Source organism: Pinus tabuliformis, chromosome 1_1 (genome assembly GCF_031772625.1).
Source record: "Pinus tabuliformis cultivar Carrire ecotype Pingquan chromosome 1_1, CPIR1, whole genome shotgun sequence".
NCBI classification, from domain to species: domain Eukaryota; kingdom Viridiplantae; phylum Streptophyta; class Pinopsida; order Pinales; family Pinaceae; genus Pinus; species Pinus tabuliformis.
The window spans coordinates 82813158-82885246 of record NC_142297.1 but is presented as its reverse complement, the minus strand read 5'-3'; the positions used below and the strand labels follow the sequence as shown (position 1 = coordinate 82885246).

The 72089-nt window shown below is 37.6% G+C and overlaps 2 protein-coding genes and 3 pseudogenes across 3 annotated transcripts; 1 reads left to right on the top strand and 4 right to left on the bottom strand.

Moving 5' to 3' along the window:
- Positions 1-6380: 6380 nt before the first annotated feature.
- Positions 6381-7711, bottom strand: LOC149211711 (putative protein phosphatase 2C 2 pseudogene; annotated as a pseudogene).
- Positions 7712-34705: 26994 nt separating this feature from the next.
- On the top strand, positions 34706-36858 carry LOC149211710 (uncharacterized). The gene is made up of 2 exons (XM_089388464.1): positions 34706-36499; positions 36739-36858. Exons 1-2 carry the CDS (start codon positions 34706-34708, stop codon positions 36856-36858), a joined length of 1914 nt encoding a protein of 637 aa, XP_089244590.1.
- A 1408-nt stretch (positions 36859-38266) lies between these two features.
- Positions 38267-40204, bottom strand: LOC149211709 (E3 ubiquitin-protein ligase AIRP2-like; annotated as a pseudogene). The gene is made up of 4 exons (XR_016250005.1): positions 40199-40204; positions 38834-38959; positions 38565-38631; positions 38267-38481 (listed from the first exon to the last, which is right to left on the bottom strand). The product of XR_016250005.1 is annotated as an E3 ubiquitin-protein ligase AIRP2-like (transcript).
- Positions 40205-42391: 2187 nt separating this feature from the next.
- LOC149211708 (putative protein phosphatase 2C 2) lies at positions 42392-50247 on the bottom strand. Its single transcript, XM_089390471.1, has 3 exons — positions 49500-50247; positions 44354-44357; positions 42392-43094 (listed from the first exon to the last, which is right to left on the bottom strand). The coding sequence occupies exons 1-3, from the start codon at positions 50131-50133 to the stop codon at positions 42716-42718; spliced, it is 1017 nt and encodes a 338-aa protein (XP_089246597.1). The 5' UTR covers positions 50134-50247; the 3' UTR covers positions 42392-42715.
- Positions 50248-69899: 19652 nt separating this feature from the next.
- On the bottom strand, positions 69900-71324 carry LOC149211707 (putative protein phosphatase 2C 53 pseudogene; annotated as a pseudogene).
- Between the last annotated feature and the right edge of the window lie 765 nt (positions 71325-72089).

The following is a 72089-nucleotide window of genomic DNA, read 5'->3' as shown; positions in this document are numbered from 1 at the left end:
ATCCACCATAATGAGCACGTCAGCACCTCCAACCTTCATTCGAACATACTCCAACTTGTTCCTTTTAGGATCCGTCCTAGAGGCCACTTCCGTAGTAGCAGAAGCACCAAGTATCCACATCATCCCCACAGAAGCATATTCATTCTTTCCATTAGACTCAACCTTCTTCTTCAAGGCCTTGAGATGCCCTACCTCAAGAGCTAGGCAATCCCACTTCTCCTGATTCAATTTCTGTCTCATCTCTAGTTCCTTGAGTTTTGCTTCAAGCAAGTCCATTTCCTTTGCAAGTTGATAGGCTTCCTCCTTATTCCTGTCACAAACCCCTTCCTTGACCAAGGCACGAAGAGCATCCTTTGTTTCAAACAACCTTTTGCCATATTCTGCAAATCCTTGTCTTACTTCCTTTGACTCTTCAAGTAGACTTCCTTCAAATTCTTCGAAGGTTGCAAAACCCAATTTCTGCAAGATAGATATCTTTACCAAGTCACTTGCAACCTGAACCAACCCTTGTTCCACTTCGTGTGAAACGGTTTCCTTCAACTGCAAGTACCTGTCACGAGCAACCTTGCTTACCGGCTCTAGACCGAGCTCTGATACCACCAGTCAAGTTTCCAAGTGCATGCACACTTGCTTCACCCAGCTTCCTGCAAGACTTCTCCAAGTCTTCAGACCTGCTCTGATACCAACTGTCACGCCCCTACACTTGCGGTAGTCTTCCAACTGCTTGTAGCAAGGTGCGGCACCACCGAACGCTTTCTTTTCACCAATACTAACATTCGTGGACTACGCCTACTTTCACATTAACATTACTTAGCTTGTGTTTCATAACCAAATAAACTTGCAATTATCCTTTATACTTAATGAAGCCCATACTCATTCATTATCATCATGCAATTATACCAAGAACAACAACAATTGCAACAAGTATAAAGGGGAGGGGAAACTCCCCGTAATGTGAGTCTGCCCGACAATATATTAAGAATATCAGTTTTACAATATACAAGTGTGCCTTGCCAAACCAAGTCTCACAATTAGCCAAATATTACAAAGAGAGGCAACCCTGCCTTTTACAATACATGTGCACCTCTTGCACGAAGGGTGGTGCTCACCCGAGCCCCCTAGATACCCCTGCCAAGTCCTACACAATTCTGCACATCCACCGCACCCCGGGCACACCTTGCCCACACCTCGACCGGCTCAAGACAACCTCCAAGTGCACCTTCAAGTAGAGCGCATGAGATATGCGCAGCTCCACTTAAATCTGCGCACTCTTTGTTACCTACTTCAAGCTATGCGTAGAAGTGTTGGAGAGAATGCGATGATGAAATGAGCTCTAAGGCTCTCACATATATAGCCATGTTAGCGTGGGTTTACATGGGGTGTGCAGCCCCTTGGCCGACACCCAAAGCCACCAACAAGTTCCCACAAGACTCTTCTTCAAGTCGGCTTGTACGCTCTCATAACCATTGTATAAGTTTCGCTCCACACTTAGCCACATTTCTAAGTGTCGTACCTTTCGTCACATTTTGTTCACGGTATCGTCACATTTCTTCCGCAGCACCGTCGTTGTCACGCCCCTACACCTGCGGTAGTCTTCCAACCACTTGTAGCAAGGTGCGGCACAACCGAACGCTTTCTTTTCACCAATACTAACATTCGTGGACTACGCCTACTTTCACATTAACATTACTTAGCTTGTGTTTCGCAACCAAGTAAACTTGCAATTATCCTTTATACTTAATGAAGCCCATACTCATTCATTATCATCATGCAATTATAACAAGAACATCAACAATTGCAACAAGTATAAATGGGAGGGGCAACTCCCCGTAATGTGAGTCTGCCCGACAATATATTAAGAATTTAAGTTTACAACATACAAGTGTGCCTTGCCAAACCAAGTCTCACACTTAGCCAAATATTACAAAGAGAGGCAACCCTGCCTTTTACAATACATGTACACCTCTTGCACGAAGGGTGGTGCTCACCCGAGCGACCTAGATACCCCTGCCAAGTCCTGCACAATTCTGCACATCCACCGCACCCCGGGCACACCTTTCCCACACTTCACCCGTCGCCCGTCGCACAATCGCCCGGAGGCCTTACATCCTCCTCCACCTGAAATCATTATCGTCCTCGACAACATACCATCCCGGTAGCCCTCCACCAAGATCATCATCATCCACGATGTTGACTCCTCCACACAAAGCAAACATCCTTGCAACATATGTAGAGTCTCATCTCCATCATGCCTCGACTTAGTGACCAACTGCCACCAAGCTCACCATACCAAGGTATGCACCTCAACGGTATGCTCTCCATCAGATATCATCTCGATCCATGATCATCAACCCTTCTGCCACAATCTCCACTGCAACATCTCGTGTCGACCTCATCAAGTGCCCCTATGTGAACCTCTGCCATGATACTCCAGCACGATGCTAACATATCTCTGCACACTTCCAGACCTCATGTCTGAACTAGTTGGGTAGCTAATCCAACCATCACGCTCAATCCATGAGAGTGAACATCCTCATGCCATCATCAGTTGTTCCTCAAACATCTGCCACATCCTTGACTCATCAAGAATCTATCTCCAACCCATGCTCAGGTCCATGGAAACTCCATCCATCTCATCTGCAACATGTCATGATGCTTGATGCCAAGCCATCCCTGCACCATCAATCATACCTGCTCAAACATGTTTAAGGACTCACTGCCATGAGTAGCTAACAATGAGCCCCATCTTCTTCATCCATCTAAGAAGATGTAGAGGGAGTAGAGCCTGAAGGCTCTCCCTCACTAATCAACTCGATCCACCTATCAGGATCCTCAATCTCCATCCTTTGTAGATAAGCAACCCGGTCTTCCCTCTGGACATACGGCCTCACATATACCTCATCATCATCATCATCATCATCCTCCACCAACTCTAGCCTTCTTGTCAAATCCAAGATGCTATATGAAAGTGTCTTGATGACCAGTGACTGCTCCACAAGCTTTGTCTCAACACTAGACAACCACTTGTTCACCTTCTCCTTATCCTCCATTTGCATCACTCCCAATTTAAAATCAGGCCTTGTCACACCAATGGTTGGAACACCAATGGGTACATCTTCCCTTCCATCATAAATGTAGAGCTTCTTCAAATGTGGAACGATCATAGCATCAAATTGTTTCATGAACTCCATCCCCAATACAGCCTCATAGTCATCAATCCGCACTATAGTGAAGTCCACCTTCCCGGTCCATTCACCAAGTGTAGTGTCCACCCTCTCAGCTATACCAAGAATCTCAATAGGAGGAGAATTCACCGTCTTCATTTGTGCCTTTGCCGGTACAAATTTCAGCCCAATTCTTCTCGCAGTATCTTTGCCCACGAAGTTGTGAGAAGCCGCACTATCCACCATAGTGAGCACATCAGCACTTCCAACCTTCATTCGAACATACTCCAACTTGTTCCTTTCAGGATCCCTTCTAGAGGCCACTTTTGTAGTAGCAGAAGCACCAAGTATCTGCATCATCCCCACAGAAGCATCTTCATTCTTTCCATCAGATTCAACCTTCTTCTTCAAGGCTTTGAGATGCCTTACCTCAAGAGCTAGGCAATCCCACTTCTTCTGATTCAATTTCTGTCTTATCTCTAGTTCCTTGAGTTCTGCTTCAAGCAAGTCCATTTCCTTTGCAAGTTGATAGGCTTCCTCCTTATTCCTGTCAGAAACCCCTTCCTTGACCAAGGCATGAAGAGCATCCTTTGTTTCAAACAACCTTTTGCCATATTCTGCAAATCCTTGTTTTACTTTCTCTGACTCTTCAAGTAGACTTCCTTCAAATTCTTCGAAGGTTGTAGAACCCAATTTTCACAAGATAGACATCTTTACCAAGTCACCTGCAACCTGAACCGACCCTTGTTCCACTTCATGTGAAACGACTTCCTTCACCTGCAAGTACCTGTCATGAGCAACCCTGCTCAACAGCTTCACCCTTCAATATCCGGATCAGCTGCTCTGATACCACCTGTCACGCCCCTACACCTGCGGTAGTCTTCCAACCGCTTGTAGCAAGGTGCGGCACCACCGAACGCTTTCTTTTCACCAATACTAACATTCGTGGACTACGCCTACTTCCACATTAACATTACTTAGCTTGTGTTTCACAACCAAATAAACTTGCAATTATCCTTTATACTTAATTAATCCCATACTCATTCATTATCATCATGCAATTATAAAGAGAACATCAACAATTGCAACAAGTATAAAGGGGAGGGGCAACTCCCCGTAAGGTGAGTCTACCCGACAATATATTAAGAATATTAGTTTTACAACATACAAGTGTGCCTTGCCAAACCAAGTCTCACACTTAGCCAAATATTACAAAGAGAGGCAACCCTGCCTTTTACAATCATGTACACCTCTTGCACGAAGGGTGGTGCTCACCCGAGCCACCTAGATACCCCTGCCAAGTCCTGCACAATTCTGCACATCCACCACACCCTGGGCACACCTTGCCCACACCTCGACCGGCTCAAGACAACCTTTAAGTGCACCCTCAAGTAGAGTGCATGAGATATGCGCAGCTCTACTAGGATCTGCGCACTTCTTGTTATCCTCTTCAAGCTATGCGTAGAAGTGTTGGAGAGAATGTGATGTTGGAATGAGCTCTAAGGCTCTCACATATATATCCATCCTAGCGTGGGTTTACATGGGGTGTGCAGCCCCTTGGCCAACCCCTAAAGCCACCAACAAGCGCCCACAATACTCTTCTTCAAGTCGACTTGTACACTCTCATAACCATTGTATAAGTTTCGCTCCACACTTAGCCATATTTCTAAGTGTCGTGCCTTTCGTCGCATTTCGTTCGCAGTATCGTCGCATTTCTTCCGCAGCACCGTCACACTTGTGTTTGTCGCGCACCCATCGTGTGCCCGTTGTGCGCCCGCGCGCCTGCCCGCGCCTTCATGCACGACAACTTTCCCCGATGCCCGTTGCACAATCGCCCGGAGGCCTTACAGTCGCACTTACGTTTGTCGCGCGCCCATCGTGCGCCCGTCATGTGCTCGCACGCCTGTGCGCCCGCTCGCACCCTCGTGCACGACGACTTCGCCCGACACCCATCGCACAATCGCCCGGAGGCCTTACAACAAGGCTGGTGCTCCTAGCGACACTTAGCCACCAGGGGACTGCTCTCATGGCGCCTATGTCTCGATGGTCAGTGAAGGCAATTCCAGTGATACACATCCCTTGTCGGTTCTTCCAGGCGACAGTGATGCAGGTAACATGGCAAGAAATGATGAAATGTGGTATGGCAACGTGTGCCCGGTTGTGAAGGAGCCTCCGAATGAGAACGAGGTAATATGAGGCCACCTCGGCCCTTTCAAACCTTCCTGGTTTTTTTTCTGATGGTTCGTATGGTTACAGTCATGCAGTTTTGGGTTTGCAGCCTTGGTTCTGCCTCTGTAGCTGGGCAATTTCGTTCTTCTTCCTGGTAGGGTAGCAGTCTGTAGCTCTTTTGTGGTTTTGGCCAGCGTCTCTGTCTCTTATTTCTTGTCTCGACATCTTCATAGGTTGTTATTCCATCTCTTCCTCATGATCTTTTTGTTAAACTCTGGTTCTTATGTCTGGTTCCTTGCTTACTGTCATTGGTTTTCCCTTACTTGGGACAGTTTTGTTGCGTTGAATGCTCTCAGATGCTCTTGCCTGAGGCTTCAACCTCCTTGTAACATCATTTTGATTTTTAGTTAATAGAATTAGGTTTTACAAAGAAAAAAATAATATAGGGCATTAGTCAAGTAAATAGTTAATAGTTAATTTTAAGCGTATATATACATGCAATTATAGGCATAGGTATAAGAGTAGTCATAGAGTGCATGCTACGTCTTTATTACTTGATTATAATTAACATAAAGAACATATTATCTTCATATGATATTATGAGACATCGAGGTTATGATGAGCTCCGTTGACTTTACTTGAGACATGAAATTGTCATCCGCTAAGTGGTTATTAATATAAGTAATTTCGCTTTTCATTGACGTGTAATATCAATTTTATTTTTAAATTTATACATGAAATTTCCTTCCTAAATGACGGTCATTTTGACGATGTTATTATTACAAAGGTTTTATAATTTATTATTTTTATTTTTATTTAATCAAATAATAAATTAATTAAAAAATCACCTTCATTAAGATGAATATATAATTTTAAAAATATTAAATTCATAAAAATATTTAAAAAATATAGTAAATATCAACATATATCAATAAACGGTTAGGTTATCAATTTCATTTATTTCATTATATCAATTAACTTTATATAATCCATTCAATTCATCAATTGACTTTGTTCATCAAACATTTTTTCCCATTATAACAGTCAACTTATTAATATAATTATTGGATTACGCAAAAGATATTCAAAAAATTAAAATGGGATGATCTGCAGTCCTGTACAGAAGCGAATGTCGGCGTATCATTTTTTACAGAAAAGGGCGAAGGACTCAAGGCCCCGTTCCCACTGCTTGATCATCAACAATATAATGTGTGGTCCTTTTAAAGGGTAACAACCAGGTTGGGTTAAATGGTTGTTACTCAAGAATCCTTTGACAATACTCCCACCTCACCTCACTTCACTCTGAAATTCTTTTTTATGCAAAAATGTGGGAGTTGTACTATCATCATACTCACAGCATCCCTGGATTTTCTAGTTACTGCTAACTCTACAAGCTTTTTACAGGCAGCGATGGTGCCGCCTCCTAATGGTGTCAAATTAGGTTGCTTCTGAACACAGAAAGGCCTGGTGATATCCACTGCTTCTTGATTACTAACTTTATCCCACAACCCATCTGATGCCAAAATTAAAAACTCGCAATCACATGTTATTTCAATCTTTCTGGTCTCTGGTTCAGCTGTTATCCACTCTTTCATGTGCGAATCGCCTATTGCCCTAGATACTGCCAGGGATCCCTGAACTCGCCAAACTCCGTGGCGGAGGTCCACAATTCCATTCAAATTCTCTATCCGTTGCCGCTCGTCCTCCCTTCCAGCTCGATGATCGCATGTAAGGGCTTCTGAAGCACCGTCTCTGCTAATAACTGCTCGGCAATCCCCAGCATTGGAAACCACTAAGTTACCATTTATAATGAGAGCAGTTACACAAGCTGTACCGCTACCAACCTCCTGCTTCAAAAATTCTGCATCTGTTGTTAAGTACCCATCTCTAACAGCCTGTTCAAGAATGTCCTCTGTTTCGTTTTCCATTCTGAGCATTGCGTCCAGAATATTCTGCCCAATATTCTCGGCAGCGAAAGCTGCAGCGTTCCGACCGCTATGACCATCAAAGGCGCCAAAGAAGGCCTGTTTGGAATCGCCAAGAACATTCACAATGGCCTTGTGGGTATCTCCCATGAATTCTCGCTTACCCTTTTTGCACGAAACCGCATAATGAAAATCCTCCACATTAACCTCCATCGGCTGCTCCACGGCCACGCTCGGTGCATTGAGGCCCGACAACTGGAGCGGAACATCTAGCATTGGCGGGCGTTGCCTCTTGTCCAGAGGCTTAGGGCACTTGTCCGCCAAAAAGGGGGATCTGCAGGAGCCGAAGACCGAGGGAGAATTCCCTGCTACAACGCAAGCCATTTTTACAATCTGCGGAGGCTGCTGTATAAATTCAATTGAGTGTATCGTTCGGAGCGTGTTAGTCCTTGTGGTTCCAATTGGGGTGTCTGCTAAGCATTTATATGGCTTCAATTGTTCAACTCAAATCAGATATAGGAAACTTACACCGTCAAACTCCTGTGTACGCGATTACAACTGTGCATTATTATATATGTAATACAACCGACTATGAGCTGGAACACTGTGAAACGGTCTAAAATTATAGAGGAAATCCTTATCGGTTATCACGTTTCTCTGGTCAAAGTCCCCGCTCGTCATGAAGGAAACTTCCAGAGGGTTAAATTTCTTATAATGAAAATTGATTAAATCAATATTGTCGGTACGTGGGCGCTCATGCCTGCGCTGATGGCGACAAATAACCATCGGCGCTAAAGTATGAAGGGTGACGTTAAGTTGTTTGTGTTTTGGAGTGAACAAATAGATTTAGAGTTTTTAATAATAAAAAAATTGGGCGTTTAGGTTTTATAGGATGTAGATTTATCATTAAAAAAATTATAATATTTTAAACAAAATTGATAAAAAAAAAAAATGATTAAAAATATTGTTTAAAAAAATTGGCTTTAAACCTATAATTATTAATAAGTTTATTTTTTTTTAATTCAAAATAGATTTTTTAGACAAAAAAAAATAAAATCTTTTTATTGAAAAATATTTTTTTTTTTTATTCAAACACATTTTGGAAACTTATTTTATTTAATCAAGTACATTCAAAATATGTTTTTTTTTTTTAAATCTTTAATGGTTTAATGAAGGCTTTCAAAATATTCTCTTTCCAAAATCCCAATAATTTACGAAATGTTTTAAACTTTCACTTACAACTATTTTTTGTTTTCGAAAGCTCCGGTTAGGTTGTTGAAAAATGTTAAAGCATTCAAAGGAAGCTTCTATTAGAAAATTTTAATGTTGAGAGGGAAAGCAACCACAATTTTAGTTGAGGGCAGAGCTGGATGATGAGATTAATAGGATGTGCATGCCGATAAGAAAGATGTTAAAGAGAAGGACAACCAATAGAAGAATACAATTATGTGTGCAAGTTTACCGCAACAAGGCATATGGGGTAAAGCATAATCAAGTTTGGGATCCCCGAAGATTGAGATCAATAATGGAACAACAATACAACTATATATGTGGATAAAAACATCATTATATATGGGACCCAGGAGGATTGAATGAACTGAAAACACATGACGAAGAGGTCATGAAAATTTTCAACCTGGGGACTCTGTTGTAGAAGCATCATCACTAGCCAATCCATTTTTGTCTAGAACCAAGAGGGTCATGAAGTCCTTCAAAGAGGAAGGAATTCCATCAATTGTAAATTATATAAAATAAAATTAGGAAATTTTATGTAAATACAAGTGTCCCGGTTCTGGAAAAAAATTCTGTGGTTAGTTTTTTTTGGTGAGCTAGTATTTTTGCCAAACAAGACATTAACAAAGTAACAAGTGTAGAGTTATGCGTCTATAGTTTTTGGATATATGTCTAAACAATGTTGAGTTCGTTAAGATATTTCCTAGCTATAGGAACTATGTCTTTATGTACAATTAGAAGTTGGGGAACAATGTCTTAGAAGTAGAGTGAGACAAAGCTTGAGAGAGGAAGCATGAGTAAATTTTACGCAATTTATTTGTAAATATATATTATTATAAAATATAGCATGTTTTATGTCTGTACATGTCATATGTGTATTCTGATTCCGATGAAGCAGGTATAAATGGTAGTGTAGAGTGAGCCATTATGAGAGGAGCACTCATAAGAGCTCAGCCGAAATTCCATCTCCTTATAAATAAAACATTGATGAAAAGAAGATTGTTTCATTCATAAGAGTACTATCATTGACTGAGTTTTGTTATAAAAAGTTGTGTTGTGTGTGTGGTCATATAGTGAGAGAGATTATGTAACCAGATTAATCCCATCCATCTCTTTATATTTCATGAATACATATTATGTCGATACCTATGTGATACCTATTAATTTGATTTTTTTAGCGTATCATTCTTAGTGGGAAGTTACAATTCAGACTTATATTTTGCAAGATCAAGATCTGCTACAAGAACTCTATTGAATCTAGTTGTGGTCATTTCTTTTATCTTTAAACCATAGATACTCTTGCATAAAGGAGTTTTTACCATTTACTACAAAATCCGAGATAATGCCTGTCACAAAATTAGCGTAAGTCTGTCGAATGTACAGAATGCATAATGTCGGAAATATAGAGGTCTTAACATTTTGAAACTTGCTGTGAGTGGGCCTGACCCCTTATCCTATAGTATTAACTATCCACATCTGGACCACATCTCTATCCAGCTATATCGAGGCTGAAAGAAATATATCTAGATGCAAGCTTAAATATCGGCATGTGTCTCGTTAAATAAAATAATATTCGTAAAGTCACTGAGACTACTGGATTAAGCTAGATATTTGGGCTAGTTTGACTTGTTATTGGATTCCCGGACTATCAAACCAACTTGGACTCAAATATCTTATGCAGCTTGCAACCTTCCTGCACTGTATATTTAAAATTAGTAGCACCTGACTTAGGGCTACCTAACTAACGAATACTTAAATGGTAGAAGAAACGAGAAAACAAAGAGTACCTTGAGTGGGCTTATGGTTGATATATTCATAAATCAGGGATGGTAATTTAGAAGACCACAAAGGGGAAGAGAGTGCCTAGTAACTTGCAAGACCAAGGCATTAAGGTGAAAACACCATTAGGGACCTTTCTTTTGGGGCACAATCATGAAAATGAGCATTTATCCTGGAGAGTGAAATCAAATATCAAAGAAAAGTAGGGACAAATGATTTAGAGCAGCGAGAACAACTATGTCACAATATAAAAAATATTATCGAGCATCAAAATGTCACATAATCATTAATAAATGATATAATGTGACATAATAGTTGATGATTCTCACATTGAAAAATCACCATTGAGGATGTCATGGTGCGCCATAATCATTGAAGAATGTTGTAGTACAACATAACCATTCATAAATGTTACAATGCAACATAATCATTAGGAATATCTGAAATAGACATAATCCATCTAAGTTTAATGTCTCAACATGATATAAGTATTAAGGAATGATAAAATCTAACATAACCCTTTAGGCATGTAAGAACACAACGTAACCCTTGATGAAATCATGATGCAATAGAACCATATTATCCACCTCTCAATATCACAATATGACATAATTATATTATCAACCATGGTCAATCAAATTCAATCATAAGAAATCATGGTCAACAATCATCAAACATGGTTAAACAAATCAACCATCTTCAACCTTGATTAGCCATAATCAAATATGTTCAACTATTTCTAGTCATAGTCAGCCATGGTCACTAAAATCAAACTTTGGTCAAACATGAGAAACCTTAGTGAAACAGTCTTAATAATAGTCAAACATGACAAAATTTGGCTAAACATAGTGAACCATAATCAACCATGGCCAAGCATACTATACCTTGGTCACCCATGGTCAAACCATACTCAATTATAGTTAATCGTGGTCCAAGATCGTTAAAAATAATGAGAAATGGTTATACACATTTAAACATGAAATATCATGGTTAACTAGAGTCATCCATGGTCAACCAAAGTCAACCATAGTCAAACATGGTCAACTATAACCAATCATATTTTTCGATAGTCAAACATGGTAAATTATAACCAACCATATTTTTCTATAGTCCAACATGTTCATCCTTGATAAAACAAAGTAAACCATAGTCAAGCATGGTCAATCATGATCAAAATTCTCAACTATGGTCAAACAATAAACAATGGTCAACCATGGTAAATTATAATCAAACATTGTAAAACATGATCAATAATGAGTAATCATGGTAAACAATAATCATAGTCAAATATTATAGATATTTTAATATTATTAACATTGATACTTTAATTTGGAAATCTTCTAGCCTTACCCACAAATGTCACAAATGTCGATGGTCAAGTAGCACAACCAAGGTGGTTGATATCCCTTAGATGCCATTTTCCACCTTTTTAACTTATTCATGAACATATATCAACAACTTCTAATTGAGTGATAATGCTAATTATAAAATAACATACAATAAAATATACTCTAAACACTATTGTGGATTGCCTAAAAATCACAAGACATTTTATAACTTTGTATTTATTAAATTTATATTAATAATTTGGAATTTTCCAAAATGATAATGCTCACATACTTTAGTATATTGGTATGTGGTAGGATAATCTAAATTATTTCCCTTTTTTGTTTCAAAATAAGTGCATTCTTTTAATTTTCAATGTATATTATCTAATAAACGATAAACATTATGATTGGTAGGTGGTAGGATTATCTAGATTATATTTAGAAAAGTTTTTTCACAAATAAAATATATTTTTTCTTAATATAATAGGTTAACTTATCATAATTTAATTGTTAAACCAACCATAAAAATAACTACTTCTATCTCTAAAAAATATAACTATTATTCAAAAAAAAAAAGTTATTGATAACCTTAAATTATCTATTACACATTACTCTTATAACATAAAAAAAAATTAAACAATATTTCAAATTCAATGATCTGCGGTGAATAGAGATGCGAATGCTTGTAATTTGGAATTTCAAAACAAAACTATCTATCAAATTTCACGATTTTTACATCTCTAAAACTTATTTTCACAATTACAACAATTTTTTTTACAATTTTACAAAAATTTTAGACGAGCAAATCACCCTGTAACCAACAATTTAACTAATCACCCTGTACCCAACAATTTAACCGTCAAATTCCATCACTGTTTCCCACTACTTGATTATAAGAATATGAGATGTGGTGCATGACATGACGGCTGGGGCGGATGGCTTTCGCTCCCCCAGCCGGGATCGATTCCTGCGGCTGTGTTTTGCTGAGGATCCCATGAAGGATATTTGGTCATCTGCTGGCTTCGGCCTTATGAAGGATATTTGTAATCGGCCATATGTTGTAAAAATTTGCTGGCTTCGGCCATATGCTGTAATATTTGACCATATATTGATTTTCTCTCTGAAAAAAGAATATGAGATATGAGATGTGGTCCGTGTCAAATTCCATCACTCGTTCCCACTGCCTGATTATAAGAATATGAGATGTGGTCCTTTTAAAGGGCAACGCTCAGGTTGGGATAGGTGGTTGTTAGTCAAGAATCCTTTGACGGTACTTCACTTCACTAACACCTAGATTGGGTTAGATGGTTGTTAGTCAAGAATCCTTTAACGGTACTTCACTTCACTGTCTAATTCCTTTAACAGAGGAAATCCTTATCACGTTTCTCTGGTCAAAGTTGCCCCTCGTCATGAAGGAAACTCCCAAAAGGTTAAATTTCTTATTATGAAAATTTGATTAAATCAATATTGTCGGTACGTGGGCGCTCATGGCTGCGCTGATGGCCAGAAATAACCACCGTGGGTGACGTTAAGGTGTGGGTGACGTTAAGTTGTTTGTGTTTCGGAGCGATTAAATGGATTTAGTGTTTTTAATAAAAAAAAATTGGTATTTAGAAGTTCTGGATTATAGAATTTAGATTTACTATTTTAAATTTTTTTAGGATTTTAAAATAATGTTTTATAATTGGAGTGTGTAATTTTATTTTTTTTCATTTTGAAGATAATAAAGTATAATTATTAATCAAATTATTTTTCCTTATTATTTAAAATATATTTTTATATGCGTAAACAATTCTTGTTTATGAAAAGTCTCCAAAAAATTATGTTGCTTAAATTTAAGGTGTAATTTAATTGTTTTATATATTTTATTTTTTTGGAATATGATAATATAAAAATTTAAAATATTGTGATTTTGAATGATTTGAAATGTGATTTTGAATGTTTAATTAGATTTAATATTTTTGAAAAGAAAATAAAGCACTCAAATTATGTAGATTACACAATTTAAATTTGTAAATCCAACAAATCTATACAAGATGATTACCAAATATGTTCATAAAAGAGTCAAAATGTAGAAGAATTAGATTACACATAAATTTAACTCTACTATTACAATAATCTTTTATAGAATTTCTAGAAAAAAGCACTCGTAACATATAAAAAAACAAAAACAACATAAAAAAAGGCTAGATTACATGTAAATTTAAGCCTCTACTAGTACAATAATCTTTTATCAAATTTTAAAAAAAACTCACTATAACACATAATAATAATAAAATAACTAATTTTAAAAACACATACACCACCCATGCCACAATTAAAATTATGTAATAAAATAAACTATGTACAAAAATGCATACACTATTTCATATAGTGATCAGCATTTTAGGTTAAAGAATTTTTATTACGGATTAATTATACACTATTTTTATAGAGTGATTAGCATTTTAGGTTAGAGAATTGTTATTACCCACTAATTATAATATATTTTTGAGAATAACTAGGACTGCATCCACATATTTAATGACCCTAAATGTTTATTGATGCATCTGATTTACACTTCAAGAGAAAATGGATAGTGTAACTCTCCTGAGGATCCAAAGAGGTCAAAAGAGAAATGCGAACTAGACTTTTTGCTTTGGCCTATTAAAAGGAGATGGGAAACATGCATGTGAATTTGATCATATAAAGAGTAGGTATCGAAGACTATTAAACTCCCCTATAAAGAGTAGGTTTTGATGACTACTGAATTACGTGAAATTTAAGTATTTTGATTATGTTTAGGGAAAAATTACTATGTTGCTATTATATTTTAATTTAAAAAAAAATAGTATATTAAATAATATCATTTATTTATATGGATAATTTAAAATTACTATGTTGCTATTATATTTTAATTTAAAAAAAAAAATAGTATATTAAATAATATCATTTATTTATATGGATAATTTTATATTTAATATAAGTATTAGATGTAATATTTAATTTTAAAAAGTTTATGGGTGATAAGATAACTAGAAAAAAAATTGTTAAGAGGTTTTTGTGTATTTAAATAATAGTAATTTTAATCTCTTTAGACATGTCTTACTAGTTTAACCTTTTTTTTGTAAGACAGATGTCTCCTCGCAGGGTACATGCTTAGTAGTGGAGTGAGGTTTGAACACAAGTTGTTTTACTAATGAAACCATTTCTCCATTGATTGTGCTACTGGAACAACATATTGTGCTACTGACATCCCACCAACTTAATTAATAAAAATAAAAATAAAAATTAATAATTTAAAAAGGAAAAAATTGGAATGTATAATTATTATTATCTTAAAAATATAGATTATTCTTGATTTCTAGACTTTAACAATAATTTTATTTCTCATAATAAAGGACCTTGCATATTTTGGATGCTCTTATTATTAGTTTAAAATCAATCAAATTTGTCATATCTTGTTAACATGGTTGGGTTTAAAGGGTGTCATTTTGTATGACAATTTAGATTCAAAACTCAAAAGTAAATAAGAGAAAACTAAAATCCAAACATATTAAGAAGTTGATGTGTCCTAGACCAAATTTCATGCCCAATAATATTGAGAATTATAATACTTTTAAATCACATTTTTTTGAACCTCAAAATAATTCCCCAAATCATAAATATATTAACAAAAAGACTAACCAATATCATTATTTTAAGAATTATCTAAAAAACAAAAAACAAAAAACAAAAAACAACTTTAATTTATGATGTTTAAGCCCTCCTTACTATGTCATCAAAGCCATAACACATATCTGGATCCAAATATCACCCCCTTTATTTAGTTCTTAAGTTGAATAAATCATTCTGTTATAAATTAGTTCTTCAGTTGAATAAATCATTTTGTTATAAATTCAACATATCATCTTTTCTTTCTAAAGCATAAATTATATTCCTAAGGTAAATTATAAACCCCTGCTTTGAAAAAACTTTCTCACTTTTACCATAGAAATCTTGTCATGATTCTTGTAATTAGTTTTGAGCCGATGAATCTATGTGCTCACTAATTCTATATAGTTTGAGTGGGCATAATGGTTAAGAGCATGTGTTTCCTCCTAGGAAATCACAAGTTTAAAACCAGAAGGGGTAGAGAATGTATGCCTTCGTAAAACTTAGCAGTGAAATTGCTACCTTAAAATTAAATAATAATAATAATAATAATATATTCCTTACATATATGCATTTTTTTAGTAAAATTTTCTAATTTCAATATCACTTTTATGTAAAAAAATAAATATAATCAATGAACTTTAATTTAATAAATAAAAAACAGAATAATAATAATAATAAATTATTATTATTATTATACATTGTCATCATGCTTTTGAAGGAATATTTCTCCATTTTCTTAAAGACATATTGCACCATATAAATTAAATAAAAATTGGAATAATAATAATAATAAATTATTATTATTATTATAATACATTGTCATCGTGCTTTTGAAAGAATGTTCCTCCATTTCTTTAAAGACATATTGCATCATATATTTAACTCTAGTAACATAGGGATATAATTATATGGATTACATAGAAAAAATAAGAAAAGGAGGTAGGTTGTTACTTTAACTTTGCAAAATGTTAATGTCAGATGAAGTGCTTTGGAATGAAATTGCAACAATGTTGTGATAAACAAATAAATAGCAAGTTAATTTTAAAATTATTATTTTTGCTTCAAATTAACTCAATTATTTTATCAAGTCACTCTATAGCTTTGATTTATAATGAAACACGATTAATTAATAAACATGTTGAACTTATGACATGATTAATTAATAATCATGTTGAACTTATAAGCCATTATAATATATCTTATTCATAAAAAGGAACTTATAAGTTATTAGGTGATGAAAATTTAAAATTTAATGTAAAAAGAGAGATGATGAGTGTTGAAAACCATACCTTCTAAACCTAACATTGACAATTATATACAAATTATACTTTCCTTTTTGAATTGTATAGTTTAGAAGCTTCTCAAAATCATTGCATGGATTGATCATATATTAGATAGTGAATGGAATTTAATGTAATGCTAAGAACACAAATCATATCTTTTTTCATTATTTCTATATCGCCCTATCACACTCGCTCATTTTGTTATCATAATATGCTTATAGAACATCATTTTTATTGCTTACTCTAAATGTCAATTGCTCTTTTACCAATTTGTAAGTAAGAGTTACCAATAAAATAAGCTATAATTATGGCAAGAGCTTTGAACTAATTACAAATAAAAAATATTTTTATATCAGTGTTAAAGTGATAAAAAAAGACAACAACAAAGTGATAATTGAAGTAGAAATTTAAATAGATTGATAGTTAAACTCTTTTCCTTCATATATATATATATATATATATATATATTATTTGATTTTTTCATATATATCAATATATATTTTTATTTGGTTGGAGTCTCAAAAAACTGAGGTTGCGAAGGCGATGAGCTCTGGCTCTAGGGTTTAACGAAACTAGTGGCAAAGAGTACCAAGCATCCATGGAGACACGGCGAGGAGGGAGCTCCACTCCCTCCTATAGTTATATGGTAGCAGATAGAGGAAGAGGAGGGAGAAAGAACAAACCTCCAAAGCCCTGGGAGGTCAAGACAAAAGACACAGAAACTCAGAAGGTAGAAGGTAGCAAAACCAATGCAAATCAAGGGGCCCATGAAGAAGACTGTCGGGAGGAAAAAGCAGAAGATAGAGGTCAAGGGTCAGAGGACAGAGCTAAGACGGGGCCCTGTAAACCCAAGACCACAACTAAACCTCGAGTTAATCTGAATGATCAAGCTTTGCAAGGGCACAAAGACCACATGGCTAACTATGCCATCATATGTAAATTTATGGGAATCTGGCCATCAGAGAAAGCATTGTACACCTGGATAAAATACAATTGGAAACCAAAGGGGGAGTTAAATATTCATCTTGGATCCAAAGGTTTTTTCACTGTGGTGTTTACGAACATGGAAGACAGAGACAAAATCTTTGAAGGAGGGCCATACTTCTTTGTAGTTGTTGGGCTCTATATGAGGCCATGGATAATGAACTTTGTGCCTGAATGAGAAACCTTCACTTCGGTACTGGTATGGATTCGACTATACTCCTTACCTTTAGATTACTGGATGCTAGAGTCTTTAAAAGCTATAGGCAATAAATTAGGTCATTTCTTAAATATTTCAGAGGCAACTCTAAGGGGAAAATATACATCCTATGCCCGCATTTGTGTGGAGATGGACCTATCAGGAGCCCTTCCAGATGAGGTCATTCTAGAAGTCTATGATGAGGAATGGGTTCAAGTAGTTGACTATGAACATATCCCGTTCAGATGTCACAAATGTCATGAGCATGGGCATCTATCCAGAGATTTCCCACTCAATCGAAGGGAGGAAAACCTAAATCCCAGCAAAGGAAAAGACCATACAAGTTTCACCAAGGTGGGAGGGAAAGGAAAAGGGGGAGGAAGGAAGACACAAAAGAGCCCTAGTGTGAATAATAAAACAAAAAGTTACAACAGCTTTGAGATCTTAGGAGAAAAAGAAGTTGAGGAAGGGGATAAAGAGAGTACAAAGAATCAGACAACAAGGGGGAAAGAAAAAGAGACCAGCGTGGAGTACATTCAAAAACAAAATGAACACACGATGGACTCTTTGAATACCATGGTTGTAGAAAAAGACCAGGAAATGACTCAAAGTGAAAGTGTTACGGAGGATCAAGATTTGCAGGAGATCTTGGAAAGGGAGAACCTAGCGCTGGAAAAGTTTCTAGAATAAAGTGGAAACCTGGGAATAAAATCCATCCCTCAGGAGGACGTGGATAAAGTCCAATAGATATTCCTTAACAAGACAAATCAAACAGCTGCAGAGTCAAAAGAGGACATGACAACCAGGAAAACAAAGGAACCTCCTCAATAGGATTAATAACCAGAAAATTAACAAAGAATCCAGGCAAAAGGAGGGGTAGAAAAAGACAACAGGAATTACTACTGGAGTGTGGCAAGCTCATGATTGATTTAGGAAGGATGAAAGACCTTTCTAGTTACTCCTTTATAACCGCACCTCAATGAAAATCACAACCTGGAACATTAGAGGACTAGGGAGCAGAAGAAAACAGAGGAATCTTGGTAAAAGGATTAGAGAGGAAAAACCTGACATAGTATTCATTTAGGAAACAAAATTATCAGTGGAGAAGATCCATGAAAAACATAGCAAATGAGTAAATAGATATGAATACCATGAATTTAAGGCAAACAAATCTGCTGGTGATATTCTCACTCTCTGGGATCCACAAAAATTTGGTGTGATTGATGCGGAGGCATCCAGACATCACCTTTCTCTGATTTTCCAATCGGTGGGAGACAGGCAATGTTACATGATCACCAATGTCTATGGTCCACAACCAATGGAGGAAAAACTTCAACTCCTCACAACACTGGAGGATATGAAGAAGAGATACCCAGCTCTACCATGGATTCTTGGAGGTGATTTTAACGTAATAAAATCACTCATGGAGAAGAAAGGAGGAACTAGAATACTTGGGAGAGATTCAATTGCCTTCCAGAACTTTATCACCAATATGAAGTTGGGTGATATGGAAAAAAGCAATGGAATCTTCACTTGGAACAACAAAAGAGGGGGCCCTACCCAAGTGGCCTCTAAATTGGACAGGTTTATGGTTTCATAGGAACTTCTTCTCAGGGGTAGCAGCATTACTGCACTCATTTTAACTTTTGGGGTTCAGATCACTGGCCTATCCAATTAGAAGCCTCCCTTTTTGGCAAACCAAGGAACACCCCCTTCAGGTTTGAGAATGCTTGGCTCACACATTTAGATTTCCTCACAAACATTGAATAATGGTGGAAGGAAGATCTTCACCTTCAAGGAACAAAGATGTTCCTGCTTCACTGCAGGCTCAAACATATTAAAGGCAGACTCAAAGAGTGGAACAAAAAGGAATTTGGTAACATATTCAAAGCTAAAGCATAGGTGGAAAAGAAACTAAAGGAAATAAACCATATTCTTATCACAGAAGGATACACTGATGAAAGGAAAGAGATGACAGAGTCACTTCAGTAGGAGTGGGACAATAGATGCCTTCAAGAGGAAATGCTCTAGAGATAGAAATCTAGAGTTCAATGGATCAAATAAGGGGAGATAAACACCAAATTCTTTCACATATCCACCATAGCTCACCGAAACAACAATAGAATTGTGAAACTTACAAATCAACATGGTATAGAGCGAAACACTCATGAAGAGATGGAGAAAGTTCTACAACAGCATTTTCAGAAGAGGAAACCTCGGAAGATAGATACCAATTTATAGAAAAATTCACTTAGTACATCCCTAAATTGGTCACTAGAGAAGATAATTTCAATCTTAATAGACCAGTAACAGTGGAAGAAATTGAGGAAGTAGTGAAAGAGATGCAAAATGGGAAAGCACCAGACCTGGATGGCTTCAATGTGGACTTTTTCAAGGCTTGTTGGAAGATAGTGAAACAGGACAACTTGGAGGTGGTGGAAGACTCGCACAGATTTAAGGAAGTTTTAAAGGTGCTCAATGAATCTTTCATAGCCTTAATCCCCAAATAGGAGAAGGCCACCTCTCCAGACATATTTCGACCTATAGCATTATGCAATGTGATCTACAAAATTATATCTAAAGTCATTGCCAAGCGTCTCAAACCTCTCCTCCCAACCCTAGTGTCAAAGGAACAAAAAGGTTATGTGGAAGCAAGACAAATTCTAGATAATATAATACAACCTCATGAAACGGTTCATTCACTCATTACCAACAAATAGGCTAGAATGATAATGCAGCTGGAAATAGCAAAGGCCTATGAAAAACTTAGCTAGTCATATATAAGAGCAATTTTAAAAGCCTATGGTTTTGATCACGATTGGATAAAATGGGTTACGACGCTAGTTACCACAGCTAGCTATTCAATTCTTCTCAATGGCGCTCCTTCCAAAACCTTCAAGCCTTCTAGAGGTTTAAGGCAAGGAGAACCTATTTCTCCTTTCCTCTTCATTATAATGATGGAAGGGTTAGGAAGAGATATCAGAGCTGCTAATGAGGAAGGGAGAATTAAGGGTCTGAGACTCACTCATGGTGGGGACACGGTGACACATCAGCAATTTGTAGATGACACTATGCTTCAAGGCACCCCCACTGTTAAGGAAGCCAAAGCATTCAAATAGATTCTGAGTGAGTTTGCTAGGGCAGCAGGCACTGAGGTAAGTCTCACTAAATCAAAAATCTTCTTTTCAATACAGATATTTCAATTCAAAGAAATCTTTCCAGAATTTTGGGCTTTCAAAGGGAGACACTGCCTGTGAAGTACCTGGGAGTTCCTCTGACTGACAAACTGCTTTACAAGGACATCTAGGAGCCTGTTCTTAATAAGCTAAAAGATAAGATCAGCAAATGGACAAACATAGCACTAAATCTAGCAGGGAGACTAGTTCTCACTAAGGCTGTCCTACAAAGCATCCCTATCTATATGCTATCTACCATTCCAGCACCAACCAGTGTAATGACCAATATAAGAAACATTCAGAGAGACTTTTTATGGCGGAAAGGTGAAGAAAAGAAGAAATGGGCCCTTTTGGCATGGGACAGAGTATGCAAACCTAAGTCCCATGGTGGCTTGGGTCTTCATGACCCAGGAATTCTAAATAGAGTTCTTGGTGCCAAAATCTAGTGGAGATGGCTGAAAGAAATTCAAGCCCCTTGGGAAAAAATCTGGAAGCACAAATATGCTAGCGAATGGCAGGAGGAAAATCGAATCAAAATGACAAGATAGGTGAAAGGTTCTGCAATTTGGAATAGGGCATGGGAGAACAAATCCCTAGTCCAAAACCATAGTTTTTGGGAGATCAGAAATGGGAACCTGGCTTGGTTCTGGGAGGACAATTAGCAGCAGGAGGACAATCTCTGAAGTGAAGAATTAGCAAACATTCACATTGATACCATCAACAAAGGACTAAAGTGGGTAAGTGACTATTGGGGCCAAGCAAGGAATGATAAGAAATGGAGAACTTGGAAACTTCCAGATCATAGTGGAATGGGCATGTTGCATACTCAAGCCACAACCCTTCAAGGTCTTTTAGACAAAAGAAAAATCTTGAACTCAAACTTGAATGGTCAACTAAGATGGGAAACAACAAGACATGTCTCTTCAACCTTAGGGAAGCCAAAAGAATAGAGGCAGGGCTAAACCATCACAACACTGATAAGACATGGAAAGAAATCTGCGAAAATTCTCATTGGATGAAAGTAAAACTGTTCAAGTGGCTGGTTCAACAGGGCAAGATTCTAACATGGGATAACCTAAGAAAAAGAGGTTTTGTTGGCCCCTCAAGATGTCACTTATGCAAACAACAGGAAGAAACTACAAATCATCTCCTGAATAGATGCACTTTCACCACAACTCTTTGGAATTGGGTTGGAGAAGTCTTTGAGCAAACAGACAGAGATGCTAATGACATCATCACCACTTTGAAGAATTGGAGGAAAAATTTCTCGGATAATGAGATCATAAACTCTGCCTGGATGCTGACCCCAGGATTCTTAATCTGGAATGTCTGGAAGGAGCGTAACAATAGGATTTTCAAGGAGAAAGTGAGTCTAATGAGTAACATCCTCAAACTGGTCCTTAAACAACTCAAAGAAACTGTACATATCCTGGGAGGAGAAGCTACAGGTAAACCTATTGAACAAAGAGAGGCAAGAATATTGAAGAAATTAGAGCTCAAGGTTAATCCCCCTCAGGGTTCTATGCAGATTATCAAGAAAACCTCAACAGAAAAGTCTTCTTAGCAACCCCCTTCTCATGGTTTTTTAAAATTCAACATAGACGAAGCTTCAAAAGGGAATCCCGAAGAAGCAGGTTATGGAGGGGTCCTGAGGGATGAGGAAGGAAACATACATGTCATCTTCCACAGTTATCTTGGCAAAGCTACTAACAATATGGCTAAGCTCATGGCGATGGAATCATGCCTAGAAATACTGCTCAAGTACAACATTCAAAATGTCATCATTGAGGCTGATTCAGAACTTGTCATTAACTCAATAAAAAGGATAAATGCTAGAGCTGCTCCTGAGAAAACCTCAGAACATTGGCAGCTTCTGCAAGTCTACCAAAGAATCCAAGCGCACCTAAGAATGCTGAGAACCCTCGGGTTGGTGCATGTTCGTAGGGAATCCAACAAAGTGGCGGACTGGCTTGCCAATGATGGGGTACGAAACAAGCATATTGATCTCTACTGGTGGTGGGAGGAGACAACAGATGACAGGTTGAAGGAGGGATGTTCATCCAGAGCCCTGAGCGACTGATAACAACATCAGGAAAATCAAGAGACCGTTTTTGCTGACACAAAGCCACAATAAAGGGGTACAGTTATTCTGGTTTCATCATGAAGTGTTTTGACATAAGTTTGATCCCTTTTAGGTGGCAGGTCTATGACAGCCGCATTAATGTGGGTAATGGCAATCCAGACATCTCAGGGATCTTCATCTCCCTGTGGCCCATGAGCCGTAACCCGGATTTTCTCAGTAACCACAGAACCCCAACTTTTATTCCGGTAAACGGCTTTACTGCCCTTGCAAGCAAGAAGTATTTTTTCTCATTTGGGAACGATTCCACTCACCACGCGACACGTGGCTAGGGGTGGGGTGGAATTACCGCCTTCATCACGCACTAACTATCGGTACTCTTAGCCCGTGCGATATGATCTGTAACTGTTGGATCAAGCGAGGATAATCTACGGCCAGGATTTTGTGTGCAAGTTGGTGGGTCCACTTCAGGGGTTATGTTTCGAGCGGTTCATAAGACCTCTCTGGGATCACGCACATATGGTGGATTTCGGAGGGTTGAAGTGCTCGAAGGTTAAGCCAAAAACGGACCCGATAAGATTATAGATTATGGTCTATTGGCTTTATCAGGTCTGATTCTTTTGTTAAAAGGTGTGCTTGTTGGCCACCCGATATCTTTCTTATCCGCTGGATCATTAGTTCAAGATCCAACAGATAGTTTTGGACTATAGGTTTGTTTTGGTGGGCCCGCGTCCTTGGATATGCTTTGTCGTTTTGTGACCTTGTTCTGCGGTTGGCCTGTCATATTGGCGGGCCTCATAGCCGCGGTCGCCTTTGTACAATATTTCTCTTTTTAATTGAATAGAAGGATCCACTTTAGCCTTAGCAAAAAAAAATATATTTTTTTATTTGAATAGAGGAAAACTTCTTAAATTACACATTTGGAAATTTAAAAAAACAACTAATCCTTCTTACTTTTGCAATTTTCAATAATGGTGTATTTAGAGAAGAGAAAATAATAATAATAATATTTTAGATTTCTTATTCTTTCAAAATAATTCATGGTTCCCCGGATGCGGGTGGTAGATGAGCATTCAAGGCGGATACGACGCCGGCCTAGCAGGTGGCCGCGTCACCATGGTAATAAGTTCCTTCCCCTATGGGAATTTAAGGCAGTACTCTGCCCCTCGGCTGCCACAATTATTGCACTGCACGGATTGAGACTTCCCCTGCAAGCATAAAATCATGGAGCCAAGCCCTCTTCACTCATCCATTCTGCCTCTGAACTGCTCTTGCCACCCTGCCATTACAAAGCCAAGCTCTCGAATTGCAATAGGAAGGCGTTGCAGACTGCTCTGCTGCGTCGACCTGGGCAAAGGTTATCACTTCTCCTAGTCTACACATTGCTCCCTGCAAATTGAGGCCTCGGCCCCTACCTCTGTCCCGGACTTGACATCACCTGTTCTTTTCAGTATCACCTCAGTTGCTCTCGCCCCGCTTCCTGCCACTTTGGCTCCCTTCTCACTGCAGCAACCCACTCAGAGCAATATGCGTCATCGTCATCGTATGAGATGCAGGCGTGATGGTAGCCGTGGTAGTGCCATCTGCCCCTCTTCGTTGTCCCCCACCGCTTTGTCTTCCCTGTCAGCCTCCCCGCCCTCCAGTCCTTCCTCTTCCCGCTTCCATGGCAGATATCCGGATATGCATTGTGGAAGAGGACAAGCTCGCCCCTCTGAGGTTCGTCAGACTGACGGAGCCTCCCAGTCAACCAATCTTACTGCTACAACCTAGTACGCTCAATTCCGTTTTTCTTGCTCCATGGACTGACCGGTTGTCATTGCCACCATCTGAGTGGATTTTAGGGAGGAAGCTGGCTCATGCATTGCTCCAACCTACAGCCCTGCTAAGAACCAGGTTCCTCAGCTGCACGAAAAAGTTCAGAGGGAGCCGAGCTCAAGCCATCCGCAGAAAGCTAAGGATTATCCGTCCATAAGTGGCTTAAAGACATTCGGTGGCAATGCCACCAGCAAAGACAAAGGCGTTCAGGTTGATGACAGAGAGCCACAGGACACCACGAGTGGCAAGCAGGCAAAGGATACAGATTCCGAAGACTATGGGCGTCCGATCATGGAAGAGAAGCCACCGTCCTAAGACACCTAGCATTTGCATGCCACAGGTCACATGTCAAGCTCAGTGTTCTGAGTTTTTTTGCTTTTTTCTGATCTTTTACAGTGGTTAATTTTGGCAGTCCAATTTGAATTTTACCATGACAGTGAATTTTGATTTCTGGAATTGTAGCCCCTGCGTGGGTAGAAGGTACCTATCTTTCTCTCGTTTTCGGACTGGTTTCCCCTTTGGGGGTAGTCTCGATTTTAAGTTTTGTTGTTTAAAATGGTCATATGGCTGACCTAGACCAGTAGAGGCCAGGGCCTCACTGTACATTATGTTTCCATTAATAGATTTAGTTTTACATAAAATAAAAAAAAAAATAAAAAAAAAAATAAAAAAAAAAAAATCATGATTTTAATCTCTTGGATTTGAATTATTTGTCTGGGCCTAAAAGTTCATGGAGTCGTTCAAATTAAACTTAACTATAATTAATATACATTAACCAAGTCATTCTCCACTTTTTTAAAATTAATGATATTCATGCATGTGTATCAACAACTTTTTAATTTAATAATCATACTCATATAAAATAATATACCATAAAATATACTTTGAACACTATTCGAAAACTAATTTAATAATCATACTAATATAAAATAATATACCATAAAATATACTCTAAACACTATTCGACGAGAATATTATTACACTAAATATATTGTTTAAAAGTCCAAAGGCATTTTATTAATTTATATTTTATATTTAGGCCGATAGGCCTTCCTTTGGAACAGACTTTCGTCGTTCCTTTGGCTCTCGTGCTGACACGTGGCATCAGATTCTGAATGGCCCCTTCGCTCCTCATACTGACACGTGGCATCGGATTCTGAATCGCATAACCAGGAGTTTTTCAGTCTCGTGCAGGTAGAAAACCAGGAGTTTTTCAGCGGGACGGTTCTGCGAGGGAGTGGCGGAACAGTTCTGAGGGAGCGGCGTCGTGGATATTTATGTTCTGCGAGGGAATGGCGGTGTCGTCTAACTGTTCTGGGGTTCCTTTGGATGTTAGAGCACAACCTGATTCACGGTTTATTTTCCAGTTTGTTGGACAGCCTGATGCCCTGAAGACAGTCCTCACATTTTGCAAGCGCAAGGAAAAGTTCATCAGCCCATTTTTACCTGTGACAGAGGTGATCGCTATTTCTGTGTTCATTTTCTTTTCATTCATTCTATCCATCGGTCTGTTGAATGCAAGTATTGCTGCTGCGTCTTTTTTGGTTATGAAGAGAGGCGGCTTTCTCCACTACAGCTAGGGTTTTGACCCCTGCTGCCAACTCGCTGCAGGTAGCTTTCATCACGTGGTCAATTTTTACCCTACATCCCTGACGCCCTGAAGACAGTCCTCACATTTTGCAAGCGCAAGGAAAAGTTCATTAGCCTATTTTTACCTGCAAGTTTAGCCGTGACAGAGGTGATCGCTCCAGGCAAGTTTGTTCATGGCTTCTTTCTTAGTCTTTGGATGTTTATTTATATATGAAAATTTTTTGTTCCACAATAATGCCTTAACCACCTATCTTCTCTGTGGTTATGGACTGTTATCTTATTCAAACTCTCCGCAATACTAGATTAGTACAAGCCTTTTTTATAGCCTCCATGAAACATACACAATTGCATATGTTCCCTCTTCTACGAAAGGGTGTAGTTGGAAAGCCATGTCCTGAGGCATGAATGCGTAGCTTTATCCCCAAACGTTGAATGCTTATAAATTCAAGGTCATGATTAGGGAAAAACTAATAGGAATTTTCATTTTCTTTTGGGAGAAAGGCAGAAATTGAGAAGAGCAAGATGAAAGAGAATAACTATAGCTATTTCCGTTTCTGGTAAATATAGTTATGTCCAAAGTGGGAATTTTGTGGATGAATTCGATTTTGAGTATGATTAAAACAAACCTGCAAACCGGGGATCTATTTGGTTGTGGAGTTCTTATACCATATGAGGGTTTTCTCCACCTGAAATCTATTTCTGTGTTCATTTTCTTTTCATTCATTCTATCCATCGGTCTGTTGAATGCAAGTATTGCTGCTGCGTCTTTTTTGGTTATGAAGAGAGGCGGCTTTCTCCACTACAGCTAGGGTTTTGACCCCTGCTGCCAACTCGCTGCAGGTAGCTTTCATCACGTGGTCAATTTACCCTAAATCCAGCCTTGGGCAAAAAACCGTGGTGTTCCAAGCCCCTATAGCTAAGACCTCAAAGCATGGATCTCATCAACCAGAAAGAGTATGTTTCCTCATGAAGTTATTAGAAGTGTCAAAGAAAATAACTATTCCATTTCCCAGGTGTAAGGCTCTTTTATTTGTTCAAAAGTTTTTGGTTGATAAGTTGATGGGCCAGTGGCTGAATCACAAGGTTTTAGGGCTTTGACTAGAAGAAAAACTACTGCTGATGAAAGGATCCTTAAGTTTCATCCTTTATGGAGACATATATATTGCTTTCCTATTTGAATGAAGGAGGAAAGAAGTTTAATATTTCACAGTGGCCCTTATTTTACGCGCTATTGATGGTTTTATTTGAATTGCAGAATGCTGGAATTCAACACTTTTACCTTTCATTTTCACGTTAGTGTACTTTCTTCGCTAAATTTGTTTTAACATCTGAGCCTATCTCATGCATATTTCTAGATAATGTTAGAGCCCATGGTTCCATGATCAGTTGTGTCATCGTGATGATTTGTATTATGTATCATGGTTAGTCAAAAGTGTGACCATTGTACTAGACCATGCTTAGTAATCTATGTAAACTGTTCTTTTCATCCAGATGGTTTCTCTAGACCTTTGAGGTTTGTATCATCTAACTGGGCTGATCTGTTTATTAAATATGAATTGGGCCGACCTGTGCATGTGAGACTTGGGGTTGGCCCCTTTGGAAATTTCAAATTTGTTCATGAGTTATACGGATGTGACAACAAAAAACTTATACATCCACTGCTAAGGGAAGATTTGGCGTTCTTACATGATGAGTGAAGGAGATCGACTATTTGGGGCTTTTGATGCTGAGCATTCACTTTGAAAGTCCACTTACCCATTTTGGAGGATACATAGAGATTGTACTTACTAGTTTTTGTGGAGGAAAGGAGCACTTGGGAGGCCTTTAGAGGCTGGATGTGGCATCTTGAAGGGCCTTCTTTGCATCATTTGTGGAGGGAGAAACTGACATACTAACAATTGCACACCTAAGGATAGTTAGGAGGTGAGGTCATACTAACAATTCGACACCTAAGGATAGGTATGAGGTGAGGTCATTCAAAGCCTTTCGTTTCTAGTCATGAAATTACATTGGTTGGTAAGGCTAAAATTATATTCAAACTGCCCACATTCTTTCTCCTTTCACATCATACTCCATTTCGATCTTCTTAACTTTGTACAAAAAGAAAATGGGAATTGAATTACTCCTCTTTTGCAGATCGTTGCATTTAGGTGGATTGGTCAGGCTGCAAATAAATAGAAACTGCCCATGATAGTCCGCAATTTGGCCACTGTCATGTGACTGATGGAATCTGATTGTTGGTATGGTCTCGCCGCTGTTTTCAGGGTCCTGTTTCTGATAGTTCTTCTATATGCCTGGACTGAAGGACTGTGTGAACTTTCAGATTCAATAGCTATACATGGTGTTTGAAGAGCGTGATCACTATATGCAATGCCTGCTTTTCAACATCCCTAAAATGTGCAGAAATGCACAAGCACAGTGAGTACACCCGCATATAGCATATTAAAGAAAAAAAAATTGTGCATTGTTCACATGATACTTAATATATCATAAATTATTACAAAGCCATATGGAGTCCAGTCAGCCTTTTAGAAGGGTCTGGAAAGGGTAAATTAAGTGAGTGAAATACATGGCAAATGCCTTGATTGAACAAGATCTCTTAATGTGTAGGATCAGTATTAGGATTGGCTGAGAAATTTTCCTATTTCATTGATGTTTTGCCGGTACTGCAAGAATATAAGCATTTTTGAGCCGCTTAAGGTGCTTCTAAATTCCAACAATATGTAGCTTTTCCTTGAAGAAAATGGGAATTGAATTACTCCTCTTTTGCAGATCGCTGCATTTAGGTGGATTGGTCAGGGTGCAAATAAATAGAAACTGCCCATGATAGTCCGCAATCTGGCCACTGTTATGTGACTGATGGAATCTGATTGTTGGTATGGTCTGGCCGCTCTTTTCAGGGTACTATTTCTGATAGTTCTTCTATATGCCTGGACTAAAGGACTGTGTGAACTTTTAGATTCAATAGCTATACATGGTGTTTGAAGAGCGTGTTCACTATATGCAATGCCTCCTTTTCAACAGCCCTAAAATGTGCAGAAATGCACAAGCACAGTGAGTACACCCGAATATATCATATTAAAGAAAAAAAAATTGTGCATTGTTCACATGATACTTAATATATCATAAATTATTACAAAGCCATATGGAGTCCAATCAGCCTTTTAGAAGGGTCTGGAAAGGGTAAATTAAGTGAGTGAAATACATGGCAAATGCCTTGATTGAACAACATCTCTTAATGTGTAGGATCAGTATTAGGATTGGCTGAGAAATGTTCCTATTTCATTGATGTTTTTCCGGTGCTGTAAGACTATAAGCATTTTTTATCCGCTTAAGGTGCTTCTAAATTCCAACAATATGTAGCTTTTCCCTGAATCAAATAACAAGCATTTTGTTAACGTGGATTACCTTCGGTCGTTAATATGAGAGGTTATTCTCCTCCCCGTGTAGGTTGTGCCCTTATTATTGTTTCACCATCAACAGTTAACCTTCTTAGATTAGATTCCCCATTCATGTCACATCTTCTTTGACTAGAATTCTGTATTGTGCTGAAATTGATGAATTGCAGGTACTCCCCTCATGGGAAAAAGAAACCTCTTGTTCTATTATGGAGACAACCTTGACACCGAATGCCATTCCTCTATTGCTAAATGGTTGCACCGAGATTCAACCACTACTTCAAATAATCGATGTAGGTTCTGTTACCTCATTGAAAAGAACATCCTCGCACTTCCACATTACTCTATCTGATGGAGCACATCAACATAAGACTTTGCTACCATCCGCATATGGCCCACAAGTTGTCTCTGGAGACATCCAAATTGGATCAATAATTCTGCTCAAAAAAGCAGCTTGCACAGTGCTCCAAAACTCCTCGTAAGGCCCACCATTTGAAATCACCCTCTTTTACTTTTTCCTGCCTAGCCGTTTTTTGCATCAAACGAAGGAAAATGGAATCTTTATTAATTCATTTCTTACTTGTTTACATAAGGTCCATCCGAGTCGTTGAGCTTGAAGTTGTGAAGCGCACAACAGCGTTGATGAAGGACACATCGACGCTGCAACATGCACAGCCGGGTTTAGCCCAATTTAGCTCTTCGTCAGCTAAAGATACCTTGCCCTCTTCAGTTACCCCACCAACTACGGCAACAACTACAACAATTCCATTCACGGCACTCAACCCTTACCGAAAGTATTGGTCTATCCAAGGTAGAGCATCTGCGAAGACATCATTGAAGTCATACAACAATGTGCGAGGCTCATGAAAAGTTTTCGGATTTGACCTTATCAACCGTGATAAGGAAGAGATCCACCTTTCTGCATTTGCTGAACTGGCCGAATCTCTTTACAATCTAATTCAGGTTGGGCAACTATACATTGTATCAAATGGCACAGTGAGAGAAGCAAATCCAAACTACAACCACCTCAAGAACAAATGGGAGATTTACTTGTTTGCTGCTTCCACTATCAATCCATGTCCTACAGATGATCCAACGTTTCCCTACCAGAGCTTTCACTTCAAGAATATTGCTGACGTAAAAAATGCACCTCCAAATACAAATGTAGATGTCATTGGTGTTGTTACTTCCACATCACCTGCATCAACAATTCGATGAAAAGATGGAAGTGAGACATTAAGGAAAACACTCATACTAAAGGACAGGTCGGGTTTTAGCATTGATGTAACATTATGGGGAGAACACTGTGACTATATCGGACAACATCTTTCTGAATTCTACTCTTTCGACAACCCACCAATTCTTGCAATCAAAGGAGGCCGCATGTCTGAATTTAATGGCACCACAATAGGGACGATACCAACGAGCACTCTCACAATAAATCCACAGGTTGAAGAAACTCAGCAACTACATGCATGGTTCCGTGAAACCGGCTATATCTCTTCTTCTGCATCTTTGAGTAGAAACTATGGTGTTGCTTCGAAACGTGCCCTACCATGAAAGACGTTTCATGAGATTGCTGGCATGCAACCCTCTGATAAAGCAATCTGGGTTTCAGTTCGAGCAACAATTACTGCTCTTCATATGGATGACTTCTACTTTCTAGCATGCCCACTAGATTTCAATGGAAAACAATGCATGAAGAAGGTTGTGGAGCATTCTAACAATCTTTGGCATTGTACAAAATGTAACGGTGACTTCCTAGAATGTGACTACCGTTACAAACTTAAAATTGAGCTACATGACCACACCGGGAATCTACAGAACGTCACAGTTTTCAATGATGCAGGGAACGAGCTCATGGGCATCACAGCTAAAGACCTGTTCCTACTTTCTATCGAACCAACTGATCTACAGGAAATTTGTGGCCGGATTTCAGGGCACCGCTTCCAGCTAACACTTTCCATTAAAACAGATTACTTCAACAGTGTTCAACGCTTGCAACCAATACTGATCAATTCAGAGGAAATTCAATATGCCTCTGCATGCAAGGAAGCACTCACTGACATTCAAGCACTGCCCGCTTCAAAATGACCTATTGTTCGCCGCCTGTGAACTTTTTCTTAGGGCTTCATCTACCACGCCTTTTTGTACATAAACAAACATTTCCACACAACTAATTGTCCCATCTTTGTAAATTACACACCCATGTTATTATGATGAACCCTGTAGTTTTCAGTGCAAATACTCTCTTCCATTCATTCCAACATATGTATGTTTGCCATTTACATTTTACGTAATATAAATATCAACAGATGTAAAGTGTCACTACATATCTTTGTCGTTCGTTGTCTACATGCTACACATTGATCCCTTGCTTCCTAAGCTATTCATTTTATCGCTCAAACATGTCAAACAAAAATTTTTCTAAGAAAAGGGAACAAATTATTTTTAATCTTGTTTCTCTCCTCTCAATGATAGATACTGAAATAACATATAGTTTCATATCATTCCTAATTGCATGTTTTCCCTTCTACCTAATCTACCTATCTTCACCGATGTTGAACTAAAAAAATTTAAATCTAAGTTCAAAATATAATGTTCCAATTTCACAATGGATGTGCACACAATAAAATGAAATACCAAACATGCACTACTTGTTTACGAAAACTAACAACTACTACTTGTACTTGTTTAGATATGCCACCAAACAATCAACTTGCGGACAAAAACAAGCAGCGGCGTATTCTTTATGCACAACAAAAGGATCAAATAAATGCACGACGTCGACTACTTTATGAACAGCACAACAACCTTACTACTTCCTCTACATCCCTTCCCACCTCAAATGAATATAACCCTCCCCTTAACGAAGAACACCGTCGCTTTCGAGAAAGGATTGATGGACTTTCTACCTTGCAAGTTTGCACAACATGCAAGGAAGCATACCCAGGAATGAAAACAAAGATCTTCCACAATAGACTCACTTGTTTTCGTTGTGCATCATCTAAATCTACCAATCGTTTTTCTGAACTAAACAACATGGACCCTGGAGAACAACCCTATGTCCTTCACCAATTAACCCAAGTTGAAGAAATGCTCATCGCACGTGTCAACCCCATTCTACAAGTCACTCATTCCCGTGGTGGTCAATATAAATATAGTGGCCATACAATTAGTTTCCCTCAAGATATCACCAGTATTGCCAAATACTTACCCCGGATGCTCTCTGACTTAGACATCCTCATTGTGAAAAGGAAAAATCCATCTGAAAAGGCTTACGAATTCTACGTTTGCAAATCACGTGTCCTTGCAGCCCTTGAATACAAAATAAAATATGACCCTTACTACCGTGATGTTCAATTGAATTCATCTACAATTTCTACGCTGCTAGATCTCCCTACAGACATTTCTTCTCTTCTCCACAATGTAACCACCTCCTCTTTTGAACCCCATCAAACCACTACTGATTCCACTTATAATCCTGATGATGTCATGCTACCTCCATTAGAAATCCAACCCTCTTCTTTCGTTCCAGTCCTCCCAAATTCATGTACCGAGCGTGACCACATTTGTAACTATTTGCACTCGACCCGTTCAAGTTCAACAAGCTCTATCGATTGGCCTCCGATATCTCCAACCGCTATAAATGAATACAACACCATCGGCCTCCTTGCCATGGCATTCCCCACACTCTTCCCTAAAGGCATTGCAATGATCATGCAACCAAGACTTACAAAAGTTGAAATGCATGAATATGCTTTGCACTTGCTTCACTACCATGATAACCGCTTTGGCCAACACCCAAGATTCCGCTACTATCTTTATAACATTCTAATGCGCCACCGTAGCCAAGCAACAGCCAGTGTTTTCGTGAAGAAGTACATTGAGAATAACTTGCCAACAACGGTGTCAGACCTACGCCAGTGTCTTCATGACTCTCCAGATTCAAGATTGCCAGAGCAAATAATGAGGTTTGGGTCAGCTCTACGAGGAACACGGTCTTTCTGGAACAAACGCCGATCTGAGCTGACTGACATGATCACGCAAATAGGAAGCCCAACATTCTTCTTCACTCTCAGTGCAGCTGATACTAAATGGCATGACTTGCACACGATCATGCCCACAAGTGTTCAGTCCACCTCAGTCAACCCCTTCCAATGGAAAATCCAAAACATAATTAAAAACCCACATCTAACAGCCCAATATATGCATTGTAGATTTACAATTTTCCTTGAAGAAATCCTTCAAAAAGGCCTCCATGCAACCGACTACTGGTGCAGGTATTATTTAATATCCATATCCCTCTACATTAATTTTATACATTGCATATACATGTATTAACTGAATGTACCCTTCATGTTATATTCAGATACGAATGGCAACATAGAGGATCCGCACACATTCATGGCTTCCTTTGGCTACAAAATGCACCAGACATGGACACACTTGATTGGGACAATGCATTAGAAATTGCTAATGCACAGAAATATTTCGACCACTACGTAACTGCTTAGAATCCACGTCAGGCAGAACACCGAACTATTCCGCTTCACCAGTCAACAATTCATAACCCGTGTCTCCTTGACACAGCAGCAATATTCGCATCCAATCAATTTGAAGACTACACAGAGCTTGTCAATTGCATTCAACGTCATACAAAGTGTCATGAATCTTCCTGTCTGCGTAAGAAAGACAATGTGCTTAGCTGCCGATATGGAGTACCGTGGGAATTGAAGTCCACTTCTTCACTTTTCATTGATGATAAGGGTCATAAAACCTATGTCCCTGCTCGCAATGATGAAAGATTGAATATTCACAACGCCGATCTACTCTCTATTTGGAGAGCAAATGTTGATTGCCAACCAGTCCTTTCTCGCCATGCTGTATTGAAATATATTTCCAAATATGCAACAAAAGCAGAGACAAGATCTGAGAGCTACCGTCAAATGCTATCGCGACTATCACAAAGTGCCCTTCCAGAAGCACCTACTAGTGGTGTCATCCAGAAACTCCTTACAGAAACCATTGCAGATAGAGACATTGGTGCACAAGAAATATGCCATATGTTACAAAAGCTACCTCTCTCTCTTTGCAGCCGTACATTCCGTTCTTTGAATGTCAACAGGGCTGTTTTCAAACGTGTTTCGCAAGATACTGAAAATCCTGGTTCGACACCCAACTTTATCGTTGCGTATATGAACAGGCCTGCCTCACTAGAAGCACTGCCCCTCCTTGAAGCTGCTCGCTCGTGGTCATATTCTGCCCAGCGGAGAAGAAACCACTGGAAACACATATTCCCCCCAATGATTGTACATGTCTTGCCCCATTACAATGTCATTCCTTCCTCTACTAATCCTTCTTATGCCACCTTTTGTTGGAGTGAATTACTCTTGTATTTCCCCTTCCGAACACTCCCTGATGATATAGGTTCAACTGATGCAGAAATTATTGCACACTGGGAACAAAAAAAGGGTGCATATACACCATGGCATGTCCATCGCGAACCCGAAAACCCACAAAGCCCACCTACTGAAGATCAACCTACCCCACACACCCCCCCTGATTCCATTCAGATGGATGAATGGCAAATCCTCTCTCAACTACACCCAAGTTACAATATTGCAATTGATGACCTCGACATGATTGGCTACCGCGACTTCGATGTCAACCACAATTGGTCACAAAATACTGTCCCTCCCCCCTTGCAAGAAACTGCCATCAATTTCATTGAATTCAACCGCCCACCCATTCAAAACCAACATCATTCATTTTCCAACCTTCTCCATGAGCATACATTATCCCCTACCCAAAGCATAGCTTTCACCACTGTTTTTTCACACTTCAAAACCCCTTCACCAAAATCCCCACGGAAGATCATCGTACAAGGAACAGCTGGCACAGGAAAATCCCATTTGATTAAATGCCTTCACCAAGCATTTGTGGAAAACTCGCCAGCCAACAAAAACCCTTTATTGTTACTTGCACCAACCGGTGTTGCAGATTTCAACATAAATGCCCTCACAATTCATTCTGCCCTTCATATCCCTATCCAGACAATGCATCCTCTCGAAGGCCAGCCGCTCCTACACCTGCAAGAGCAACTCCGTCATGTAGAATACATCCTCATTGACAAAATGAGCTTCATTGGTCCAAAAATGCTTTCTCGCATTGACGATCATCTAAGAGAGGCATTCCCTCTTCATCGGAATACACCATTTGGTAATCGCTCAATTATCCTTGTCGGAGATTTAGGCCAACTCCCACCTGTAAAAGACATTCCTTTATATGCTGGGACATCGCGTGGCACTGCACTTTGGCGCAGCTTCGACATATTCATAACACTTTCAACCGTTTTCCGTCAACAAGGAGCTAGCTCGTCCCAAGTTGCTTTCCGGCAAATACTTGCAAATCTTAGGAATGGAATATCTACACTTGAAGATTGGCAACATCTAATGTCAAGAACAAGTCCCTCTCTTACACATGAAGAGAAATGCACATTCGACGAGTCCATGCACCTATTCGCGACAAACAACGCAGTTGTCTTGCATAATAAGAAAATGCTCAAACAATTGAACATCCCAGTAGCACTTTGCTCTGCGGAACAACAAAGACAGAAAACTCCTACTACAACAGAAGATGAGCACCTACCTGCAAAGGTGCTCTTATGCAGTGAACAAAAAGTTATGCTCACCAGCAACTTATGGGTACATGCAGGCCTTGTCAATGGCGCGCTTGGGAAGGTCGTCTTAATATTTTATTCAACTGATTCAAAGCCCCCAGCATTACCATCCTTTGTGGTTGTTGACTTTCAACAATACAAAGGAACACCATGGGACATTTCACACCCAACATATGTACCCATTCCTCCCATCACAAGGGGTGCACGCCGTCAGATACCACTTCAAATGGCATGGGCTTTAACGATCCACAAGTCACAAGGAATGACATTAGACAAAGCAACAGTGGACATCGGCACCAGAGAACGCCAAGGGCTAACATTCACTGCAATTTCAAGAGTGCGGTCACTAGCGGACATACACATCAATCCAGCATTCCCATTCTCCCGTATTGCACAAATGCACAAGAATCCATATCTTAAGCATAGACAGCAAAAGGAATTATTCCTTGCATCAAAATCTATCCAGGATAATACACTTTAGCCAATCATACAACCTGCCTTCCAGAATTACCCACATGGTAAACACCACTCACTACATAACGAAGTTTCACATAGATTTCTTGCTATTACATTTAATTTCATATGATTTTATACTCATTTGGAATCGTTTAATTTATTTCGAATTTTCAAACAAAATCGTCAAACATATTCATTGTCAGTTACAGTGTTTCCTTTTTGGATGCCAACAGGTATGAATACATGCTACCTTCGACAGTTGTATGAGTGTTGCGAAGAAATCCAGCAACAAGAACTTACATTGCAAGATATGCAGACAAGGATCCTGCCACAACCATCCATGCCACTTTACCGTTTGCGCCCAGCAATTACGTTGTTAAAGAATATAAGGAAACTACTTAAGATTACAATTCACATCCATGAAAGGGATGCACACAGGCAGATGCGACATCAACTGCAGGAACAGCTCACACAACATGGCACCACAATAAACACTAACTGGTGTTGCCGATGCCATGGCCCATCATGCATATATGATTAGCGGCTCTTTCTCAATTACATCTCTACATAATGCTTTTATTGTACATATGCTTACAAGCCAACAAAACTTTCATTGTATATATCTTTACTTATATCTGGCATGTTTAGTTATATCTTAATAGAACTGTTCTCTGTTGTATGAACAAAGAGTATTCAAGTACGTGGCCCACTGCTCCTTGTTTTGGGTTTTATGATTCAACCAACAACCTTTTTTATAAATAAACACGTTTCTCACTTTAGATAGGTCGATGTTTACAACAACCTATTAGAGAAATTTTCATTCAGCTCTTTAATTCTTTCTATTAGTGTTAATAGGGTCAAAATTTGCATATTGTTTTTTATCATTTACCCAGTTGATGACTAGCTCTGAAACTCCCAGTATCTGGATTTGAGCAGTACCTTTCTTAATTGTTAAATTTTCCAGTATCGAAAATGCACTTAACTCTGCCCAGTAGTTGGTACCTTCTGCCAATGCAGCTTTGAAACAGAAACTATGGTTTTCCTTCAGAAATAACACACGTCCAACACCACAAATCCCTGGAATTTAAGGCAATTTTATGTCTCATGCATTTCAGATTCATATTTGCAATTAAAATAGTAGATGAGGATAGTTCTTGACAGTAGAGGTTTTTTCTTTATAATGAACTATTTCTTTTATTCTGGGCTCTTCACATGCTTGGTGATGCATGTTAGAGTGCCAAGTATTCTGAGTTGAGTTATTTTATTTTCATATTGTCTACATATGGCTCTTGGGCCTTTACTCGGATTTTATAAGTGCTATCATTTTCATTTTGGATGACAGGTTTGTTCAGTTGACATTCTTTACTGTAGATTACAGCTGCTGGCTTATATTAGGCAATACAACTTTGGTCTGAGTCTCCAAACATATTCCACACTCTTTTTCACGTTCCAAATCAAGCTCAGAAAGATGTCTCCTTTCTTCATCAACACGTTTCTTGTATCTTTCTTTGCAAATCAGTTTCTGCTTATTATCTTCCATCTCTGTTATACCTCCTTCAAGTTGCAGCAAGGAAGGATATATAACAGCTGCCCAAGACAAAATCTCCATTAGATCACAGCTTTTATACCTCCCTTTTCCCCTTTATTTAGAAAAGAAGAAAACAACTTACCATAGAATTCTCGAAGACTGGCTTTTCTTTCATATGTAGACATTGTTGTTGTTCCATCTGAATACACCTACTAAATGGAAACACTGCAGTATTAGAAAGCATAAAAGAATAAACAATGTGGACTCAAATTTGAAGCAGGAGTAATTTTTACAATAGCAACATAGACCTAAATAACAAAATCATATTATTCAATATAATTTAGTTGAATTTCAAGCCAGTCAAACAACGGAACAATTCCTAGAGGAAAAAAAACAAAATAAGCATAGGACCTTATATATTAGTATGTACAGAAGTCCTAATGTGCTTGCTAGGCTGCAATCAGCCCACTGTACAAGAAAAAGGAACAACTGTGCTATGGGGCTCTATGATAATCTCATTTGAATGCAGGCGCCATCCTACTCCCTTGTAAATGAAGATCCCCTGCATAATTTTGAGTATTTTAGTCCAGAATGCCAAAATCTTGGAAAAGCCTTAACATAATTTCAAAAAGGTAAAAGAGAAACAGAAAATAACTATTTGGAAAAGAACATAAAAGTAAAAAGGAAAAGTTGAATAAAGATGAGGGTCTCTTGTTGACTTCCATTTCTGTAGAAAAATTCAAAGAATTTTATCATAACAATCCAGCCTCACTGTAAAGCCAGATTCTCAATTTCCAAATAAAAAAACTGAAACCCCAGGTAGAGTCTGCTTGGATCAGGCATATCTTTACCACATCTTAAAAAACGCTACGTAGGAAAATTTGTGGCTAACCATCTATTGAGTCAATACCATAGATACCGTTTTGTTCAAATTAAATGGCAATCTGCTTTTGCACAATACTACACAAAATAGCTCAAATCATTTTCCAATTACTGGTATTTCCCCTCCAATAAGGATTCTTTTATTTTACCTCTTGAACAACATTTTTCGCAACGGTATCAGTTATTAATGGTGGCCAATGACAATCTAAAAATTAGTGAGGCTTCTAACACTTTGCTAGCGAAAGAAAGTTCTACCCATTGGAAGGTCTTCAAGTATTTTGTACATAAAAGGGTAACTCAGCAATTAGAAGGACTATAAATATTTTTCATGGTAAGGGCAGGAATTCAAAAACTTTAAAATAGCAATTCAGTCAATAAAATGGCTTTGAATATTTCTCTAGTGGAAAGGAAGAATCCCTCAAAATTGCTTAAAAAGGCAGTTTCCCCAAAAGCATTTTACCTATCAAGAGGGCTTCAAATGCCTAGCCCATGAATTGGAATTTAACTATTAACAGATTTCAATGCTGTAGTGAATTTACTGATTGGAATTCCTCCACCCTCAAAAAAACTATAGTTGAAATAGTATGCCTATAGACAGTTGAAGGCATTTGAATCATTTTTTTGTTAATGGGCATTTCCCATTTTCCATCTGCACTTCAGATACTATGTCGTAGAAGAACTGAAAACCAGATACCTTTACATTGCCAAAAGGGCTTTGAATATTTTACAATAAATAAGGAAATTCTTCGGCAGAAGCTCAAACATTTCACTGCCTATCTTGGCCATCAGAAGGACTCCAATACTTTGCCTTCTCAATGAACCTGGAATATTACTCATCCTAACCTTCAAAATTCAAATATTTTTACTCCTTTGTAAGAAATGCCAGGCTACTACCTGCATGTCAACGTAAAAATATGTTGAAACTTTCCAAATATGTAATTTGATTCTACATGTAGGAGAACCATCAGTGTACCATTAATCTCAGCGCTGCAAATCCAAGTAATCCGAATACTGATGGTATCAAGTGTTTCAAATTGATCCATATTAGCACACAGGAGAACACGTTCCTGGAGGGATTTGAGAATTAGGCATTAAAGGCGTTTAGATAGTAATATAGACAGTAATATTTATGTATGGATAATATAATTCGAGGTAGAGTTCTACATAATAATAAAATTTTATGGATTAAAATATCTACTCATGACTGGGATTAAGCTGTAGACATAATTCTAGATAATAATGGGGAGACAAATCTAGACAATAGGAAGAAATTAAAAATTATAATAAACATTTATAGATAAGGATGAAGATGGATTAAGCTCCCATTTAAAGGGGTTCAAGCTTGAAATCTAATCTTGATGTAAGGAAGCATAGAATAGACTGGGGATAAGCTTTATGGAAGAGACTGCCTCAATTAATTTCAATGAATAAGAAATTACTACATACTTCAATCCCATCAAGCCCATTCATCAAGCCCATTCTGATTGCATCACCCCAAATTACTACATACTTCAGCGGACTTGAACCCCAATCAGACCAGACCGTTCCCCTCTGTCATAAAGCCCTGCGTTTGTTTCTATTCTTTTAAAAACCTCATTGGCCAAATACAAAAAGATGCTATTTACAGCCCAGAACATCAGCATCAAAACAGTGCACAGCATGAAAAGAATTGTTACACAAATTAGACAAAGGAACCATCAATTCCAATCTTATCAAAACAATCATATATATTTTATTTGTAGAAATTCAGACAAGTAAATAGAACATTTAAAATATTTGCACTGTTTTGCCTCTTAAAATGCTTGAAAATGAAAGTTTGAATTGTATCTTGGACAGAGCATAGATTAATAAGTGCTAAAAGCTTGCTTTGAGGGCCAGAGAAATACATAGTGTTTTGAATGGTAGGTTTGCCAAAATGGAATCTAAAACCACTATATTTGAGGACTTAAGTATGTAAAACAAAATACTTTGAAAAATACAATACATGAATTTAAAATCGGTTTCAAAATTTTAATAATGTTAATGTTTTACTTCTACTGTCAACCAGTAATGTAAGTGATTTGTTTTAACATTTGCAAATCACAAATTTCTCCACTTTTCATTTACCATGTACAACGTTGTAATTTACTTTTTATTTAGAAAAAAACCGTGCTGCCAATAATCTATTGAACTTTAAAAGTATGAACGCGTTCTACACTTACTATATTAATATGAATGGTTTGGTTTTGGTTTTGTTCTTCTAATATCAAATGTACTGGTACAAGATGGTCAACGTGGTTATTGCCTTCGTCACTACATACCTTCATATATGCTTGACTATCTATAAAACTTTCTTCCTTTCACTAATCCTATCGGCCTCTCTTTGTACCTTTTGGGACAATTGCTAGTTATTATAACAGCAATTTGTAGTTTTCCAAAATGACATTGCGCACCTATTTTAACGAATGGTAAAGAGTAGAATTTATCTAAATCGTATTAAAAAAAAATCTTCTAAAACATATAGGGCAGTGGTCAAGTAAATAATTAATAGTTAATTTTAAGTGTATATATACATGATAGGTATAAGGGTAGTCATAGAGTGTATGCTACGTCTTGATTACTTGATTATAATTAACATAAAGAACATATTATCAAAATATGATATTATGAGACATCGCGGTTATGATGAGCTCCGTTGACTTCACTTAGAGACATGAAATTGTCATCCGCTAAGTGGTTATTAATATAAGTAATTTCGCTTTTCATTGACCTATAATATCATTTATTTTATTTTATTTTATTTTTTTTAATTTACACGTGAAATTTGCTTCCTAAATGACGGTCATTTTGACGATGTTATTATTAGAAAAGTTTTTATAATTTATAATTTTTTATTTTTATTTAATCAAATAATAAATTAGTTAAAAAAATCACCTTCATTAAAATGAATATATAATTTTAAAAATATTAAATTTTAAAAATATTAAATTAATAAAAATATTAAAAAAATATAGTAAATTCCAACATATCAATAAAATGTTAGGTCATCAATTTCATTTATTTCATTATATCAATAAAAAGTAATAACATATTATACCATCAATTTCATTATAACAATTAACTTGATGTAATCAATTCAATTCATCAATTGACTTTGTTCATCAAACTTTTTTTCCCATTATAACAATCAACTTATTATATAATTATTGGATTACGCAAAAGATATTTAAAAAATTAAAATTGGATGATCTGCAGTCCTGTACAGAAGCGAATGTCGGTGCATCATTTTTTACAGAGAAGGACGAAAGACTCAAGGCCCCGTTCCCACTGCTTGATCATCAACAATATAATGTGGTCCTTTTAAAGGGTAACAACCAGGTTGGGTTAAATGGTTGTTAGTCAAGAATCCTTTGACAACAGTCCCACCTCACCTCACTTCACTGTGGAATTCCTTTTTATGCAAAAATGTGGGAGTTGTACTATCATCACACTCACATCATCCCTGGATTTTCTGGTTACTGCTAACTCTACAAGCTTTTTACAGGCAACGATGGGGCCGCCTCCTAATGGTGTCAAATTAGGTTGCTTCTGAACACAGAAAGGCCTGGCGATATCCACTGCTTCTTGATTACTAACTTTATCCCACAACCCATCTGATGCCAGAATTAAAAACTCGCAATCAGATGTTATTTCAATCTTTCTGGTGTCTGGTTCAGCTGTTATCCACTCTTTCATGTGTGAATCCCCTATTGCCCTAGATACTGCCAGGGATCCCTGAACTCGCCAAACTCCGTGGCGGAGGTCAACGATTCTGTTAAAAGTGTAATTTCAACGCAGCCGAAAACCACCAAACAAAACCATCTACCTTGTTCGCACCGCCTTTTGGCAAAGGCTGTTTTTCCTTGGAGCCCTCCGAACACATTCACTTGCTGCCACGCGTCCCATGTACGAGCACCCAAAAACCACTTTCCCCGGACGGTAAAGTTCGTTTGTTTTGCTCGAGGTTGGTGTGCGAACCTCGTTGGATCAGCCAAGTGATCTGGGCACGAAATCTTCACCGTCGATCTCCGGAAAGTGCACAGGCCCACGTCAAATCGATTTTTACGTGGAGTAAAAGGTTTATGGGTTGACCGCCGTAGGAGGAATTCAATGTTTTTAATGTGTCTTCGTAGATATTAGGTGGAGGCGTTAATTTTGGTAATGGGCATAAGTCCCATATATCTTTTATATATGTTTTATATAGATTTAGGTGAGGCCCATTTAATATCGTTATGGGCATGTATTTAATATAGTTTTTTTTTATATGTTTTATGTATGTCGTAAAAAGAAGTTTACGCGTAGTAGTTTTATTGTTGTGGTGACTGCTCACAGCAGTGTGTAAAAAAAAATATATGAATAGGTTGTAATGTTTTAGTTTTTTTGGCTATTGTAAAACTGAGGAATAGCGAAAACCATGTGTGGTTTTGCACAGCAGTGCATAAAGGAAATGGTGGAGCGATTTTTGTAAGCCTGTGTGAATTTTGTTTACAGCAGTAAACTTATGTAAACTTTTATTACAACAGTAAGTTGTTTTTCACAGGCAGTGAATGTTAAAAAGATTTTACAGTGGTAAATCCCTCTTAGTAACAGAGGATGAATATGTATGAGGCAATATATTTTTGAATAGAAATGCTTTGTGTCAGTTTAATGGTGTCATCTGAGTCATTTTGTTTCTAAGAGGTTTTCTGTCAAAAGATCCTGGACAGAGTAAACAGAGCATTGTCTCTGTAGTGGTTATTTTATTTGGTTTTGGTATTTCTCCATTAAAAATACCCAACAGTGGTATCAGAGCAAGGCTTAGGCTCTTTAAAGAAGTTAAAGAAGCTGAAGGGAGAAGGTTGTTGCTGCAGCAAGATCTCTCAGGCAGACAGAAGACACAGACAGCGAAGGATTCAGGTATTCCCCAAAAGCATTTCTCTTGTTATTGCTGAAGACTGTCAGTTTTTTTTAAAAAAAAACCACAGTCAAGGATTTAAAACCATAGTTCAAGATGCAAGGAATGGCAAGCACAAGCATGGGTATGTTCAACACCCAGCTCCCACACTTTAATGGGAAGAACTATGACTACTGGTCTATAACCATGAGAGCTTTGTTCATCTCTCAAGATATATGGGAACTAGTAGAATATGGGTTTGAGGAACCAGCAGATGAAACTGAGTTCAATGCATTAACTCAGGGAGAGAAGGATCAACTGAAACTCAATAGGAAGAAGGATGCAAAGGCCATTGTCTTGTTGTATCAAGCAGTGGACCAGAGTATATTCCCAAGGATAGCAGCAGCTACAACATCACACAATGCATGGCAAACCCTCAAGACAGCCTATCAAGGCATGGAGAGAGTGAAGACAGCAAAATTGCAAATGCTGAGAAAGGATTTTGAAAACTTGAACATGAAGGAGTCAGACAACATTGAATCATTCTTCACTCATGTGATTGGTGTAATCACACAAATGAGAACTCATGGAGAAACAATTGAAGATAGAAGAATAGTGGAGAAAATATTGAGGGTCTTACCCTCAAGGTTTGATGCCATAGTCACCACCATTGAAGAGACAAAGGATCTCTCAAAATATTCAGTTGATGAGCTACATGCATCACTGATGACTCATGAGCAGAGGTTGAGTAGGAATGAAAACTCATCTCTTGAGCAAGCCTTCAAGACCCAGATGTCCTTTGGAAGAGGAAGAGGTCAAGGAAGAGGAAACAGAAGAGGAAGAGGCAGAAGCCAGAACAGAGGTGGAAGGAACAGCCCATCAAATGCATAAGGAAGAGGCAGCAATCCAAATCAGAACCAAGGTCAAGGCAGCAGCCAACAAAGAGATCAGTATCATGCTCAAGGACAAAGGTATGATAAATCTAATGTTCAATGCTATTATTGCAAAAAGTATGGACATTATGCTAGTGATTGTAGAAAGAAACAGCATGATATGAACAACAGACAAAATGCAAATGTTATAAGAGAAAACAACAGTCAAGAAAATGTCCTGTTAGCTTGTAACATGGCTGAAACACATAGTGAGGACATATGGTTTTTAGACTCAGGTTGCAGCAACCATATGACAGGGAATGTAGCCCTCTTCTCAGCGTTAAATCAGAATTTGAAATCAGAGGTCACACTAGGAACTGATAGTAAAGTGTCTGTTATGGGAAAAGGGGAGGTAAAAATATTTTCAAAACAAGGAGAAAGGAAAACCATAGCAGATGTATACTATGTCCCCGGAATGAGATGTAACCTCTTGAGTGTTGGACAGCTTATCCAAAAGGGTTACAATGTTTATTTTGTAAATGATGTGTGCACCATCATGGATATACCACCCAGCAAAAGATGCATTGCTGAGGTAAAAATGACAAGGAACAGGATGTTCCCTCTCCGGATCCGGGCAGACTTGAAGAACAAGAAGGAAATGGCAGCAGTCACCCAAGAGGCCTTCCAAAGTGTGCCAAAGGATGAGAACTGGTTATGGCACTTGAGATTCGGGCATCTAAATTTTGGAGGTCTAAACTTATTGAGCAGAAAAGGAATGGTAAGAGGATTACCATTGATAGAGAAACCGGACAGCCTATGTGAAGGCTGCATATTGGGCAAACAACATAGAGAAAGTTTTCCATCAGGGAAAAGTATAAGGGCAAAGGCACCCTTAGAGATTATCCACTCAGATTTGTGTGGACCAATGCAAGCTCCATCATTAGCTGGCAGCCTATATTTCTTGACATTCATTGATGATTTTACAAGAAAGACTTGGATATATTTCCTCAAGAACAAAAGTGAAGTTTTTGAGAAATTCCAAAACTTCAAAGCACTTGTGGAGAACCAAAGCGGGCTGCACATAAAAGTTTTGAGAACTGATAGAGGAGGTGAGTATATCTCCAATGAATTCCTAAAGTTTTGTAGAGAAAATGGAATACATAAACAGTTCACAACTCGGTACACCCCACAGCAAAATGGAGTTGCTGAAAGGAAGAACAGAACCATCATGGAGATGGCAAGGAGCATGTTGAAGGCAAAGCATTTGCCAAATGAGTATTGGGCTGAAGCTGTACATTGTGCAGTTTATATTTTGAACAGGTGTCCTACAAAAGCAGTCATGAACAAAGTGCCAGAAGAGGCATGGAGTGGGAGAAAGCAAGGAGTCACCCACATGAGAGTTTTTGGGTGTGTGGCCTATGCACACATTCCAGATAAACTAAGGAGGAAGTTGGACAGCAAAGGGGAGAAATGTATCTTCATTGGATACAGTGATGAATCCAAAGCCTACAGGCTGTACATTCCATCTACCAAGAATTTCTTTGTTAGCAGGGATGTTCAATTCATTGAAGAGGAAGCTTGGGATGGAAACATAGAGAAAACAGTGAACATTAAAGGCTGTTTGTCTCATGATGAGGATGAAGAGGAAGTGGCTGAAATGAATCCCCAAACAGCAGTGCCAACACAACAACAGCAAGGTACACCATTGAGGATCAATGAGAGTGCTTCTCCAAGCACACCACAAGGAGGAAATTCAAGTGCATCTTCAAGCACTTGCACACCAAGTGAAAGAGGTAAGAAGTTTAGAAATCTAAGTGAAATTTATGAAGAAGGAATGAATTCCTTATTTGCCTTGTTTTGTCATGTTGATGATCCTATTCATTTTGAAGAAGCTATTAAAGATAGAAAATGGATAGAAGCTATGGATGAGGAAATGAATGCCATAGAGAGAAACAAAACATGGGATTTGGTTGAGTTACCAAAAGGCAAAGAAGTCATTGGTGTGAAATGGGTCTACAAGACCAAGAGCAATGCTGAAGGCAAGATTGAAAGGCATAAAGCAAGGCTGGTTGTCAAAGGCTACAAGCAGCAGTATGGGAGAGATTATGAGGAGACTTTCGCCCCGGTTGCAAGAATGGAAACCGTGAGAGCAGTGCTGTCCATAGCAGCTCAAAACAAATGGAAAGTCTACCAAATGGATGTGAAATCAGCATTCCTAAATGGAGTGTTAAAGGAAGAGGTCTATGTGGAACAGCCTCTCGGATATGAGAAGAAAGGTGAAGAGCACAAAGTGTGCAGATTAAAGAAAGCTCTTTATGGGCTGAAGCAAGCGCCAAGAGCATGGTACAGCAGGATAGATTCATATCTATTGGAGAATGAATTTGACAAATGTGAAGGAGAACCCACAGTCTACATCAAGGAAAAGGATGGTAAAATTTTAATTGTTGTCTTGTATGTAGATGATGTTATTTTCACTGGAAATGATATTTATCTTATTGAGAATTTTAAATCAGTCATGAAGAATGAATTTGAAATGACTGACATGGGTTTCTTGAGATACTTCTTAGGCATAGAAGTAGATCAAAATGAAAAAGGAATTTTTATATCTCAAGCAAGATATGTAAATCAAGTTTTGGGCAGATTTAAGATGCAAGAATGCAAGGCAGCAATCACTCCCACAGTGATGGGATTAAAGCTCAGCAGAGAGGACAGCAGCAAGGATTTTGATCCTAGCTTGTATAAAAGCATTGTGGGCAGCCTTATGTATTTAACAGCAACTAGGCCTGATTTAATGTATGCTGTTAGTTTGATTTCCAGGTTCATGGAGAGGCCAAAGGAAGCACATTGGCAGGCAGCAAAGAGAATTTTGAGGTATGTGAAAGGTACCAAAATGTTTGGAATTTTATATCATGCCTCAGAACATTCAGATTTGGTTGGGTACACAGATAGCGATTGGGCTGGAAGTGTAGATGATCGGAAGAGCACTTCCGGTTATGTTTTTAATATGGGTTCAGGAGCCATCTCATGGGCTTCTAAGAAGCAGTCCATTGTAGCATTATCTACAGCAGAGGCAGAGTATGTGGCAGCGACAGCAGCAGCATGTCAGGCAGTATGGATGAGAAGGATGTTGAGAAGCTTAGGCCAAGAGCAGGCAAAAGCGACAGTGGTCTTTTGTGACAATAGCTCAGCTATTGCTTTGTCAAAGAATTCAGTGTTTCATAAGAGAACGAAACACATCGACACAAGGTTTCACTACATCAGAGAGTTAGTGAACAATGGAGAAATTGTCTTAGAACATTGCAGGACTCAGGAACAGGTAGCAGACATTTTGACAAAGCCACTGGACCAGAAAAGCTTTGAATTTTTGAGGAAGTGTCTGGGTATGACAGAATGCCCAGCTGTTGAAATTAAAGGGGAGTGTTAAAAGTGTAATTTCAACGCAGCCGAAAACCACCAAACAAAACCATCTACCTTGTTCGCACCGCCTTTTGGCAAAGGCTGTTTTTCCTTGGAGCCCTCCGAACACATTCACTTGCTGCCACGCGTCCCATGTACGAGCACCCAAAAACCACTTTCCCCGGACGGTAAAGTTCGTTTGTTTTGCTCGAGGTTGGTGTGCGAACCTCGTTGGATCAGCCAAGTGATCTGGGCACGAAATCTTCACCGTCGATCTCCGGAAAGTGCACAGGCCCACGTCAAATCGATTTTTACGTGGAGTAAAAGGTTTATGGGTTGACCGCCGTAGGAGGAATTCAATGTTTTTAATGTGTCTTCGTAGATATTAGGTGGAGGCGTTAATTTTGGTAATGGGCATAAGTCCCATATATCTTTTATATATGTTTTATATAGATTTAGGTGAGGCCCATTTAATATCGTTATGGGCATGTATTTAATATAGTTTTTTTTATATATGTTTTATGTATGTCGTAAAAAGAAGTTTACGTGTAGTAGTTTTGTTGTTGTGGTGACTGCGCACAGCAGTGTGTAAAAAAAATATATGAACAGGTTGTAATGTTTTAGTTTTTTTGGCTATTGTAAAACTGAGGAATAGCGAAAACCATGTGTGGTTTTGCACAGCAGTGCATAAAGGAAATGGTGGAGCGATTTTTGTAAGCCTGTGTGAATTTTGTTTACAGCAGTAAACTTATGTAAACTTTTATTACAACAGTAAGTTGTTTTTCACAGGCAGTGAATGTTAAAAAGATTTTACAGTGGTAAATCCCTCTTAGTAACAGAGGATGAATATGTATGAGGCAATATATTTTTGAATAGAAATGCTTTGTGTCAGTTTAATGGTGTCATCTGAGTCATTTTGTTTCTAAGAGGTTTTCTGTCAAAAGATCCTGGACAGAGTAAACAGAGCATTGTCTCTGTAGTGGTTATTTTATTTGGTTTTGGTATTTCTCCATTAAAAATACCCAACAGATTCCACCCAAATTCTCTATCCGTTGCCGCTCGTCCTCCCTTCCAGCTCGATGATCGCATGTAAGGGCTTCTGAAGCACCGTTTCTGCTAATAACTGCTCGGCAATCCCCAGCATTGGAAACCACTAAGTTACCATTTACAATGAGAGCAGTTACACAAGTTGTACCGCTACCAACCTCCTGCGTCAAAAATTCTGCATCTGTTGTTAAGTACCCATCTCTAACAGCCTGTTCAAGAATGTCCTCTGTTTCGTTTTCCATTCTGAGCATTGCGTCCAGAATATTCTGCCCAATATTTTCGGCAGCGAAAGCTGCAGCGTTCCGACCGCTATGACCATCAAAGACGCCAAAGAAGGCCTGTTTGGAATCGCCAAGAACATTGACAATGGCCTTGTGGGTATCTTCCATGAATTCTCGCTTACCCTTTTTGCACGAAACCGCATAATGAAAACCCTCCACATTAACCTCCATCGGCTGCTCCATGGCCACGCTCGGCGCATTGAGGTCCGGCAACTGGATCGGAACATCTAGAGTCGGCGGGCGTTGCCTCTTGTGCAGAGGCTTAGGGCACTTGTCGGCCAAAAAGGGGGATCTGCAGGAGCCGAAGACCGAGGGAGAATTCCCTGCTACAACGCAAGCCATTTTTACAATCTGCGGAGGCTGCTGTATAAATTCAATTGAGTGTATCGTTCGGAGCGTGTTAGTCCTTGTGGTTCCAATTGGGGTGTCTGCTAAGCATTTATATGGCTTCAATTGTTCAACTCAAATCAGATATAGGAAACTTGCACCGTCAAACTCCTGTGTACGCGATTAAAACCGTGCATTGTTATATATGTAATACAACTGACTATGAGCTGGAACACTGTGAAACGGTCTAAAATTATAGAGGAAATCCTTATGATGTTTCTCTGGTCAAAGTCCCCGCTCGTCATGAAGGAAACTCCCAGAGGGTTAAATTTCTTATAATGAAAATTGATTAAATCAATATTGTCGGTACGTGGGCGCTCATGCCTGCGCTGATGGCGAGAAATAACCATCGTCACTAAAGCATGAAGGGTGACGTTAAGTTGTTTGGGTTTTGGAGTGCATAAATAGATTTAGAGTTTTTAATATATAAAAATTGGCTTTAAAGCTATAATTATTAATAAGTTTTTTTTTAATTCAAAATAATTTTTTGAAAAAAAAAATTTCCTTTTATTGAAAAATATTTTATTTTTATTCAAAACACATTTTGGAAACTTATTTTATTTGAATGTTTTTCTTTTAAAATCTTTAATGATTTAATGAAGGCTTTCAAAATATTCTTTTTCCAAAATCCCAATAATTTACGAAATGTTTTAAACTTTCACTTACAACTATTTTTTGTTTTCAAAAGCTCCGGTTAAATTGTTGAAAAATGTTAAAGCATTCAAAAGAAACTTCTACTAGAAAATCTTAATGTTGAGAGGGAAAGCAACCATTTCAGTTGAGGGCAGAGTTGGATGATGAGATTAATAGGATGTGCATGCTGATAAGAAAGATGTTAAAGAGAAGGACAACCAATAGAAGAATACAATTATGTGTGCAAGTTTACTGCAGCAAGTCATATGGGGTAAAGCATAATCAAGTTTGGGATCCGGGAAGACTGAGATCAATAAAGGGAACAACAATACAACTATATATGTGGATAAAAACATCATTATATATGGGACCCAGGAGGATTGAATGAACTGAAAACACATGACGAAGAGGTCATGAAAATTTTCAACCTGGGGACTTTGTTGTAGAAGCATCATCACTAGCCAATCCATTTTTGTCTAGAACCAAGAGGGTCATGAAGTCCTTCAAAGAGGAAGGAATTCCATCAATTGTAAATTATATAAAATAAAATTAGGAAATTTTATGTAAATACAAGTGTCCCGGTTCTAGAAAAATTTGGGTGGTTAGTTTTTTTTGGTGAGCTAGTATTTTTGCCAAACAAGACATTAACAAAGTAACAAGTGTAGATTTATGTGTCTATAGTTTTTGGATATATGTCTAAACAAGGTCGAGTTCATTAAGATATTTCCTAGCTATAGGAACTATGTCTTTATGTACAATTAGAAGTTGGGGGACAATGTCTTAGAAGTAGAGCGAGACAAAGCTTGAGAGAGGAAGCATGAGTAAATTTTATGTAATTTATTTGTAAATATATATTATTATAGAATATAGCATGTTTTATGTCTGTACATGTCATATGTGTATTCTGATTCCAATGAAGCAGGTATAAATGGTAGTGTAGAGTGAGCCATTATGAGAGGAGCACTCATAAGAGCTCAGCCGAAAGTCCATCCCCTTATAAATAAAACATTGATGAAAAGAAGATTGTTTCATTCACAAGAGTACTATCATTGACTGAGTTTTGTTATAAAAAGTTATGTTGTGTGTGTGGTTATATAGTGAGAGAGATTGTGTAACCAGATTAATCCCATCCATCTCTTTATATTTCATGAATACATATTATGTCGATACCTATGTGATACCTATTAATTTGATTTTTTTAGCATATCATTCTTAGTGGGAAGTTACAGTTCAGACTTATATTTTGCAAGATGAAGATCTGCTACAAGAACTCTATTGAATCTAGTTGTGGTCATTTATTTTATCTTTAAACCATAGATACTCTTGCATAGAGGAGTTTTTACCATTTACTACAAAATCCGAGATAATGCCGGTCACAAAATTAGCGTAAGTCTATCAAATGTACAGAATGCATAATGTCGGAAAATATAGAAATCTTAACATTTTGAAACTTGCTGTGAGTGGGCCTGACCCCTTATCCTATATTATTAACTATCCACATCTGGACCACATCTCTATCTAGCTATATCGAGGCTGAAAGAAATATATCTAGATGCAAGCTTAAATATCGGCATGTGTCTCGTTAAATAAAATAATATTCGTAAAGTCGCTGAGACTACTGGATTAAGCTAGATATTTGGGCTAGTTTGACTTGTTATTGGATTCCAAGACTATCAAACCAACTTGGACTCAAATATCTTATGGAGCTTGCAACCTTCATGCACTGTATATTTAAAATCAATAGCACCTGACTTAGGGCTACCTAACTAACGAATGCTTAAATGCCAGAAGAAACGAGAAAACAAAGAGTACCTTGAGTGGGCTTATGGTTGATATATTCATAAATCAGGGATGGTAATTTAGAAGACCACAAAGGGGAAGAGAGTGCATAGTAACTTGCAAGACCAAGGCATTAAGGTTGTAAGGACTCTGGACACCACATATCTCCACAATGGTATGATATTGTCCACTTTGGGCCTAAGCCCTCATGGATTTGCTTTTGGACTTACCCCAAAAGGCCTCATACCAATGGAGATATTTGTCCATCCTTATATATCCATGATCCTCCCCATCTCTAGTCAATGTGGGACTTTGGTCGTATACCCAACAATCCTCCCCTCGAACAAAGGACCATCGAGCCTCCCCTCAAACGATTATCCATCCATCCACTCTCTACCAACAAGGATTCTCCGCTCCAATGCATTGGAAGCACACGCCTTATATGGAGCACCACCTGCCTCGAGAGCTTGCTCTATCCCAGGTCAACTCCTCTTCACCGTGTTAGGACCAGGACACGTCCATGAAGAATCCGGAGCACACCGCCTGTCTAACCGAGCTCATCCACGGATCCCATCGTGATATTACCGGGGCCCACCACCTTCGTTCTGTATTCCGAGGATTCATCCACTTGGCTAACTTCGGGGCATGGCTCTGATACCACTTGTTAGGACTCTGGACACCACATATCTCCACAATGGTATGATATTGTCCACTTTGGGCCTAAGCCCTCATGGATTTGCTTTTGGACTTACCCCAAAAGGCCTCATACCAATGGAGATATTTGTCCATCCTTATATATCCATGATCCTCCCCATCTCTAGTCAATGTGGGACTTTGGTCGTATACCCAACAAAGGTGAACACGCCGTTAGGGATCTTTCTTTCAGGGCACAATCATGAAAATGAGCATTGATCCTGGAGAGTGAAATCAAATATCAAAGAAAAGTAAGGACAAATGATTTAGAGCGGCCAGAACAACTGTGTCACAATATAAAAAATATTATCGAGCATCAAAATGTCACATAATCATTAATAAATGATATAATGTGACAAAATAATTGATGATTCTCACATTGCAAAATAACCATTGAGGATGTCATGGTGCGCCATAATCATTGAAGAATGTTGTAGTACAACATAACCATTGATAAATGTTACAATGCAACATAATCATTAGGAATATATGAAATAGACATAATCCATCTAAGTTTAATGTCTCAACATGATATAAGTATTAAGGAATGATAAAATCTAACATAACCCTTTAGGCATGTAAGAACACAACGTAATCCTTAATGAAGTCATGATGCAATAGAACCATATTATCCACCTCTTAATATCACAATATGACATAATTATATTATCAACCATGGTCAATCAAATTCAATCATAAGAAATCATGGTCATCAATAATCAAATATGGTTAAACAAATCAACCATCTTCAACCTTGATTAGCCATAATCAAATATGTTCAACTATTTCTAGTCATAGTCAGCCATGGTCACTAAAATCAAACTTTGGTCAAACATGAGAAACCTTAGTGAAACAGTCTTAATAATAGTCAAACATGACAAAATTTGGCTAAACATAGTGAACCATAATCAACCATGGCCAAGCATACTATCCCTTGGTCACCCATGGTCAAACCATACTCAATTATAGTTAATCGTGGTCCAAGATCATTAAAAATAATGAGAAATGGTTACACATTTAAACATGAAAAATCATGGTTAACTAGAGTCATCCATGGTCAACCAAAGTCAACCATAGTCAAACATGGTCAACTATAACCAATCATATTTTTCTATAGTCAAACATGGTAAACTATAATCAACCATATTTTTCTATAGTCCAACATGTTCATCCTTGATAAAACATAGTAAACCATAGTCAAGCATGGTCAATCATGATAAAAATTCTCAACTATGGTCAAACGATAAACAATGGTCAACCATGGTAAATTATAATCAAACATTGTAAAACATGATCAACAATGAGCAATCATGGTAAACAATAATCATAGTCAAATATCATAGATATCATAGATATTTTAATATTATTAACATTGATACTTTAATTTGGAAATCTTCTAGCCTTACCCACAAATGTCACAAATGTCAATGGTCAAGTAGCACAACCAAGGTGGTTGATATCCCTTAGACGCCATTTTCCACCTTTTTAACTTATTCATGAACATATATCAACAACTTTTAATTAAGTGATGATGCTAATTATAAAATAACATACAATAAAACATACTCTAAACACTATTGTGGATTGCCTAAATCACAAGACATTTTATAACTTTGTATTTAATAAATTTCTATTAATAATTTGGAATTTTCCAAAATGATAATGCTCTTTTCCAAAATGATAATGCTCACATACTTTAGTACATTGGTATGTGGTAGGATAATCTAAATTATTTCCCCTTTTTTTGTTTCAAAATAAGTGCATTTTTTTAATTTTCAATATAGATTATCTAATAAACAATAAACATTATGATTGGTAGGTGGTAGAATTATCTAGATTATATTTAAAAAAGGTTTTTCACAAATAAAATATATTTTTTCTTAATATAATAGGTTAACTTATCATAATTTAGTTGTTAAACCAACAATAAAAATAACTACTTCTATCTCTAAAAAATATAACTATTATTCAAAAAAAAGTTCTTGATAACCTTAAATTATCTATTACACACTACTCTTATAACATAAAAAAAATTAAACAATATTTCAAATTCAATGATCTGTGGTGAATAGAGATGGGAATGCTTGTAATTTGGAATTTCAAAATAGATCTATCTATCAAATTTCATCATTTTTACATCTCTAAAACTTATTTTCACAATTACAACAATTTTTTTTTACAATTTTACAAAAATTTAAGATGAACGAATCACCCTATAACCAACAATTTAACTAATCACCCTGAACCCAACAATTTAACTGTCAAATTCCATCACCGTTTCCCACTGCTTGATTATAAGAATATGAGATGTGGTCCTTGTCAAATTCCATCACTCGTTCCCACTGCCTGATTATAAGAATATGAGATGTGGTCCTTTTAAAGGGCAACGCTCAGGTTGGGTTAGGTGGTTGTTAGTCAAGAATCCTTTGACGGTACCTCACTTCACTAACACCTAGGTTGGGTTAGATGGTTGTTAGTCAAGAATCCTTTAACGGTACTCACCTCACTTCACTTCACTGTCTAATTCCTTTAATACAGGAAATCCTTATCACGTTTCTCTGGTCAAAGTTGCCCCTCGTCATGAAGGAAACTCCCAAAAGGTTAAATTTCTTATTATAAACATTTGATTAAATCAATATTGTCGGTACGCGGGCGCTCATGGCTGCGATGATGGCCAGAAATAACCACCGTGGGTGACGTTAAGTTGTTTTGTGTTTTGGAGCGAATAAATGGATTTAGTGTTTTTAATAAAAAAAAATTGGCATTTAGAAGTTCTGGATTATAGAATTTAGATTTACTATTTTAAAGTTCTGGATTATAGAATTTAGATTTACTATTTTAATTTTTTTTTGTAGCATTTTAAACAAAATCTAATAGAAAATATTATAATAATGTTTTATAATTGGAATATGTAATTTTTTACTTTAATTTGAAGATAATAAAGTATAATTATTAATCAAATTATTTTTTCTTATTATTTAAAATATATTTTTAAATGTGTAAAAAATTCTTGTTTATGAAAAGTCTCCAAAAAATTATTTATGTTGTGTAAATTTAAGGTGTAATTTAATTGTTTTATATATTTTATTTTTTTGGAATATGATAATATAAAATTTTAAAATATTGTGATTTTGAATGGTTTGAAATGTGATTTTGAATGTTTAATTAGATTTAATATTTTTGAAAAAAAATTAAAGCACTTAAATTATGTAGATTACGCAAATTCAAATTTGTAAATCTAACAAATCTATACAATATGATTAGCAAATATGTTCATAAAAGAGTCAAAATGTAGAAGAGTTAGATTACAGGGAAATTTAACCCCTCTACCATTACAATAATCTCTTATAGAATTTCTAGAAAAAATCACTGTAACATATAAAAAAACAAAAACAACATAAAAAAAGCTAGATTACATGTAAATTTAAGCCTCTACTATTACAATAATCTTTTATCAAATTTTGAGAAAAACTCACTATAACACATAATAATAATAAAATAACTAACTATTATACTTAAGTAACTCTAATTATTATTTCAAATTTAAAAACATATACACCACCCATGCCACAATTAAAATTATGTAATAAAATAAACTACCTACAACAATGTATACACTATTTCATATAGTGATCAGCATTTTAGGTTAGAGAATTTTTATTACTAGTTAATTATACACTAACTATTTCATATAGTGATCAGCATTTTAGGTTAGAGAATTTTTATTACTAGTTAATTATACACTATTTTATATAGTGATTAGCATTTTAGGTTAGAGAATTTTTATTACCTGTTAATTATAATATATTACTGAGAATAACTAGGACTGCATTCACATATTTAATGACCCTAAATGTTTATTGATGCATCTGATTTATAGTTCAAGAGAAAATGGATAGTGTAACTCTCCTAAGGATCCAAAGATGTCAAAAGAGAAATGCGAACTAGACTTTTTGCTTTGGCTTATTAAAAGGAGATGGGCAACATGCATGTAAATTTAAACATATAAAGAGTAGGCTTCGAAGACTATTAAACTCCCCTATAAAGAGTAGGTTTTGAAGACCACTGAATTACGTGAGATTTAAGTACTTTCATTATGTCTAAAGGAAAATTTATTAGGTCGCTATTATATTTTAATTAAAAAATAAAAAATAGTATATTAAATAATATCATTTATTTATATGAATAATTTTATATTTAATATAAGTATTAGATGTAATATTTAATTTTAAAAAGTTTATGGGTGGGAAGATAATTAGAAAAAAATTGTTGAGGTTTTTGTGTATTTAAATAATAGGAAGTTTAATCTCTTTAGACATGTCTTACGAGTTTAACATTTTTTTTAAGTCAGATGTCTTCTCTCAGGGCACATGCTTAGTAGTCGAGTGAGGTTTGAACACAAGTTGTTTTACTAATGAAACCCTTTCTCCATTGATTGTGCTACTAGAACAACATATTGTGCTACTGACATCCCACCAACTTAATTAAAAAAAATAAAAATTAATAATTAATAATTTAAAAAGGAAAAAATTGGAATGTATAATTATTATTATCTTAAAAATATCGATTATTCTTGATTTCTAGACTTCAACAATAATTTTATTTCTCATAATAAAGGAACTTGCATAAAATTTGTCATATCTTGTTAACATGGATGGGTTTAAAGGGTGTCATTTTGTATGACAATTTAGATTCAAAACTCAAAAGTAAATGAGAGAAAACTAAAATCCAAACATATTAACATATTAAAAGTTGATGTGTCTTAGACCAAATGTTATATCCTCTAATATTGAGAATTATAATACTTTTAAATCATATTTTTTTGAACCTCAAAATAATTCCCTAAATCATAAATATATTAACAAAAAGGCTAACAAATATCATTATTTTAAGAATTATCTAAAATATAAAAAACAAAAACCAAAAAAACAAAAACAAGAAACAACTTTAAGTTATGATGTTTAAGCCCTCCTTACTATGTCATCAAAGCCATAACACATATCTGGATCCAAATATCACCCCCTTTATTTAGTTCTTAAGTTGAATAAATCATTTTGTTATAAATTAGTTCTTCAGTTGAATAAATCATTTTTTTATAAATTAGTTCTCCAATTGAATAAATCATTTTGTTATAAATTCAACATATCATCTTTTCTTTCTACAACGAAGCATAAATTATATTCCTAGGGTAAATTATAAACCCATGCTTTGAAAAACTTTCTCACTTTTACCATAGAAATCTTGTCATGATTCTTGTAATTAGTTTTGAGCTGATAAATCTATGTGCTCATTAATTCTATATAGTTTGAGTACGCCTAATGGGCATAATGGTTAAGAGCATGTGTTTCCTCCTAAGAAATCACAAGTTTAAAACCAGAAGGGGTAGAGAATGTATGCCTTCCTAAAACTTAGCAATGAAATTGCTACCTTAAAATTAAATAATAATAATAATAATATATTCCTTACATATATGCATTTTTTTAGTAAAATTTTCTAATTTCAATATCACTTTTTATGTAAAAAAATAAATATAATAAATGGACTTTAATTTAAAAAATAAAAAACAGAATAATAATAATAATAATAATAAAATTAGCATTATTATTGTAATACATTGTCATCATGCTTTTGAAGGAATGTTTCTCCATTTCCTTAAAGACATATTGCACCATATAAATTAAATAAAAAATGGAATAATAATAATAATAATAATAAATTATTATTATTATAATACATTGTCGCTTTTGAAAGAATGTTTTTCCATTTATTTAAAGACATATTGCATCATATATTTAACTCTAGTAACATAGGGATATAATTATATGGATTACATAGAAAAAAATAAGAAAAGGAGGTAGGTTGTTACTTTAACTTTGCAAAATGTTAATGTCGGACGAAATGCTTTGGAATGAAATTGCAACAATGTTGTGATAAACAAATAAATAACAAGTTAATTTTAAAATTATTATTTTTACTTCAAATTATCTCAATTACTTTATCAAGTCACTCTATAGCTTTGATTTATAATGAAACTTGATTAATTAATAAACATGTTGAACTTATGACATGATTAATTAATAATCATGTTGAACTTATAAGCCATTATAATATATCTTATTCATAAAAAAAACTTATAAGTTATTGAGAGGTGATGAAAATTTAAAATTTAACGTAAAAAGAGAGATGATGAGTGTTGAAAACCATACCTTCTAAACCTAACATTGATAATTATATACAAATTATATTTTCCTTTTTGAATTGTGTAGTTTAGAAGCTTCTCAAAATCATTGCATGGATTGATCATAAATTAGATAGTGAATGGAATTTAATGTAATGCTAAGAACACAAATCATATCTTTTTTCATTATTTCTATATCACCCTATCACACTCGCTCATTTTGTTATGATAAATATGCTTATAGAACATCATTTTTATTGCTTACTCTAAATGTTAATTGCTCTTTTACCAATTTGTAAGTAAGAGCTACCAATTACATAAGCTATAATTATGACAAGAGATTTGAACTAATTACAAATAAAAAATATTTTTATATCAATGTTAAAGTGATAAAAAAGACAACAACAAAGTGATAATTGAAGTAAAAATTTAAATATATATATATATATATATATATATATATATATATATATATATATATATATATTATTTTATTTTTTCATATATATCAATATATATTTTTATTTGGTTGAAGTCTCGAAAAACTTAGGTTGCGAAGGCGATGAGCTCTGGTTCTAGGGTTTAACGAAACTAGTGGCAGAGAGTACCAAGCATCCATGGAGACACAGGGAGGAGGGAGCTCCACTCCCTCCTACAGTTATATGGTAGCAGACAGAGGAAGAGGAGGGAAAAAGAAAAAACCTCCAAAGCCCTGGGAGGTCAAGACAAAAGACACAGAAACTCAGAAGGCGGAAGGTAGCAAAACCAATGCAGATCAAGGGGCCCATGAAGAAGACTGTCAGGAGGAAAAAGCGGAAGACAGAGGTCAAGGGTCAGAGGACAGAGCTAAGATGGGGCCATGTAAACCCAAGACCACAACTAAACCTCGGGTTATTCTAAACAATCCAGCTCTGCAAGCGCACAGAGACCACATGGCTAACTATGCCATCATATGTAAATTTATGGGAATCTGGCCATCAGAGAAAGCATTGTACACCTGGATAAAATACAACTGGAAACCAAAGGGGGAGTTAAATATTCATCTTGGATCCAAAGGTTTTTTCACTGTGGTGTTTACGAACATGGAAGACAAAGACAGAATCTTTGAAGGAGGGCCATACTTCTTTGCAGCTGCTGGGCTCTATATGAGGCCATGGACGATGAACTTTGTGCCTGAACGAGAAACCTTCACTTTGGTACCGGTATGGATTCGACTATACTCCTTACCTTTAGATTACTGGATGCCAGAGTCTTTAAAAGCTATAGGAAATAAATTAGGTCATTTCTTAAAGATTTCAGAGGCAACTCTAAGGGGAAAATATACATCCTATGCCTGCATTTGTGTGGAGATGGACCTATCAGGAGCCCTTCCAGATGAGGTCATTCTAGAAGTCTATGATGAGGAATGGGTTCAAGCAGTTGACTATGAACATATCCCGTTCAGATGTCACAAATGTCATGAGCATGGGCATCTATCAAGAGACTGTCCACTCAATCGAAGGGAGGAAAACCTAAATCCCAACAAAGGAAAAGACCAAACAGGTTTCACCAAAGTGGGAGGGAAAGGAAAAGGGGGAGGAAGGAAGACACAAAAGAGCCCTAGTGTGAATGATAAAACAAAAAGTTACAACAGCTTTGAGATCTTAGGAGAAAAAGAAGTTGAGGAAGGGGATAAAGAGAGTACAGAGAATCAGACAGCAAGGGGGAAAGAAAAAGAGACCAGCGTGGAGTACATTCAGGAACAGAATGAACACACGATGGACTCTTTGAATACCATGGTTGTAGAAAAAGACCAGGAAATGACTCAAAGTGAAAGTGGTACGGAGGATCAAGATTTGTAGGAGATCTTGGAAAGGGAGAACCTAGAGCTAGAAAAGTTTCTAGAACAGGGTAGAAACCTGGGAATAAACTCCATCCCTCAGGAGGACGTGGATAAAGTCCAACAGATATTCCTTAACAAGACACATCAAATAGCTGTAGGAGTCAAAAGAGGACATGACAACTAGGAAAACAAAGGAACCTCCTCAATAGGATTAATAACCGGGAAATTAACAACGAATCCAGGCAAAAGGAGGGGTAGAAAAAGATAGAAGGAATTACTACTGGAGTGTGGCAAGCTCATGATTGATTCAGGAAGGATGAAAGACCTTTCTAGTTACTCCTTTATAACCCCACCTCAATGAAAATCACAACCTGGAACATTAGAGGACTAGGGAGCAGAAGAAAACAGAGGAATCTTGGTAAAAGGATTAGAGAGGAAAAACCTGACATAGTATTCATACAGGAAACAAAATGCTCAGTGGAGAAGATCCGTGAAAAACATAGAAAATGGGTAAATAGATATGAATACCTTGAAGTTAAGGCAAACAAATCTGCTGGTGGTATTCTCACTCTCTGGGATCCACAGAAATTTGGTGTGATTGATGCGAAGGCATCCAGACATCACCTTTCTCTGATTTTCCAACCGGTGGGAGATAGGCAATGTTACATGATCACCAATGTCTATGGTCCACAACCAATGGAGGACAAACTTCAACTCCTCACAACACTGGAGGATATGAAGAAGAGATACCCAGCTCTACCATGGATTCTTGGAGGTGATTTTAACATAACAAAATCACTCATGGAGAAGAAAGGAGGAACTAGAATACTTGGGAGAGATTCAATTGCCTTCCAGAACTTCATCACCAATATGAAATTGGTTGATATGGAAACAAGCAATGGAATCTTCACTTGGAACAACAAAAGAGGAGGCCCTACCCAAGTGGCCTCAAAATTGGACAGATTTATGGTTTTAGAGGAACTTCTTCTCAGGGGAAGCAGCATTACTGCACTCATTTTACCTTTTGGGGGTTCAGATCACTGGCCTATCCAATTAGAAGCCTCCCTTTTTGGCAAACCAAGGAACACCCCCTTCAGGTTTGAGAATGCTTGGCTCACACATTCAGATTTCCTCACAAATATTGAACAATGGTGGAAGGAAGATCTTCACCTTCAAGGAAAAAAGATGTTCCTGCTTCACTGCAAGCTCAAACATATTAAAGGCAGACTCAAAGAGTGGAACAAAAAGGAATTTGGTAACATCTTCAAAGCTAAAGGAGAGGTGGAAAAGAAACTAAAGGAAATAAACCAGATTATTATCACAGAAGGATACACTGATGAAAGGAAAGAGATGGCAGAGTCACTCTAGCAGGAGTGGGACAATAGATGCCTTCAAGAGTAAATGCTTTGGAGACATAAATCCAGAGTTCAATGGATCAAAGAAGGGGAGAGAAACACCAAATTCTTTCACAAATCCACCATAGCTCATCGAAACAACAATAGAATTGTGAAACTTACATATCAGCATGGTATAGAGCGAAACACTCATGAAGAGATGGAGAAAGTTCTACTCCAGCATTTTTAGAAAATTGCTGAGGAAACCTCGGAATATAGATACCAGTTTACAGAAAAATTCACTCAGTACATCCCTAAATTGTTTACCAAAGAAGATAATTTCAATCTCAATAGACCAGTAACAGTGGAAGAAATTGAGGAAGTAGTGAAAGAGATGCAAAATGGGAAAGCACCAGGCCCGGATGGCTTCAATGTGGACTTTTTCAAGGCTTGTGGAAGATAGTGAAACATGACATCCTTGAGGTAGTGGAAGACTCACGCAGATTTAAGAAAGTCTTAAAGGCGCTCAATGAATCTTTCATAGCCTTAATCCCCAAACAGGAGAAGGCCACCTCTCCAGATAGATTTTGACCTATAGCATTATGCAATGTGATCTACAAAATTATATCCAAAGCCATTGCCAATCGTCTCAAACCTCTCCTCCCAACCCTAGTGTCAGAGGAACAAATAGGTTATGTGGAAGGAAAACAAATTCTAGATAATATAATACAAGCTCATGAAACGGTTCATTCACTCATTACCAACAAACAGGCTAGAATGATAATGTAGCTAGACATAGCAAAGGCCTCTAACAAACTTAGCTGGTCATATATAAGAGAAATTTTAAAAGCCTATGGCTTTGATCACGATTGGATAAAATGTGTTATGGCGCTAGTTACCACAGCCAGCTGTTCAATTCTTCTCAATGGCGCTCCTTTCAAAACCTTCAAGCCTTCTAGAGGTCTAAGTCAAGGAGATCCTCTTTCTCCTTTCCTCTTCATTCTAATGATGGAAGGGTTAGGAAGAGCTATCAGAGTTGCTAAGGAGGAAGGGAGAATTCAGGGTCTGAGACTCACTTATGGTGGGGACAAGGTGACACATGAGAAATTTGTAGATGACACTATGCTTCAAGGCACTCCCACTGTTAAGGAAGCCAAAGCATTCAAACAGATTCTGAGTGAATTTTCCAGGGCAGCAGGCACTGAGGTAAGTCTCACTAAATCAAAAATCTTCTTTTTCAATACAGATATTTCAATTCAAAGAAATCTTTCTAGAATTTTGGGCTTTCAAAGGGAGACACTACCTGTGAAGTACCTGGGAGTTCCTCTCACTGACAAACCGCTTCACAAGGACATTTGGGAGCCTATTCTTAATAAGTTAAAAGATAAGATCAGCAAATGGAAAAACAGAGCACTAAATCTGGCAGGGAGACTACTTCTCACTAAGGTTGTCCTACAAAGCATCCCTATCTATATGTTATTTGTCATTCCAGCACCAGCCAGTGTAATGACCAATATAAGAAACATTCAGAGAGACTTTCTATGGGGGAAAGGTGAAGAAAAGAAGAAATGGGCCCTTGTGGCATGGGACAGAGTATGCAAACCTAAGTCCCATGGTGGCTTGGGTCTTCATGACCCAGGAATTCTAAATAGAGTTCTTGGTGCCAAAATCTGGTGGAGATGGCTGAAAGAAATTCAAGCCCCTTGGGAAAAACTCTGGAAGCACAAATATGCTAGCGAATGGCAGGAGGAAAATCTAATCAAAATGATAGGACAGGTAAAAGGTTCTGCAATTTGGAATAGGGCATGGGAGAATAGAGCCCTAGTCCAAAACCATAGTTTTTGGGAGATCAGAAATGGGAACCTGGCTTGGTTCTGGGAGGACAAATGGCAGTAGGAGGACAATCTCCAAAGCAAAGAATTAGCAGACATTCACACTGATACCATCAGCAAAGGACTAAAGTGGGTAAGTGACTATTGGGACCAAGCAAGGAATGATAAGAAATGGAGAACTTGGAAACTTCCAGATTATAGTGGAATGGGCATGTTGCATACTCAAGCCACAACCCTTCAAGGTCTTTTAGACAAGAGACAAATCTTGAACTCAAACTTGAATGATCAACTAAGATGGGGAAAGAACAAGACAGGTCTCTTCAACCTTAAGGAAGCCAAAAGAATAGAGGCAGGGCTAAACCATCCCAACACTGATAAGACATGGAAAGAAATCTAGGAAAATCCTCATTGGATGAAAGTAAAACTGTTCAAGTGGCTGGTTCAACATGGCAAGATTTTGACATGGAATAACCTAAGAAAAAGAGGTTTTGTTGGCCCCTCAAGGTCACTTATGCAGACAACAGGAAGAAACTACAAATCATCTCCTAAATAGATGCACTTTCACCACAACTCTTTGGAATTGGGTTGGAGAAGTCTTTGAGCAAACAGACAGAGATGCTAATGATATCATCACCACTTTGAAGAACTGGAGGAAAAATTTCTCCGATAATGAGATCATAAACTCTGCCTGGATGCTGACCCCGGGATTCTTAACCTAGAATGTCTGGAAGGAGCGTAACAATAGGATTTTCAAGGAGAAAGTGAGTCCGGTGAGTAACATCCTCAAACTGGTCCTTAAACAACTCAAAGAAATTGTACATATCCTAGGAGGAGAAGCTACAGGTAAACCTATTGAACAAAGAGAGGAAAGAATATTGAAGAAATTAGAGCTCAAGGTTAATCCCCCTCAGGGTTCTATGTAGACTATCAAGAAAACCTCAACAGAAAAGTCTTCTTGGCAACCCCCTTCTCATGGTTTTTTAAAATTCAACATAGACGGAGCTTCAAAAGGGAATCCGGGAGAAGGAGGTTATGGAGGGGTCTTGAGGGATGAGGAAGGAAACATACAGGTCATCTTCCAAAGTTATCTTGACAAAGCTACTAACAATATGGTTGAGCTCATGGCGATGGAATCATGCCTGGAAATACTGCTCAAGTACAACATTCAAAATGTCATCATTGAGGATGATTCAGAACTTGTCATTAACTTAGTAAAAAGGATAAATGCTGGAGCTGCTCCTGAGAAAATCTCAGAACATTGGCGGCTTCTGCAAGTCTACCAAAGAATCCAAGCACACCTAAGAATGCTGAGAACCCTCGGGTTGGTGCATGTTCGTAGGGAAGCCAACAAAGTGGCGGACTGGCTTGCCAATGAGGGGGTACGAAATAAGCATATTGATCTCTGCTGCTAGTGGGAGGAGATAACAGATGACAAGTTGAAGGAGGGATGTTCATCCAGAGCCCTTAGCGACCGACAGCAGCATCAAGAAAATCAAGAGACCATTTTTGCTGACAGAGAGACATAGTAAAGGGGTACAGTTATTCTGGTTTCATCATGAAGTGTTTTGACATAAGTGTGATCCCTTTTAGGTGGCAGGTCTATGGTAGCCCCATTAACGCGAGTAATGGAAATCCAGACGTCTTAGGGATCTTCATCTCCCTGTGGCCCATGAGCCGTAACCCGGATTTTCTCGGTCACCTCAAAACCCCAAATTTTATTCCGGTGAATAGCTTTACTGCCCTTGCGGGGTATTTCGCAAGCTCATCAAGCAGGAAGTGGTTTTTCTCATTTGGGAGTGATTCCACTCACCACGCGACATGTGGCTAGGGGTGGGGTGGAATTACCGCTTTCATCGCGCACTAACTATCGGTACTCTTAGCCCGCACGATATGATCTGTAACCGTTGGATCAAGCGAGGATAATCTACGGCTAGGATTTTGCGTGCAAGTTGGTGGGTCCACTTTAGGGGTTATGTTTCGAGCGGTTGATAAGGCCTCTCTGGGATCACGCGCATATGGTGGATTTCGGAGGGTTAAAGTGCTTGAAGGTTAAGCCAAAAACAGACTCGATAAGATTATAGATTATGGTCTATTGGCTTTATTGGATCTGATTCTTTTGTTAAAAGGTGCGCTTGTTGGCCACCCAATATCTTTCTTATCTGCTGGATCATCAGTTCAAGATCCAACGGTTAGTTTTGGCCTATAGGTTTGTTTTGGCAGGCCCACGTCCTTGGATATGCTTTGTCGTTTTGTGACCTTGTTCTGGGTTTGGCTTGTCATATTGGCGGGCCTCACAACGGCGGTCGCCTTTGTACAATATTTCTCTTTTTAATTGAATAGAAGGATCCACTCTTCCCTTAGCAAAAAAAATTATATATTTTTATTTGAACAGAGGAAATTTTTTTTTTTAAGCTGTGGTTCACGATCACTGAGTGGTCACTACATCCACGGGAAATATCGAGGCAGTTCCACCCGAAGGGATCTACCCGTCGGCCAATCTTAACAGGCCTAACCTAGAGGGCGTAGAGGAGATTTGACCCCGTGACCTCCCAACTGGGAAAGTACTTAGCAACAAGAACTCAACCAATTGAGCTATCCCTTGGGGCTTAAGAGAGGAAAACTTCTTAAATTACACATTTTGAAATTTAAAAAAACAACTAATCCTTCTTACTTTTGCAATTTTCAATAATGGTGTATTTAGAGAAGAGAAAATAATAACAATAATATTTTAGATTTATTATTCTTTCAAAATAATTCATGGTTCCCTGGATGCGGGTGGTAGATGAGCATTCAAGGCGGATACGATGCCGGCCTGGCAGGTGCCTGCGTCACATGGTAATCCGTTCCTTCCCCTATGGGAATTTAAGGCAGTACTCTGCCCCTTGGCTGCCACAATTATTCCACTGCGCGGATCGAGACTTCCCCTGCAAGCATAAAATCATGGAGCCAAGCCCTCTTCACTCATCCATTCTACCTGTGAACTGCTCTTACCACCCCGCCATTGCAGAGCCAAGCTCTCGAACCGCAACAGGAAGGCGTTGCAGACTGCTCTACTGCGTCGACCTGGGCAACGGTTATCACTTCTCCCAGTCTATACACTGCTCCCTGCAAATCGAGGCCTCAGCCCCTGCCTCTGTCCTGGACTTGACATCCCTTGTTCTTTTCAGTATCACCTCAGCTGCTCTTGCCCCGCTTCCTGCCACTTTGGCTCCCTTCTCGCTGGAGCAACCCACTCAGAGCAATATGCATCATCGTCATCATATGAGATGCAGGCATGGTGGTAGCTACGATAGTGCCATCTGCCCCTCTTCGCTACCCCCCACCGCTTCGTCTTCCCCTTCAGCCTCCCCACCCTCCAGTCCTTCCTCTTCCCGCTTCCATGGCAGATATCCGGATACGCGTAGTGGAAGAGGACGAGCTCGCCCCTGTGAGGCTCGTCAAACTGACGGAGCCTCCTAGTCAACCAATCTTACTGCTACAACCCAGTACGCTCAATTTCGTTTTTCTTGCTCCATGGACCGACCAGTTGTCATTGCCACCGTCTGAGTGGATTTTAGGGAGGAAGTTGGCTCATGCATTGCTCCAACCTCCAACCCTGCTAAGAACCAGGTTCCCCAGCCGCACGAAAAAGTTCAGAGGGAGCCGAGCTCAAGCCATCTGTAGAAAGCTAAGTATTATCCGTCCATAAGCGGCTCAAAGACGTTGGGTGGCAATGCCACCAGCAAAGACAAAGGCGTTCAGGGTGATGATAGAGAGCCGCAGGACACCACGGGTGGCAAGTAGGCAGAGGATACAGATTCCGAAGACTATGGGTGTCCGATCGTGGAAGAGAAGCCACTGTCCTAAGGCACCTAGCATTTGCATGCCATAGGTCATGTGTCAAGCTCGGTCTTCTGACTTTTTTTGCTTTTTTTGATCTTTTACAGCGGTTAATTTTGGCAGTCCATTTTGAATTTTACCATGACAATAAATTTTGATTTCTGGAATTGTAGCCCCTGCGTGTGCAGAAGGTACCTATCTTTCTCTCGTTTTTGGACTGGTTTCCCCTCCGGGGGCAGTCTCGATTTTAAGTCTTGTTGTTTAAAATGGTCATATGGCTGACCTAGACCCGCAAAGGCCATGGCCTCATTATACATTATGTTTCCATTAATAAATTTATTTTTACATAGAAAAAATAAAATAAAAAAATCATGATTTTAATCTCTTGGATTAGAATTATTTGTCTAAGCCTAAAAGTTCATGGAGTCGTTAAAATTAAACTTAACTATAATTAATATACATTAACCCAGTCATTCTCCACTTTTTTTAGATTTATGGTATTCATGCAAGTTTATCAACAACTTTTTAATTTAATAATCACTCATATAAAATAATATACAATAAAATATACTTTGAACACTATTCGACAACTTTTAATTTAATAATCATACCAATATAAAATAATATACCATAAAATATACTCTAAACATTATTCGACGAGAATATTATTCCACTAAATATATTGTTTAAAAGTCCAAAGGCATTTTATTAATTTATATTTTATATTTATTATAACAGCAATTTGTAGTTTTCCAAAATGACATTGCACACATATTTTAACGAATGGTAAAGAGTAGAATTTATCTAAATCGTATTAAAAAACAATCTTCTAAAACATGTAGGGCAGTAGTCAAGTAAATAGTTAATAGTTAATTTTAAGTGTATATATACATGATAGGTATAAGAGTAGTCATAGAGTGTATGCGGATGGCTTTGGCACCCCCAGCCGGGATCGAATCCTGCGGGCAATGTTTGGACCCGATTTGTTCTGAAATTCTGCTGGCTTCGGCCAAATGTTCTGAAATTCTGCTGGCTTCGGCCATATATTTAAAAAATCTGCTGGCTGGCCTTGGCCATATGTTGATTTTCCCTCTCGAAAAAAAAAAGTCTTTATTACTCGATTATAATTAACATAAAGAACATATTATCAAAATATGATATTATGAAACATCGCGGTTATGATGAGCTCCGTTGACTTCACTTGAGACATGAAATTGTCATCCGCTAAGTAATTTCGCTTTTCATTGACGTATAATATCAATTTTTTTTTTTTTAATTTACACATGAAATTTCCTTCCTAAATGACGGTCATTTTGACGATGTTATTATTACAAAAGTTTTTATAATTTATAATTTATATTTTTATTTAATCAAATAATAAATTAATTCAAAAAATCACCTTCATTAAATGAATATATAATTTTAAAAATATTAAATTAATAAAAATATTAAAAATATAGTAAATTCCAACAGGTCAGTAAAATGTTAAGTCATCAATTTCATCATGTTAAGTCATCAATTTCATTTATTTCATTATATCAATAAAAAGTAATAACATATTATACCATCAATTTCATTATATCAATTAACTTTATGTAATCAATTCAGTTCATCAATTGACTCTGTTCATGAAACTTTTTTTCCCATTATAACAATCAACTTATTATATAATTATTGCATTACGCAAAAGATATTTAAAAAATTAAAATTGGATGATCTGTACAGAAGCGAATGTCGGTGTATGATTTTTTACAGAAAAGGACGAAAGACTCAAGGCCCCGTTCCCACTGCTTCATCATCAACAATATAATGTGGTCCTTTTAAAGGGTAACAACCAGGTTGGGTTAAATGGTTGTTACTCAAGAATCCTTTGACAATACTCCCACGTCACTGTGGAATTCTTTTTTATGCAAAAATGTGGGAGTTGTACTATCATCACACTCACATCATCCCTGGATTTTCTGGTTACTGCTAACTCTACAAGCTTTTTACAGGCAGCGATGGGGCCGTCTCCTAATGGTGTCAAATTAGGTTGCTTCTGAACACAGAAAGGCCTGGCGATATCCACTGCTTCTTGATTACTAACTTTATCCCACAACCCATCTGATGCCAAAATTAAAAACTCGCAATCAGATGTTATTTCAATCTTTCTGGTGTCTGGTTCAGCTGTCATCCACTCTTTCATGTGTGAATCGCCTATTGCCCTAGATACTGCCAGGGATCCCTGAACTCGCCAAACTCCGTGGCGGAGGTCAACGATTCCACCCAAATTCTCTATCCGTTGCCGCTCGTCCTCCCTTCCAGCTCGATGATCGCATGTAAGGGCTTCTGAAACACTGTCTCTGCTAATAACTGCTCGGCAATCCCCAGCATTGGAAACCACTAAGTTACCATTTATAATGAGAGCAGTTACACAAGCTGTACCGCTACCAACCTCCTGCTTCAAAAATTCTGCATCTGTTGTTAAGTACCCATCTCTAACGGCCTGTTCAAGAATGTCCCCTGTTTCATTTTCCATTCTGAGCACTGCGTCCAGAATATTCTGCCCAATATTTTCGGCAGCGAAAGCTGCAGCGTTCCGACCGCTATGACCATCAAACACGCCAAAGAAGGCCTGTTTGGAATCGCCAAGAACATTGACAACGGCCTTGTGGGTATCTTCCATGAATTCTCGCTTACCCTTTTTGCACGAAACCGCATAATGAAAACCCTCCACATTAACCTCCATCGGCTGCTCCACGGCCACGCTCGGCGCATTGAGGCCCGGCAACTGGAGCGGAACATCTAGCATCGGCGGGCGTTGCCTCTTGTGCAGAGCCTTAGGGCACTTGTCTGCCAAAAAGGGGGATCTGCAGGAGCCGAAGACCGAGGGAGAATTCCCTGCTACAACGCAAGCCATTTTTACAATCTGCGGAGGCTGCTGTATAAATTCAATTGAGTGTATCGTTCGGAGACTGATAGTCCTTGTGGTTCCAATTGGGGTGTCCGCTAAGCATTTATATGGCTTCAATTGTTCAACTCAAATCAGATATAGGAAACTTGCACCGTCAAACTCCTGTGTACGCGATTACAACCGACTATGAGCTGGAACACTGTGAAACGGTCTAAAATTATAGAGGAAATCCTTATCAGTTATCACGTTTCTCTGGTCAAAGTCCCCGCTCGTCATGAAGGAAAGTTCCAGAGGGTTAAATTTCTTATAAAGAAAATTGATTAAATCAATATTGTCGGTACGTGGGCGCTCATGCCTGCGCTGATGGCGAGAAATAACCATCGGCACTAAAGTATGAAGGGTCACGTTAAGCTGATTGTGTTTTGGAGTGAATAAATAGATTTAGTAATAAAAAAATTGGGCGTTTAGATTTTATAGAATGTAGATTTATCATTAAAAAAATTATAATCTTTTAAACAAAATTGATATAAAAAAAATGATTAAAAATATTATTTAAAAAAAATTGGCTTTAAACCTATAACTATTAATAAGTTTATTTTTTTAGTTCAAAATACATTTTTTGAAAAAATAAATTTTTTTATTGAAAAATATTTTTTTTATTCAAAACACATTTTGGAAACTTATTTTATTTAATCAAGTACATTCAAAATATGTTTTTTTTTTAAACTTTAATGGTTTAATGAAGGCTTTCAAAATATTCTCTTTGCAAAATCCCAATAATTTACGAAATGTTTTCAACTTTCACTTACAACTATTTTTTTTTTTCAAAAGCTCCGGTTAGGTTGTTGAAAAATGTTAAAGCATTCAAAGGAAACTTCTATTAGAAAATCTTAATGGTGAGAGGGAAAACAACCACAATTTCAGTTGA

Bases quoted from the DNA above. Each gene is read 5' to 3' on its own strand.
- LOC149211710 (XM_089388464.1), top strand. From the start codon at position 34,706: ATGCTATCGCGACTATCACAAAGTGCCCTTCCAGAAGCACCTACTAGT. The intron at 36,500-36,738 runs GTCGTCTTAATA...CATCGGCACCAG, and splicing joins TCAATGGCGCGCTTGGGAAG to AGAACGCCAAGGGCTAACAT.
- LOC149211708 (XM_089390471.1), bottom strand. From the start codon at position 50,133: ATGGCTTGCGTTGTAGCAGGGAATTCTCCCTCGGTCTTCGGCTCCTGC.